Raw genomic sequence first — 68,806 nt, 5'->3', positions numbered from 1 at the left:
CTTGTTTCAACATGGGGCAAATGACTGTGGGTGAGAAGGTGCCTCTTATGGTAGCTTGAGTTGGACTCTTTAGGGCCTGGTGACTGTAAGCTTCCACCCCAGATAAATACCCTTCATAAGAGCCAACAGAGTTCTGGTACTTTGCATCAGCACCCCTTTGGCTGACTAATACAGGGGGGAATGCAACTACGGACTAAAATAGATTTATTATTATTCTAGTAATGGAAGAACTTGTAACATTGGCGTAAAAACAGTGGTCACCAGAGGTTCTGAGGGGAGGGAGATGGAAGAATAGGTGGAACATGGGACACTTTTGAGACACTGGAATCGTTCTGCATGATACTGCAATGGCAGATACAAGCCATTATACATTTTCTTAAAACCAAAAAAATTTTGTGAGCAAAGCGTAACCCATAAACATTGCTTAGTAGCAATGTTTCAATATATGCTCATTATTGTAACAAACATACCACACTAATGAAAGATGTCGTTAATGTGGGAAAGTATGGGAGGGGGAGGAGGTAGGGTATATGGGAATCCCCTATATTTTCTATGTAACATTCAATAATCTAAATCTTCTTTAGGGAAGCAGATGTGGCTCAACAGATAAAGCATCCCCAGGACCTCCTGGCTCGTGTGATGAGCTGGCCCATGTGCAGTGCTGCTGCGCCCAAGGAGTGCTGACCCACGTAGGGATGCCCCCCCGTAAGGGTGCCCCCCGCGCAAGGAGTAGTCCCTGCGCAAGGAGAGCCACCCTGCCCAAAACTGCAGCCCACCCAGGAGTGGTGCCGCACACACGGAGAGGTGACGCAGCAAGATGACGCAACAAAAAGAGACACAGATCCCCAGTGCCACCTGATAAGAATACAAGCGAACACAGAAGAACACACAGCGAATGGACAGAGAGCGCAGACAACAGGGGGTGGGGGGGGAATAAATCTTTTTTTTTTTTTTTAATAAATGAATGAATCTTCTTTACAAGAAAAAAAACCCTAAGGCAGGAGTGTGAAAGGGCAAGGAAGCCAGGGGGCTGGGGCAGAGGGAGTGAGGGGTAGAGGAGGCACTTGGAAGTAGTGGGAGATCAAATAAGGCTTTCAGTCTAGGTGATCTGCAGAATATCCAGGTGAGGACTAACGTGTTAGGCATTTAACATGCCAAGTTAAGGGTTTTGGGCAGGAGGTTGTCATCCTGGTAAATAGCTGCAACGTTTTATGTGCAGAGGAGAATGTAATCTGGTTAGTTTCCTTCCCTTTCCCCAAGAGATGTCCTTCTTCTGTGGTGGGAAATGAGGGTGGGCTTTGGAATGGAGGGAAAGGAAGCTGTAGCAGTTTGATATAGTTATGAATTCCAAAAGTAGATACTGGATTATGTTTGTAACCTGGTCTATTACTGGGCATAATTAAGTTATGATTGTGGCTTTGATTGGGCCACGTCATTAGGGTGTTGAGTCCCCACCCACTCACAGGTAAGAGGCATGGCAAAAGACAGAGCTGGAGCTTTTGATGCGAGGGTTTTTGATGTTGGAGTTTGATGCTGAAGCCTTAAACTGGAGTCCTGGGAAGTAAGGGCACAGAGGAAATAGAAGCCAGCCCCAGGAAGGGAGGAACCCTGAGCCCCAGAAGAAGCAAGCCCTGGGAAGAAAGGAACCTTGAACCCAGAGAGAAACAAGACCCTGGAAGAGAGGAGCCCAGGAAGCCTGAACCCTCGCAGACGTCGGCAGCCATCTTGCTCCAACACGTGGAAATAGACTTTGGTGAGGGAAGTTACTTATGCTTTATGGCCTGGTATCTGTAAGCTCCTACCCCAAATAAATACCCTTTATAAAAACCAACCAGTTTCTGGTATTTTGCATCAGCACCCCCTTTGGCTAGCTAATACAGGCAGCACGAGGTCAGAGGTGGGTCCCAATCCCTAAGGTTCATGAACTTGTTCTTGGCCATAGGGCTTCAAGGCTAGCTAAACTGCAACAATGTACCTTTGTCTCCTTGCCCTGAAGATGCCCCTTCCTTCTTTTCAAGCTGAGCAATGTATCTAAATTTTGTATATTTTGTGTTTAGAGAGGAGTTCTCCTCTTCCTTGAGGAGCTTGAGAAAGTATCCCCGTAGTAGCCAGTCTTCATATGACCTGTAATGATTTTTTTTTAAGATACTGGCTGGGATTGCACCTGGGGCCTCGAATGTGGTATGCCAGCGCTCAACCACTTGAGCTGCCCTGGCTCCCTACGATTCTTGTTTTCTGGCAATTCATGTTCCTTTGTGTAGTCTCATCTCACACAGAATAGTATTGACCTGTGTAACCAATAGGATAATTGGTTCTATTGGCTTCTGCCTCGCTCTTCCTTGGAGCGCTCACTCTGGGGAGGGCGAACTGCCTCGTGAGGACGCTGTGGAGAGGCCCACGTGGTGAGGCACTGAGGCCTTCGGCCAACAGCCCTGTGAGGGCGCCATCTTGGGAGGAGCTCCTCCAGCCCCATCAAGCCTTGAGGTGTGGCAGAACCGACTGTACCTCATGAGAGGCCAGGAGCCAGAATTCCTGAGAAACTAGGTAAGATGATAAATGCTTATTTTTGGTTTAAGCCACTAAGTTTTGGAGTCATTTGTTAGCTAGCGGTAGATAACTAAAACAGTTCTCCTCCCCAGTTAGTTACATTTCAGGAACCCATCTCCTCCACTTCTTCCACACACCTGTCACAGGAAACCTGGGTACAGGGTGTAAGCCCCTGTGCAGGATCCCCATTCTCCCACAGACTCAGGCCCCGGGGTGTGGGCTCTAAGCACCTCAGCATTTGTCTGTCTTAGCCTCCAAGCTGCTGTGACAAATACCACACAATGGGTTGGCTAAAATAAATGGGACTTTATGGTCTCGCAGTTTCAGAGGCGGGAAAGCTTGCTTCTTCCCTGGGTCGGTAACGTTCTGGCTGGCAGGCAATCCTTGAGTTCCCTGGCTTTTCTGTCACGTGGCCACGTTCTCTCCTCTCTCTTCTGGCTTCCAGCTTCTCCTGGGGCTTTCTCTTTGTAAGGCCTCCAGTAATACGGATTAAGGCCGGCCCTGACACGGGTGGGCCCCACAACTAAATATAACATCTTCAAAAGGTCCTCTTTACAATGGGTTCATACCCACGGGAACGGGAAGAAAATTAAGAGCATGTGTTTTCCAGGGTCCGTAACTCAGTTTACCACAGTATCCCTTATAGACTCATTTCACTCTCATTTCCTAGTCCCACTTTGATCCAAGAGCTATTAGTGAGAGTAGGAAGAGTAGGAATGAGATATCTCCATCAGACTTCCCGTCTGTGGCGTTTGAAATTATTTTATGAATCCCAAAAAGAGAAAGAATATGTTTGTGACTTAATCCATTCTTGTTGGTGTGAGACCCTCTCAAGTGGACTATGTCAGAAAGGTTTGATTCGGGTTGAGTCTCCGCCCTCTTGCTGGGTCTGATAAAATCACAGATAGGGAAATGGATGTGGCTCAACCAACTGGGCTCCCATCTACCATATAGGCGGTCCTGGGTTCGATGCTCAGGGCCTCTTGGTGAGGGCAAGCTGGCCCATGTGGCGAGCTGGCCTATGCGGAGTGCCAGCCCATGCCGGAATGCAGCCCTGTGCAGGAGTGCCGCCCTGCGGGAATGCCACCTTGTGCAGGAAGGCCGCCCCGCACAGGAGTGCCAGCCGACGTGGAGAGCTGGTGCAGTAAGATGACACAACAAAAGACACAGACGAGAGAAAACAAGAAGACATAGCAGAACAGGGGAGCTGAGGTGGCGCAAGAGAGTCATCACCTCTCTCCCACTCTGGAAGGTCCCAAGATTGGTTCCCAGAGCATAATGAGAATACAAGCAGACAAAGAACACACAGTGAATGGACACAGAGAGCAGACAACAGGGGGAACGGGAGGAGAAATAAATAAAATAAATCTTAAAAAAAAAAAAAAAAATCACAGACCCAGAAAGGATGCCACAATTTTTGATACTATAAAGCGAGAGAAAGGACCCCAGTTTCTCCCACAACCGAGCTGCAAGGAGAGAAACCCCAGAGAGGCTCAAAGAGTTGAGGCCCAGGAAGAAATGAGCCATATGCCTGACAGCTTACAGCAGAAGCAGAGCCACTGGAACTGAGAGAGGAGGCCCGGTGAGAGACAAGCCCCCGGGCCAGGTTGCCTACAGCTGCAGGAAGGCGGAGACCTTGGCAGAGACCGGTAGCCATCACGCTTTGCCCACGTGGCAACTGACCTGGGTGTGAAAGCACCTCTTGAGGTACTCTGAGTTAGACTTTTCACAGCATTGCAGCTGTAAGCTTTTACCCCCAAATAACCCCCCTTATAAAAGCCAGCCCGTTTCTGGTCCTCTGCATTGGCAGCCCTTTGCGCACTAAAACACCCTCCAAACTCTGTCCTAATCTGAACGATTTCCTGCCACAAGTATACTGTTTTCAGTGTGTGGTGAGACCCTTCCTTGAAAGGGAAAGAGTTTTTCCTATTACTTCACTTTGCCTATTTCAGTAGGAAATTGGGAAAGGGCATAAGTCAAAAGCACGGGCACGGAACGTCATTCTGGCATGGGAAATTTCTAAAACCGCGAGTTGCAACACTGCCATATCAATTAGCAAATTCACTCTAGGGCAGTGGGTAGCACAGGGTCACAAGGAACAGACTTGGTGGTCAGGAGCCAGCTGTGGGCCTGCAAGTGTCCAACGGAGCAGTGAAGGCCTCGCTATCTTTTCTGTGATAAGTCACATTATCAGCTGACTTCTGAGAGGGCAGCTACGTTAGATAGCACAGGCACAGGGGAACCAAGCACAGTATTTCAAGATTCCTTAGCTTTTAACCCTCTCTGGGCCAGGCCTGCCCTCCCTGCCTTCATTCCTTCCTTCCTTCTTTCTTTCACATATGGGTTTTTAAAAAATTATTGTGATTATAATAACATTATATAGCATGTAACATAGATATAACATACACGTTTTTTAAAATTATTGATTATATAACATATAACATATATATATATATATAACATGAAATTTGTCATTTTAGTAATTTCCCCTTCCCCCAACCCCTGCTTACCTCTAATCCACCCTATGAATCTGCCTGTTCTGGGCATTTCACGTAAGTGGGGTCATCCAATAGGTGGCCCTTGTGTCTGGCTAATTTCACTCGGCATAATGTTTTGTTTCATTCATATTGTAGCATGTATCAGAATTTCATTCCTTTTCATGACAGAATAATATTCCATTGTAGACCGATACTTCATTTTGTCCCTCCGTTCACCTATCACTGGGTGCTTGGGTTGTTTCCACCTTTTGGCTATTGTGAATAGCAACACTATGAATATTCACGTGCAAGCTATCTATTTGAGGCCTGTTTTCATTTCGCTGGGGTATATGCCTAGGAGTGGAACTGCCAGGTCTGGGGCAGGCCCCTTTTTAGGGAGCTCTTGTTTATAAACACCCTACTGTCTGTTCCAGGCACTGCGCTAAGGTCTCCATTTACACCCCACAATCCCATGAGGCAACTACGTTGATCCCCCCATTCTCTGAGTGATGAGACTGGGACCCAGGGAAATTTAGGACTTTCCCTGAGGTCACACTGCTAGGAAGTGGAACCGTTTAGATTCAGAGCTGTCTGGCTCCCAAGGCCTTCCACTTCCGTGGACAGTGGGACGAGTCACAGATGGCTTCAAAGAAGAGGCCTGTACCTCCTGGGAGCCTCCTTTTTGCTCAAAGGTGGCCTCTCTCTAAGCCAACTCTGGAATTGCGACATTGGCTCTCCAAATCAATGTGCATCAGAAATCGTCTGGGGTGTTTCTTTAAAGAAAAAGGCAGATTCCAAGAGCCGGTCCTCAAAAGGTTCTGCTGCAGTGGGACTAAGAGAGGCCTTCGAGCCTGCATTTTCACAAGTTTTCAAGGGATTCTGATAAGAAACACTGGAAGCCAGAGTGAGATAAGAGACGCAAGGAGCCTAAGAGGTTGTCTCCAGAGACAAAAGACGCGTCTTGAACTCAAACAGAGGCGAAGAAAATGGAAACAGCCTACATACTTGTCAGGGTTATATTTATAGAGTGTTCACCTCTGCTGTTGTCGTTTTCCTAATAGTTTGCTTTCTCTCCCCATCCTCCTAGCCTCTGCCCTCACCCTTCCCCCTTTAAAATAGCTAATCCAGTCTGTGCTGATTGCCTCAGGGGTGGGAAGGAAGAAGACAAGAACAGCACAGGGGTGGATGTAGCTCAGTGGCTGGGCGCCTGCTTCCCATGTACGAGGTCCTGGGTTCAATCTAAAATGGAAGACAAAAAAACAGGAATAGAAGTGTCTTTCTGGCCTCTGTATTGGGTTTGTTTCAGATAATCAGGAGTTGGAGGGAGGGATAGAGGTCTAGCTGAACCCAGAATGGTGTTGAGCTGGTAATTGTTGACCAAGGGTTGTGACTGCATAGGGATTCGTTACTGAATTCTCTTTACATGCGTCTATGTTCAAGAATAAAAAGATTTCTAAAAAATACTTCTGGATTTGGCTTCAGAAACAACTTAGGGAAAAGGAGAGACGCCCCAGACACAACCAAGAAACTTCATGAGTGCGCACAGGGGGAGAGGGGCCTTGGGGGAGCTGTTTGTTCCCCACGGACGCCCGTGGTGGGATACCTCTGGACCCGCTCACACCCTTATCCCACTTGGCCCACCTGGGGAAAGACTATCTCATCTGACTAGTGAATCTGGGAAGATTATGGGCAGGCTCTGCCCAGCTCTGGCCTTCTCTGAGTCTGCCTGCCTGCGAGGGGCACGTGTCCACAGCGTCACCGGCTCTGCGGAGGAGGCTGTGGTGGTCTGGAGCTGCATGCACCCCCCAAGGGCATCTTCTTGAATTTAATCCATTCCTGCGGGTGTGACCCCCTTGTAAGCAGGGCCTTTGGAGGAGGCCACTCCGGTTAAGGTGTGGCCACCTCGTTCAGGATGGGTCTTAACCGTCTTACTGGAACCCTTTGCAAGTGGGATAAATACAGAGAGAGAGAAAAACATGGAAGCAAGGAGCTGGAAGCAACGAAACCCGGCAGAGAGGGGAGAGACGGGCAGACACTGCCACGTCCCTGCACGTGGCAGGGGAGGCCAGGATCGCCGGCAGAAAGCCTCACCTTGACGGTGCCATGACCTGGACTTGCTTCTCACAGCCTCAGCTGTAAGCCAATCATCCCCATAGTTCAAAGCCAGCCCATTTCGTGGTACCTGCTTTGCGCAGTCCAGCAAACTAACCCAGAGGCCTGCGCAGGCCCGCACAGCTGCGACCCGGGGAGAAGCCCGCCTAACTCCGGGGTTCAGCTGTCGCTGCCCACCAAGCACCACGCTCCAGTGAGGCCTCGGCCGGTGATACGGATGACAGTCCAGCTTCCATGCGCCTCTCCTGGGCTGCACTTCCCACCGTGTGTAGACCCTAATAAGGAAGACAGCGCCGTCCATGGGGGCCCCGCACTGAGGGTCTCAGGGGTCTGGAGAAAAAGAAGGACGTGGAGGAGATGAGGACGGAGGGGCCGGTACACACACATACACACTCACAAACACACTCACACATATACACACTCACACTCACATACACACTCACCGAAACACAGAGCCCAAGGAAGGCACAAAAACCCAAGAGCAGCGGGGAACTGCCCTGGGAAGCAGTAAGTCCTGGCGTGGAAATGGCTGTGAGGAGGGCCAAGGCCAAGAGGACCTTGGATCACATTGCCACGAGACCCCGGGCAAGCGCAGTGCCAGGAGGGAGAGAGCTGCAGACCCCAACAGCCACGGAGTGAGAGCCGCAGGGGTCAGCGGCACCAGGGTGGAGCAGTGACGTCTCCAAGGAAGCCGTGTGGGCAGGCGACAGGAAGAACTAGCTCCTCCAATACACACACAGACTCACACACACGCAAACACACGCTCACAAACACTCATACACATCACACACACTCACACACATACACACTCACATTCACACACAGACACACACACATTCACATTCACACACATTGCTCATTCACACACACTCGCACATATACACTCAGGCACAGGCATGCACACTTACACACACACTCGCATACACACGCTTTGATACACACACACTCTCTCCAACACATAAATATACCTGAGAACTAGATAAGGACCTTAAACACAGCCCCAGGGGAGGGGCAGAGCCCTAAATTAGCTGAGGTTAAGTTTCCACCACCCCAGCAGAACATGGATTCAAAACGGAAATTGAGCTACAGAAAAAAAACTTAATTCTATTCCTTGCACACATGAATTTGGTGAACAGAGTTTCAACCTTGCTGGAGTAAATATTTTGGAGGCGGAATCAAGAAGACTTGGAGATCAGATGGTTCATGAGGTCTGAGGAAGGGTGGTCTCTCCTTCCTTGGGGAAATTTGTTTCCCAACACCCCCAGCAAATCCAGGTCCTTAAATACTGCCGACAAAAGCTTTCCCTCCTTCCCCAATCTTCTTCCCCCCATGGATCCTTTGTCCTAGGTTCAATTGGTCTTACCCAGCCGATGAATGATTAGAAGCAATTACTGTTTAATAATAAAGCAGTCTACTAGCAAAAAGTCCACGCACTAGAGAAAGAACAGCTATTAAAATTGCACTGTTTTCTGATAATACAACAGTATCATCACGTGCAGGATAAGGTATGACTGGGCGCCTCCCTCCCAAGTGGGAGGCCCTAGATTCAGTTCTTGGTGCCTCCTAAAAAGAAGAGGAGCACACAACCAACAGACCCTCCAAGAATGTCCAAATCTCACCTGGAGATTCAAGACACCTCCCACCAGAACCCATCTCTCACTGTCTCCACCCTCATTTCCCCTCCTCTCCGTGGAGGGGGGAGGGTCTGCCCCACACCCTCTTGCAAATCCATTCCCAAGCTTGCAAGGAAGAGGACTGACAGGAAGGAAGGAGGGGAGTGCCTTCCTCAAAAAGTGTTAGGAAATTCCTTAGGAAGGCTGAGATCCAACTCCAGGATTTTCACGGAGAAGAAGGAGCCCTGATCTGCTTCGTCTGGTGGAACCAAAGCGGTATGAGGCTCAGTAACTGCACCCAAACTGTTTGTACGCGCCCCCCCGTGTGGAGGCCCATCCGTGCCAACCATCCCATGTGGATGGGAAAACACGCTGATGTGATCATGTTTTTACATAATAAATTTCATTTTTTCAAGCTTTCATTTGCATTTATTGTATGCTGAAGTGATTCCTGGGCCGTAAGTTTTTGTTTCTTCAGTTTCTTCTGGGATATCTTCTTCCACGCAACCTCCTTCTGGTGTAGGAAAATTTGTTCTTTTCAGTAAGGATCATCTCAGCGTGGCAGCGGGAGCTCAGATGTGGGTTCATCCGACCACAAGCTCTGTAAGGACGACGGGTGCATCTCGGGGGCTTTGTTCACCTGGATGTGCTCAACGACCAGAGAATCAACATCTAAACCCTTAAGCTCAGCATTACTCTCTGCATTTTCAAGTGTGTGCAATAAAAATTCAGCACTCTTTTGGGGCCACCGACCCTGTGTCCAGCCACACTGCCTGGCCGGGCACACTTGCCAACGCCACCACTGTAACAAGAGAATGGCACACATTGCTTCTGCAAAGTGACATCTTTCAGATCCTTGGTGGCTTTTCAAATATGCATACACTTGATGGCCTGGGCAGTTTCTCAGGGATTCTCTAAGTGAACATGAAGATTTGAACCTCTTGATTTGTATGATTTTATGGGGGTTTCTGGATCGAGGGAATAGCGAACCATTTTCAGAGATCACCTCCATCAGCTTATGGGAAGAGGAAGAGCCTAACCTTTTTCAGAGCAGTTTACAGAACATTGCACAGAAAGTACAGGGTTCCCATATACCAGCCCCCCGACACACACACATATACACACACATACACACAGTTTTCCCTATTATGAACCCCTTGCATTAGTGTGGTCCATTTGTTACAATTGATGAACCAATATTGATACCTTTTTAGTAACTACAAACCCATAGTTTACATTAGGATTTGGTCTCGGGGTTGTACAGTTCTATGAGTTTTGACGAATGTGTCATGTCACCTACCTACCATTACAGTGTCATAACCAAAAGTTTCGGTGTCCTAAATATGCCCTGGGCTCCATCTTTTCAGCCTTCCTCCTCTCCTAAAGCTGTAGCAACCACTAATCTTTCCACCGTTTCTGTAATTTGGCCTTTTCCAGGAGGTCATATAGTTGGAATCATCCAGGTTATAGCCTAAGACTGGCTTCTTTCACAAAGCAGAATGAATTTAAGCTTGCTTCATGATGCCTTTTTGTGGCTTTAATAGCTCATGTCTTTTTATGGCTCATGTCTTTTGTCCATTGTATGGATGTGACATACTTTGTTTACCCATGAAAGGACATCTTGTTGCTTCCAGTTGTTGGCAATTTTGAATAAAGCGGCTATAAACACTTGTGTGCAGATTTTTGTGTGAATATAAGTTTTTCAGCCATCTTCTTTTTTCATTGCCTTTATATTTACCCCTTCCCTTCTCTCTATACTGTTTATTGTCCACTAACTGGTCAGTTCTGTGCATGATGCTTTGGAGTGGAGAATAAATCACAGGTGGAGAGTAGAAGAATTTGCAAACTACCCTGGATTGTGCATTCCAAAATCCTGAGGGTCAGGTCAGCAGTCTTCAAACATTTGCTTACACGCCCCCATGGGTTCTGTCTCTTTCAGCTCCTGGTAGCCCCAGGTTTTCCCTTGGCTTGTAGCTGCATCGCTCCAATCTCCGCCTCCATCTTCACATGGCCTTCTTCCCTCCATGTCTGTGTCCAAGTTTCCCTCTTTTTTTTTCCCCTTTTCCTTAAGATACCAGGGGCTGGGGTTTAAACCTGGGACCTCATATGTGGGAAGCCGGCACGCAACCACTGAGCCATATTGGCTTCCCTGAGTTGGTTTTTTCTTTATTTTGCTTGTTGCTTGTTTTTGTTTTCTCAGGAGACACCGGGAACCAAACCCGGGTCCTTCCCGTGTGGGAGGCAGGCACTCAACCGCTTGAGCCACATCCACTCCTCTTTTTATAAAGACATTGGATTAGGGTCTACCCTAATCTAGTATGATCTTATCTTAACTAATTAGCTCTGAAAAAAAAATCCTTTCCAAATAAAGTTACATTCTCAGATTCTGGGCAGACAAGAATTTGGGTGAGGGGGGATACTATTCAACCCAGTACACACCCTAAAAGCAGTTCAAAGGCCTATATACCATCTCATGTAAGACTGGCACGATGAAAAGCCCTTGTTTTAAAAATTATTAAGAATTTTCGGGGGAGCAGATGTAGTTCAAGCGCTTGAATGCCTGCTTCCCATGTAAGAGGTCCTGGGTTCGATTTCTGGTACCTCCTAAAAACGAACAAACAAAAAAACCAACTCTCACTGGGGAGCAGATGTAACTCAGTGGTTGAGCACCTGCTTCCCATCTGCAAGGTCCTAGATTCAATCCCCAGTACCACCCCAAAAAAAAGGTGGGGGGCAAGAAGCAAAGGTCAGAGCCCTTCTGAGCGTGCGAGACCTTGTGTGACTGTTCAGGTCATATTCCCATGAAGCCAGCCTGGCTTCCACACATTTTTAAGTTAACCTGTAAAAAAACCTGAGTTTAGGGAAGCGGATGTGGCTCAAGCAGTTGAGCACCCACCTCCTACACGGGAGGTCCTGGGTTGGTTCCAGGTGCCTCCTAAAGAAAACAAACAACAACAAGCAGACAATGAGCAACAACAATGAACAAACAATAAGCAAAAACAACAAGCAAGACAATGGGCAAACAACGGGTAGACAACCAGCAGACAATGAGCAAAAAAAATAGAAGCAGGGAGTGGATGTGACTCAAGCAGTTAAGCACCCCCCTTCCACATGGGAGGCTCTAGGTTGGGTTCCCATGGTTCCTCCTAAATAAAAAAAAGAACAAAAAACAATGAGCAGACAAAGAGCACAAACAACCAACAAAAACAATAAGGAAAACAGATGAGGGAACCATTGGGGGGGTGAGAACTACATAAAGAAAATATATATGAGTTTAAACAACTGCAAAAGATGTAATTTGAGTATATTGTACATTGTATACTTGCTTTAAATATACGTTTTCAGTTCCTAGAGCCACATAATAAACTAATTTAATGTATGAAAATGTCTGCCTTGAATGCTCACCAATAGGTGACGAGATAAACAAACTGAAATCCATCCATACAATAAATACTACCAGCATTAAAAGGTATGAACTACTAATACACACGACAACACGAGTAGATAGAAAAATAATTAAGCGGAGGGAAAGAAGCCTGATACAACAAAGTTCATACTACATGGATATAAAACTTTAGAAAGCACAAAATATTCTATGGAGACAGAAAGCAGAGAAGGTCAGAAGTGGGAGAGAAGAATTTCGGTTTGGTGTAGCCATGTGATTGAATTCTTGCCAGTGGGCCGTGAGTGGAAATGATGGGTACTGCCATTTTGGGACATGGCTCATAAAAACATTCCAGGCAATCCTCATTCTATCCTCTTTTCCATCCTCCAGCTGAATGGAAAGAACTTTGAACATCTAGATGAGGTCAGAGCCACAAGATGAAAGGTGACTGGATCCCTGAGCAAAGCCCCTTTCAACTAATATTGGACTGTGACATGAGATAGAACTAAACTATTATTGTGTTAAACCCCTGAAATTTGGGGATTGTTTGTTACAGCAGTTAACTGACCCTGACTGATACAGAGTCCAATGTAAACACTTTGCCAAAATATAGCTGGCTGGTCCCATCCAAGTAAGGTTCCACACCAGGGGCTCAGGCTGGGTTGCTGATGCTTGCAAAGTGGGCTCAGCATTGACAGTAGAGAGGCCAGCCTGGGAGGAAGGATCTCTATGTGGTGGGGCCAGTTCTCTCACGAAGCCATTGAGCTTGCATTGTGTTCCCCAAAAAGATACGTAGAGATCCTAACCTCTGGTACCCGTTAATGTGCTCTGATTTGGTAATGGGGCCTTGGAAGGTGGAATTAAGTTAAGGATCTCAAGGTGAGATCATTTTGGATTTAGGGTGGGCTCTAAATCCAATGACTGAAAAGTGGATGTCGCTCAAGCAAATGAGTTCCCGCCTACGATGCGGGAGGTCCCTGGTTCAGTTCCCGGTGCCTCCTAAAGAAGACAGCAAGCCAGCACAATGGACAGGCATGGCAAGTTGATGAAACAAGATGACACAATAAGAGATACAAGAAGAAAAACATAATGAGAGACACAACAAAGCAGGGAGCAACTCCTAAAGAAGATAGTAAGTTGACTTAATGGGCAAGTACAGCAAGCTGATGCAATAAGATGATGCAACAAGAGACTTAGAGAGGAAAAACATAATGAGAGATACAATAAAGCAGGGAGTGGAGGTGGCTCAAGTGATTAAGTGCCTCCCTCCCAGATCAGAGTTTGCAGGTTCGGCTCCCAGTGCCTCCTAAAGAAACAAGGAAGATGAACGGACACAGCAAGTGCAAACAACAAGGGGTTGGGGAGATAAATAAGTTAAATAATTCCTTTTAAAAAATAATAAATCCAATGACTAATGTTCTTATACGAGAAAGGAGAGGGAGAGCTGAGGCTCAGAGGGGAGAAGCCCACGTGAAGAGGGAGGCAGAGATTGGAGTGGCGCTGCCACCAGTCAAGGACACATAGGGTCACCAGAAGCTGGAAGAGGCAATCAAGGGCTCCCACCAAGAGCCCTGATTTCAGGCTTCTGGCCTCCAGAACGATGACAGAAGAAATTTCTGCTGTTTTAAGCCACTAAATTTGTGGTCATTTGTTAGAGCAGACACGAGAGATTAGCACAAAGTCCTACAATGGTGAGCTTAGGCGACTGATCCATGGCTGCAGCATGAGTCCTACTGAGGCAGGATAGGATAGGGACCTGAGGAGGGAGGGGGCAGAAAACCTAACGAGCCTGGTAGGGCAAACAGAGATACTGGCCTGTTTTCCAGCAGTAGCCTGGTGAGTCCCACAGGCGAGTGAGGAGGAGGCAGCTTACAGCACACACCCTGCAGCGTACAGCACTCACCCAAAGGCTGCATCATCAGAAGGCGGCCAGCAAAGAGGGAAGCGGTGAGAGGGGCACCCCCGCCACCCGCCCGCCTGGCTTTCAGGATTCCCCTCACCTCATGGGCAGTGACATCATGCCTTGTGGACAGAGACCAGAGGCTAATCACCGCCGGTCAACACACCCTGCAGAAGTCACGGACAGCACCTCCACACCCCTAGGCACCCCACGCCTCTGGGCCCCACACCCTAAGCCCTTGCTTATCAGCACAGACCCTGGGAACCTGTACCCCAATAAAACAGGGGACCCCCAGGGCAGAACTGAAGCTGTCTAGTAAGATAGGGAATCAATAGATGGATCTGGAACCTGGCAAGAACTCCACGTGGGCATCAGTAATCCCAAGATCCCATACACAAGATTCTGCCACTCAGAGCAAGACTTCCTCGGGAAGCCAGGAGAAGCCCCTGATATTCCCCAAGGACTTTATCACTGGGCCCTCCTGGGGGATTGATGGGTGGGGTGATCAATCAGAACAGCAAACAGCTGGGACTCCTCCCCTGCCATTAGCAAAGGGGCAGAATAATGAATGGATTAAAGAGCAAGCACAAAGATGTTTTGCTCTCGTGCCTTCGCCCAGTCCCAGCGCCTGCCCTGCCCTCCCCGTCTCCCCCGGATGGTTCAACATGCAAGTAAAGCCTGGGCATTTATAATCTATAATGGGAAATGGTAGTCTGTAAATCAGCGCTCTTTATCACTTTTCAGCCCCTTCCTCTCCACCTGGGATGCATGATCTGTTATTTTCTCCCATTTCTCGTCCTTCCCTGCCTGAATAAATCACTGGCCTGACTCACCCGACGTGCTCTTGAAATCCATTTCTGCAGCACACTCAAGAACCTAGACAAAATCCCGTTCCAGAACTTTGCATTTTCCTTCCTTGAAAAGGCCCGCCTTCTCCCTTGAAGGGGTACTTTCTGTTCCTCACTTTACCTCCTACTAAATTCTTTGCTGGTCTGGTTGACTCGTGGCTCGTCCTTGGGTTCTTTCTGGCGACACAGCCCAGAACCTAGACACCACCTCCGATACCACTAGTGCCTGCCGAGTTCATCGTGAGGTTCTGCCGCCGTGGGGCTTTCCTGGTGCATGTGTCCGCGGGGCACAAACGGCCTTCTGCTCTGAAATCATTCTGGGCCGCAGTCTATTCACACTTGCTCTCCTCAAAACCCCTGCGGTTAATCCTTCAATCTTTTCCTGCCAGGTCTCTGACCAACTGACAAAACCGTTATCCATGATCCGATGCCCATGAACTGGAACATGTACATTTGACTTCGGGCTTTTTTCTCCTTCTAGACAAGATAAACAGGGAGGTCTAACCCCTGAAGGCCCCGGGCGAGCTTCCCGAGGCCGTGCTCCTCAGGCCGTCCCTGAGGAAGGCACAGCCTTCTGTCAACCGGCTTTAGATTTTTCTTCCTCAGGCAGTTCATCAAAACCTGCTCTCCAGAGACCATGGATGGGAGTTGAGGGAAGAGCAGGTGGGAGAAGAATGCAAGCAATTTGTTTGGACATCCTATTTGTGCCTTCAGGACTTGCCTGGGTGCAGGCCTTGTGTGTCACGTCCTCATGATAACAGAGTGCCCCTGGCCACCCCTGATTTTACGGCCAGATCAGATAACAACGAGCTTGTTAGAGGCAGCCCAGATCACGGGGGTCACCAGGAAGGCCACGGTCAAACCCCTGGGACAAGACAGAAGCTAGTTCTCAAAAACAGAACTCTTTGCTGAAAGAGAGCATACCTTGGATCCAAAATCCAACATCTGAGTCAGGAAGGCCAATGACTCTACAGCCTGGCCCAGGAGGAAAAGCTCCCCTGCATGCCCCCTCCAAAGACGGCAGCCTTCAGGTTAGCTAGCAGGAAGTCAAAGTAAGGCTACCTGAGTATGGTAAATGCCACTGATACTAAAGAACCCCACCGAGTGTCGTGCCGCTTTCCTAGTGGTAAGGGGTGTGATGGACAGCAACTTGCCCTTTATTTTGTAGGGAATAGCTCACCACACCCCTGGGCCCTAGAGAGTTCCCCGAGTAGACAGGGCCCTGTGGATTCGTGGGATTTATCGCCCACCCCCTGGCATGTTTCTTCAAGTCATCTGGGATGTCTGCTACTTCCCGCTCTCAAGATCCATCAGGATGATGTCATCAGGGTTACAGGTTTAGCCTGATAGAACCTGGAATGGAGGTTTGGTCAAAAAACCCTTTTCTCCAGTTCACTGGACTCATTTAGGACAACTAAGAAGGCTATGAGGATGGACAATGCCCATCCCCAGGAACAGAGAGTGTCTGCCACTGCAAGCAAGATAGCTGCATCCATCCGCCCCATGGGATCTAGGCTCCCTCTCAATTAGAAGTAGAGTGGCATCACCATCCCCAAATCCTCAAGAATGGGGAATGAAGAATGGAATAAAGGAGGCTTATTATTATTCTACTATAGACTTACTATTATTCTAGCAATGGAAAAACTTTCATCATTTGATAGAAAGGCAGTGGCCACCAGAGCTTCTGAGGGGAGGGAGAGGGAAGAATAGGTGTAATATGGCAGCATTTTCGGGACTTTGAATTGTCCTGCGTGACACGGCGATGGCAGATACAGGTCATTATGTGTTTTGTCACAACCTACAAAATTGTGCGGGACAGAGTGTAAACTATAATGTAAACTCTAGTCCTATGGACAGTAGCAATGCTTCAATATGTGTCCATCAATTCTAACAAATATACCACACTAATGAAGGAAGTTGTTAATGTGGGAAAGTGTGTGGGGGGGAGTGGGGCATATGGGAATACCCTATATTTTTTATGTAACATTTATGTACTCTAAAGCTTCTTTAAAAATAAAAATAAAAAAATTAATTAAAAACAAAAAAATACTCCTGTAATCGAAGTGTGTCCAGGGAGTAACACACCTGACATAAGAGAGTGAAGGTTCAGCTGCTGCCCCTGCCAGGTGAAAACTATTCCTGGTGCTTGGTACAGAAAAAAAGCATTGGCTAGATCTACAGTTGCCCATAAGAGGTCAATAACTGCTAATCTGCTCCAAGGACAAGCTCATCCAGAAGAGCGACTACAACTGGGATCCCTGCCTCAAATTTTATCAAGTTTATCACAGTGCTCTCTCATTCTTTAACACCATCTGTCTTCTCCTCTGGCCAAATGGAAGAGGTAAATGGCAATGTAGATGGGAATCACCCTGCATCTTTCAAGTCTCGGATAGTGGCATGAATCCTTATGATGAGATGAAGTATTGGTGCTGATCTGTGTTGCAGGGGAGCTCCAGAGACTTCCATTAGCACTTCCTCTTTTAAAAGAGCCCCAGCTCCAGGGATTAGGAAGGCAATGTCAGGATTCCGCCCCTGCTGAAGATATCAACATCAGCCCTACAGAGAAGTACCATGTGGTTCCAGACTACCAAGACCCTGGCATAAGACAGTCTGTACTCAAAATTTTTCTTTTTAAAAAAAATTTTCTACCATGTGCGTGTACCAAATAGTCAAAATCAAGATTTTCCTAACAAAATAAAATTTAAAGGAGAGGGGGATCTTCATTTTTAACAATTAAACTCATGATTATTAAAATTGCTTTGTGTACTTCTAAAAATTCTCTCCGGCACAGACCACGTTTTTGGAAACATTGGTCTCAAAGAGTCCCAGGTATCTCACCTTATCACATGGTTGTAATTGTGTATTTAAGTGTCCCAGATCAGACAAGGGGCAGGAAAGGCAGGATCTAAGTCACGTCATCCCATTGGGCTCCTGTTGCAAATATAGTTCGGCTCAAGCCGTCCACGAGCCGAAAAGTCCTGAGTGGATGATATCGAGCAACAGTTTCGCCTTCGATAGCCTCGATTTTCTTCGCTGCAAAAGGGGAATCATCATACCTGCCTCGCTGAGTTCTTGCGAGGAGTCAAACGACAGATGTGAAAGTGCCGCAGCACTACAGAAATGAATTAATTCACCCATCCACTCAACAGACAATTATTAAGCGCCTAAGGCCGTGCATTACGCTGACAGCCGCGTTACAGCGGCTCCTCCCGCCAGCCGCGTCCCTCGGGTAGCGTGAGCAGGAGGGCGTCTCCCCACTCGGCTCTGGTTCCCACGCAACTGCGGGTGGTGACCTCATTCAAAATGGCGCAGGCAGCCTCGAGGGCTAGTGCGGCGGCGCGGACTCCGCGTGCCCTCTGACCTGCTGGCAGCAGGCGGCGGGGGGAGCCGGGCGCCGCCATATTGGCTGTTGTCCTGTGAGGGGAGCGGCGGCGGCGGCGGCGGCGGGAGTGGAGCGAGGTAGCGGCGCCAGCAGCAGCATGACTCGGAGGCGGAGCAGGCCGAGCGGCGGCGCGGGCCGGCGCGAGCGGGCGCGGGCCCCGGGGCCGCAGAAGCCCCAGGCGCCTGAGCCCCCGCCGCCGCCGCACCTGGAAGCGGGAGCGGGTGCGGGGACCCCGGAGGCGCTGGCGCTGGCGGAGCCGGATCGCGACGGCCCCCGGGAGGAGAACGAGCCCAAGCTGGCGCCTGACTCGCAGGTAGGAGCGAGCGAGGCGACTCCGGCCGCACATCCCCGGAGCGGGGTCGGGGGTGGACCATCTTGCCCCCGGCTGGCTTTCTCCCCCGAAGGCGGGAGTCCAGGCTGGACCCTTCTTTCCCAAGCCCCGGCCCTGCCCGTCCTCCCGGGTGCAGGCTGAAGCTGCTCGTTCGCTCCCCGCCGCCTCCGGGCTTGGAGCAGAGGCTAAACGTGTCTGGTCGTACACCCACCCCGGGGCCACCGCTCGCCCCTCTGCTCTTCACCTCCCTTCTGGACCCACCTGCTCCCCCACCCACAGAGCTTGAAGGGACATCTCAGGACGATGGGGACCTGGAAGGGTGCCACCTCTCCCCTCTCCCCCTGGGAGCGGCTCCACGCCTTCCCCTGCACCGCCTGCAGCCGCTGCCCCCTCAGCAGCTGTGCCCGCAGCATCTGTCCCCTGGGGTCCCCCTCCTCTCCCTGCCCAGCAGAGCAGTTGGAGGAGACGGTCAGACTTCCCAGAAGACTCTTTGGTGGGGCTCCCGCACTGAGGTGGAAGCCCAGTTCTTTCTCCCCTGAGCTGATCTACAAGGCAGCCCACTCCGGCCCTCAGATCCCTGGGCTTGGTGAGTCCTGCTGAGAGAGCGCCACCTGGAAGAAGGCCACTTTTTCTTTGGAGCAGAGAAGATAATGGGAGGTCCCCTGCCAGGGTTCACTGCAAGACACCGGGGTGGCCCACAGTTGCTCGAGGAGGGTGGTGGCACACCCCCGCACACCCCGCCCCGGGTGGGTGGCTGGCCCTCAGCGTGCTCTGACAAAAGAGTTTTGAGTTGCTCTTTTGGCTGAGCCTGCCGAGGAAGGCAGGCTCCTGCAGGAGACTTGGAGGGTCGGATGCAGCGCCGGATGAGGCTGAGGCGTGGCGGAAGATGCGTTTGGCTCTGCAGACACTGCATCGGGCAGCAGGGGACTCTGGGAGGCTGGTGCAGCCAGAAGGCATGGCTCTTGACAGCCTTCTAGTAGAATCTCTGGAATTGTGCATGTGAGTTGGGTTGCCGTTGTGGGGTACTGTTCCCAGAAAGCCTTCCCTGACCTCCCCAGTTTCTTCATGTGCCCCCCCTGTGCACCCACAGCCCTCTTTGCTTCCCTCCCAGTAGCCTGCCCCTTTCTGCGATGGAACGTTCTGTTGATGTGTCTCTTTCCCACACTGGCCTGTGAACTCCACCAGGGTACAGACTGTGTCATGTATCTCTGATCCTCCCCCACCTAGCCCAGGGCCTTGCTGACACAGGGTTGAAAACAGATAGGTGAATGAGCCAAAGAATGAATCAGTCGAGGAGCTGTGCTGATTGTAACCCAGTTTGGATGCTGGTCTCCTTTATGTCTCAGGTTCCAATAAGAAGGTTTTTAATTAATGAAAATGTCCACCACTATTCAGTGTCAAAGTCCCCACCTTCACCCCCACCCCCTACCCTGGACTGGGACTGGTTCCAAAGGCTACCCCCATTCTCCCGGCTGGACCCCCATGCCCGCTGGGTCTCAGGGTCCAACCCTGAGGCTGTTGCCCCCGCTTGCCTTCTCTTTCCCTACTCTGGGTCCTCCTGGGGGTGCTGTTAGGCAGAAGAGGAGAGAGGGGTAAGGGAGAGCCAAGGAGCTGTTGTCTTTTCTCCTTCCCATTCAGACTGTACAGTACTTAAGCCTCCTGCCACTTCTGGTTCCACATAGCCAGTCCATGGTAGTAATTGTACAGGAGTGCCAGAGAGCTCAGGCATTCAGTTTTTATTTAGGACGCAACTTTCCCAAGAGCTATAAGCTTCATTAACTCGTCTGAATCTAGGTTCCTACCACGTTCTTACCTACTCCCCTGCTTGACCTGCCAGTTCCTCCATTTCTTCATGCCAGGTGCTTTACATACCTACTTCTACACTTCTCACCACTCCTGTCTGTTTTCTCAGCATTTAGCACAATTGCAGGGAATTAATGGTTGGGGGTAATTATTTGTCTGGTTTTGCTACAGAAACAAAGAGTGCAGGAACCGTGTCAGTCACCATTGGACTTCTGTGCCTGGTGATTAACTAATATTAAATGAATGAGCTGAAGGATATGAAGATTATTATTGCATTTTACAGATGAAGAAACAAACCCAGAGAGACTAAATATTTGCCCATCTTGACTCCCACTATAGATCTCAGGAAAAAAAAAAAAAGGACTCGTGTACTTTGGGGGATTTAAGAAGGCAGTTTTTTGCAAAAGCCACAAAGAGGTGAAACAAACTGATAGTGTCCTGATTGTGTCCTGCTTTCTTGCCAAGGGGGCCTGGATGCCAGAAGGGCCTGTGTGCCCTAGTGCAGGGCACCTGCTGGCAGGTGTGGGGTCAGTCATTGCTCTACCCACAGGCCTTTGGTGAGGATCAGCTGGCGCCCTCTACCACTTAGAACCCTGTCTCATGGACACAGTGGGAGAGTAAGGTGAAACCCCGTGTCATGTACCCAGCATAAGCCAAAGGTAGCAAATGAGACCACGTCCGGTGCACAGACGTGTTGCAATGTCCTGTCTCACACACTGTTTGGTTTCTGGTTTTGTTTTAATTTGAGCCAATATTTTCAGATCAAAAGATTTCCCACAAATTTGATTTTGCCTTCTCTTAAAATTCTGAGACCTGACGCTGCGCCCACATTCCACGGGGCAATAATCTGCAGTCGCTGAGTAGCAGCTCTCCCTAGGTCCCATCCACTCCCTTCACGCCTTTGCATAACCTGTACACATTGCTGACCAGGATCCTGAACTTAGTTGGGATCCTCAAAGTCCCCATTTCTAGTTTTCTCAGGCCACTAAACCACATTGATCTGTTCACAAGGAACCCAGATCCCTGCTTACTTCACAGTCACTGCCTTATTAGCAGAGGAAAAAAAAAAAAAACAAAAACAAACCCTTAAAAAGGAGTTGAGGGAGACAACAGGGAATAGTGTTTAGTGTAACACACTTGGGTTGAACTCCCATATCAGCCTCCAGCTTTGTGACTCCAGGCAAGTTTCTCCCCGTCTCTGAGCCTCCTCGGCAACCTCACAAGAAAATGTGAGGCACCCACGCAGTACCCAGTACACAGAGGCTCCTCAGCCAGGAGTGGGAGGTGGAAGCGGTATATGGTGAGTGCTGTGCCCAGATGGCCACCCGAAGCCTGGGTGTTCTCACCCGCTTGCTCTCGGGCTGCTCTGCTTTGTAATCCAGGTGCCCGCTGGGTAAACCCGCCCCCCAGACTTGCTAGAGTGTACATCAACAGTGGGTGGGGTGTGAGCTCATCCTCCCCTGCCCCACCTCTGATCCCTCTACAGCAGCCTCTGGGATTTTGCCCAGTCTAGCTTGATGGGACTCCAGAGGCCTGGTTTTCCCATTGCTCAAAGTAAGCCTGCCTCCTCAAGGAATGAAGCAGCTTATCAGTCAGTGTCTATTAAAACCATCTCCTTGTGTTGAATTCTTTCAGCAAACATTAAAACGACCTCTGGACCAAGGCCTTCATGAGGGCGCAAGGGCGAATGAGAGAGCCCCTGTTGTCAGGGACCCCCTACCCCCCCCTAGAATGACTGCCTGCCTAGCCCGCTCCACTTGCATTGCAGGTAGAGGAGATGATACTGAAGAATCTCTGCCACCTCTGATTCTTAGCAAGCCAGGGGAGTCCACTATGTAAAAAAGCCAGAAGGCCCTTGATGAGAAAGATTTAACCACTCCCATGTTTAAAATATTAATTTCCTTAAGATGTAGCTCAGTGGTTGGGCACGTGCTTCCTATGTACTAGGTCTGGGGTTCAATCCCCAGTTAAAAAGATATCCCAGAGCTGGAAGCTTTATTACCATGCCTGATATCTCGATGGGCCTGGATAAAGATCCTAACACCTATACTTACTGCACCTAGGATTTTTGAGAGCTGGGTCTGTGTTTCTTTTCAGAGGTGTTTGTTTTGCTTGGTCCTTAGGTGCTTGATAAATGTCTGTTAAACTCAATTATAATAAAAGAAATTCTTGGTTTTTACCACTGTGTTCTTCCCTGCCCCCTTTGCTTGGCCAGGCTGGCAGTCATTCGTTCGTTTAGACACAGGCATAGCTCTCACGCTAGCCCTCGTCTTCCTCTTGCCCGGCATTCATCTCTCCTACCAACATCAGCCACCACCTGACCTACACCAGACTCTGTGCTAACTGGGAATGCAGAAGTGGCTCACATATGGTCCCCACCTGCTAGCAGTTCATGGTCTAGAGAACATCTGTACGTCATTGCAATAATGCTAGATAAGGGTAGAGTGTCAGCTTCCTTTGAGGCAAGTCTCAAATCCTAAATCCTAGTCTTAGGAAGTATTTCAGCTTTTTTGTTTTTCATGTATAAAATGACAATGAAGCCAGGCTCCCAGAGGTACTGTCAGGGCTAAACAAGGAATGTGTGGACAGACTTTGTGATGATTATAAATGCTGGGTGCTGAGGAAGGACAAGACTTGGTAACCTAGAGAAAGATGAAGCACAGAAGGCTTCTCAGAGCTGATGCTTCAAGGGTGAGTAAATATTCCACCAGAGGACAAGGTGGGAGAAAGGAGCTGCCCAGCTCATGTGGAGAGGTCAGCAGGGTTCTTGAAAACCACACCACGAAGTTTGAACTTTAACCCCTAACAATGAAGAATCAGTGAAAGGTTTGAAGCAGCAAAGTGAAGGCAATGGGTGTCAGTAGGTTCCCTCTGAGAGCACATGAGCAGGTGCTTCTCAGGGGAGAGGCACCTGTGATTGCTTAGTGTACCTCCTGTCCCTCACCCCAGCCTAACTGATACTGGAATTCCCTGTGCTTTGCTGGACCCTGTCCCAGACCTACAGAATCTGCCTCCAGGTCTGGAGCCCAGGAATATGTTGAATTGCCCCAGGTGGTTCTGCTGTCTGGCTGGGTTGGGAAACTGCTGAAATGAGGGAGCTGGGGGGGATCTTTGGAGGGGGGCCCATGATACTCTTCAAAGAAACAGACTTCTTTTTCCGTTAGCAGGAATAAAAACAACCTTACTTGAAAAATAAGTAAGTAGGGAAGTGGATGTAGCTCAGTGCTTGAGCGCCTGCTTCCCACATACGAGGTCCTGGGTTTGATCTCCGGTACCTCTTAAAAACAAATAAATAAACAAGTAACACTTTCCCTGGCTCTCCAGTTTTTACCCTATGAATGATATCCTCCAACTGCTGCCTTTGCTTCGTGTATCAAAACACTCCTGCCTACTACGTGCTGCCACCCCTGCAGAATGACTGAAATACAGAGTCACAGGACATGGACTCTACCCCTGATAACTTACAGAGTTATGTGGAAGACAGATTTTTCAACAACTAAAATTCGTGGGATGAGCGCTATTTTAGAGATATGTGAAAAAGTGCCTGAGATCCCAGAGCAAAGTGAAGTTCATTCTACCTATGGACTTGGGAAGGACGTGACGGTTAAACTGAGGCTCAAAAGAAGAGAAGAGCAGAGCGGGTGTAGCTCAGTGGTTGAGTGCACCTGGTGAAAGAGAAGGAAGAGGAGGAAACAGCATGAGTGAAGGTGTGACTCCTTCTCGCCTTTGGGGAAAGGAATATTAAGCCTTCTCGGCAAGATAGGCAGAAGCAGAAAGAAGACTGACTCTCCTTTTTTCTGTGTGATTTTTCTGTAAACCTACAGCAGTGCTAGTTAAAAAAAAAAAAAGGACTGAAGAGAGGCACCCTTATGTCCTGAGAAAGACCCCAGGTCTGCACCCTTCAGATCTCAGCAACTCCATGCCTTTGCCCCCTGCACCTCCGAGCCCGTGCTCCCACCCTCATCCTACATACTCTGGGCAGCTCCTAGCCAAAAATCTCTGTGTTTTGCAGGCTGTGGATAAAGGTGCTGTGGCCCTGTAGGCCAGCTTGTCTTGTTCCCACCCAAGTCTGTTAGCGTACCAGCTCCCCTGGTGATTTCCCCTCCAGTCTGAAATGAAGAGATCCGTTGATGTGCTTTGAAAAGTGATAGAGGGAAGCTGAGGCAGAAAGAAGGGACCTAAGGGGCTGCAATGAAGGTTCTTATTTAAGAAGTTCTGGCCAGAAAACATGGACTCGGGGGTTCAAAGAGGCCTTAAAGGTCACCTATCTAGTCCTCTGTCCTGTGCTTCTAGTAATAACTTTGGATTGGGCAAGTCTCACTTAGTAAGTTTCCCTGTCGTTTCTTCCAGGGCAGAAGAGGAAAGAAACTAACGGGTATTGAGCACCTTCTGTGTGCCAGGCCCAGGCCAGGTACTTTACATAATTTATTTCCTTCTGTCCTCACAACTCGGTGAAGTATAGTTTTATTCCCATTCCATAAATGAGGAAATTGAGGCTCAGAGAAAGTAATACTCCAAGATTGTATTGAAAATGGCAGAACTGGGATTTGAACCCACAACTGTCTCCAAAGTTCATATTCTTTCATCCATGAGAAGCCTGTGCTGGGGTTAGAGTACCTGGGTGGGAGTTTTGTCTAAGGCTCCAGGTAAATAAACAGCAGCTTAGACCTTCCTGTGACTGGTTGTACCCAGGAAGCAGGTTCAACAGATGAGTTAGCCTGGGGGTGGTGGGGCACGAAACACTAGGATCAAAGAGACCCACTGCCCTGTCCTTGTGCACCCCAAGAGTCTGCACTGGAGATTCAGAGGATTCTTCACACAGTGGCTTTATGGTGTGAGATGCCGTCGTGCCTCCTAGAGGGACCTGAGCTGACCCCAGGAGTGAAACTTTGGGTAAAGGCTCCAGGGTACTGAGGTGGGGTCGTGCCAGCTTCCTGAGAATAAAATGCAGACTCTGATCACCAGCCTTAGAATGGTCTGAAATCTTTAGCACTAGTGCGCTCTCATCAGTGGCTCTGAGCAACACAGCCTTGCTTTTAGTGTGTCATTCCGGAAGGGGACTGGTTTGGCTGTGTTTAAAATTCTCTTCTTTGTATACAGCAGCTGAGACCTGAGGGAACTGAGCTTTACCCACTCATTCAGCTGTCACTGAATGCCTGCTGGGGGCCGAGCCCAAGCCAAGCCTAGGTTCCTCCAACTCGACTCATAAATGGCTGAAGAGCTGCCCCCTGCCCCCATTCTACCAGAGCTCACATTCTACCAGAGGTTGGGGGGGCGGTGGCAGGCAGAATCCATCCGTAGCCCAGTGTGATAGGTGCGAGACTGAAAAAACAGTTCATTCCTACCAAGCCTGGTCCAGCAGAAGTGTCACTGCTCTTTGACCAGGGTCTTCAGGGGTGAATAGGGCTTAGCCAAGGAGCAGAGCTGAGGTGCTGATGATTGAAAGGGCCAGGTGCGTCTGAGGAACCTAAGGTGGAAGTGGAGAGTGGGGCGGCCAGCTGGAGTTAGAGACCCATCATTAGCACTGCTCAGCCAGGGGGCCTGGCCCTTGTGTCTCAGTGGTGGGAGGACACTTGTGCCTCTTTTAATCGTAAAGAAGACAGGACTGAATAGGGACCAAGGTAGGAAGAGGGGGCTGAAGGAAGGCACTTCACAAATTAGCTAAAGTATAGGAGAAGCTGTGTCAGAAACTGATGGGATTGGTTCTGATTTATTACCTGCTTGATTTTCCAAAATGAGTATGAGGCAGCCTGGGAGTTTGGGAGCATTGATAGCCCCATGCATGAATTAGCCTGGCTTCCGAAGGTGCTCCTCAGGCAGAAGCTGTGGGTGTCCGCTGTCCTAGCACCTACTGCAGTGGTCGGCAGCAGGCCAGGGCTCCAAGGATGTTTATCACGATAGGGAATGAATGGGGGAAGGAAAGAATGAATGACGATGACCGCAGGGTGATGAGTTTTCCTAGACGGGGTTTCATTGCTTTCCCTGCTCATGGAAGAAACTTTAGCAATTCTTGTTGTCCACAGCCTGCCAGGGAGGCTTTTGGAATCTGGTGGCTTGGGAGTTGACTGCTCTAAGGGGCCATTTCAGAATAGAATGCAGAACCTGTTGCAGCTGGTTAGATTGAGCATGTGTCTTGGGAAAATCCTGTACAAACATATGCACACTCTTGGGATTAAAAGAAATCTATGGGCCTCTGAGAAGAGGCTTGGTGCTGGAAAGTAGACCCAGCTTTAGGGCAGTCCTTGACAGCTTCCCGTCTGGTGACCCCGGCTATTCCCTGGCAATTCCCAAATTGTTGACAGAAAGGCAGAGCTGAAAAATTGAGTCCTACCCCCAGAGAGCTATCCAGTTATGCCGTGAAGTGTGTAACTATTAATAATTGCTGTCGGTTACTGAGCACCCACTGTGTGGCAGACACCATTAGATGCATTATTTACGTCAGTGTTTCTCAAAGTGTTCAGTCTCGGGACCCTTTTACATTCCTACAAATTCTTGAGAACCCCAAAGAGTTTTTGTTTATGTTTAAGGGTTTTGTTTTGGTTAGGGTTTTTTCTATTGATATTTACCAAATTAGGTATTAAAACAAATTTTTTGAATACTTAGTTACTAATTCATTTAAGAATAATAGTATTTAGCCTATCACATGCTAATATAAATGCAAAAATAACTATTTTCCAAAATAAAAAAAGATTAAGAAGAATGGTCTTGTTTTCATTTTTGCAAATTTCTGTATGTCTGGCTTTATAGAATAAAGCTGGATTCTCATATATGCTTCTACATTCAATATAGTTTGGGGCTGAAATGTCAGGAAAGAATCCAGCCTCACATCGATTATAGTTGGAAAAGGGAAGAATATTTTGATAGCCTTTCCAGATGAGTGTACATATCTTTTTTTTGCAATATGGAATCTGAAACCATATCAGTGAACTTTTTGTGCTCTTTTCCATTAAAATCCATTGGTCTGTCTCATAGTTTTGACGGCTTTTTTACCCGTGCGTGATTTTGTAGCATCATGCTTTGGTCATTTGGAAACTATCTGCTGAGTTATGGCAGATCTGCCAAATGTTGTCCCACTTTATTTTACAACACCAAAAGATAACATCTGTTAATATCACCATCAGTTTCATCAGAAAAGTCTTTAAATATTGGGAAGCTGTCAAGCTCATGCTGGTTATTACAAGTTTTCCAGAATTCTGAATTTTCATTTGAAAACTTGAATTCCATCATTGACCACAAATACTGTCAGTTGTTTTCCCTGAAGTGACAGGCTCATTTCATTCATTATTGAGAAAATGTCCACCAGTTACCTAAGTCTGAATAACCATAGTTATTGGTGTTCCATTAAAAAAAAAAAAAAGTGGCTAAGGCAGCTCACAACGCAAACACCCACGTGCTTTTCTGCCAGACAGCCCTCTTCTTCCAGTATGCAACATAAGTGCTTCATGCACACTTCCCATTTTTGTCACATACAGCACATGAAAAGTATACTCTGGGGTCAAAGTTTAATAAAATAAATAAGTTCCACTCCATCAAGGACATTCATAAGTGAAACTGGTCTGTCCTACCTACTTACCTACCAACCCTGAGTGACGTAAAGTGAAATTACTGCAGTGAAGAAGGAGACGCCAGTTGTTTGCTGCCACTGCCTTGATCTGTGCTGTCACCAGAATTTTACCCACCTTTTTTAAATTATTAATGTAAATGTTAACACAGGGAGAAAAGTTTTTTTAAAAAATTATTATTATAAAAATAGTTTTGACCACGGGAGAGTACTTTGAGACCTGCTGTTTTCTATCACTTATTTATCTATGCTCTTGGTAACAGTCCTGCCTGAGAAGTGTTATTACTCTCACCATTTAAAACTCTCTCCAGTACCACACTGTGACTAAGTTTCCAACAGCACTTCTGTGCGATTGAGTTAAAAGGAGAAAAAAAAAGACCTCCTCTTTGGGCCCACACGAACCTGGCTTGTAGGCAAGCTGTCTTTGTTCAAAATAAACAGGCAGCAGCCCTTGCTCCTGGTAGTGCATCCTGATACCAAGACTTACGGGCTTAGTGAGCAGAGCATGGTCTGGGATTTCATCCCCGCCCAATGCCTTGGCCAGGCATCTTTGTGCTGTGTGCAAACTGCACAACTGTTCACACCAACCCTGGTCAGCGAGTCCAGATTTAAACCCAAATCAGCCCATTTTCCCCCGTTCTACATTGCATCTTACCACTTAGTCCTCTCCACTGGTTTTACTTCAATGTTCCTTCTCCTGTTATTTAAATGAGAACAGATTGTTCCGAGGTCAGCTTCTTCTCAGTCTGTTCCTTGCTTATGGGAGACTACACAACCCATAAGTGCTGTGTTCTTGCATTCATGTCTTCACAGGCATAGCCTGTCAGTAAGCACTTACAAAGCATCAGTGTATCACTTAAGCTAGCAGGAGTCCAGTGTGCTGAAGAAAACGGATGAATAAGCCCTTAAGGAAACTAGCAGGGGAGACAGGCATCAAAATAAAATAGAGCAATAGTGTTTCGGGAGTATGCCGAGATACGCTGGCTCCAAAGAATTTCTCTGCTTTTTTCCAACCAGAAGCCAGGCCATACTTAAGTAATGAAGCAGATAAAGTGATTACATGGTCAACTTGCTCTTCCTTTGATTTTTTTTTTTTTTTTCTTTTTAGCTAGGGAAAACTAGAAAGCTCCAACTTAATGCTTATCAGGCCTGGGCCTTAAAGTCTTGAGCCAGGTCAGGTAAGGGAGAAGAGATTTTGGCTATAATGGCTGCAGATGCCAGCACCCTGGGTCCCAAAATGGCCACAGTCTTGGACCTCTGGCTCCTTGCTCTGGGTATGCAGGTGATAGAACACAAATCCCCTCCCAAATCCAGAGATTCTGGTTTTGCTCCAGAGAGTATCCTGGGAGACCAAGCCAGAATTATCGTGGAACCTTTTTTTGAGCAGTTCCAAACTCAAGAAAATCCTTGGAACCTAGCCTTCCCTTTCCCCCATCTTCTGCCTAAGGCATGACCTGTATCCCAAGAGGCCCCGAAATTTAAACTGAGAAGGAACAATTTAAGAAACAGTTCCATCAGCCTTTGTGACAAAGGAAAATAATTGACTGCTTCATTCACTCAATAAACATTTGTTGATCATGTTATTTTGTATGGAAATACTGGGCCAGGTGTTAGGAATACAACTTGAGACCAGCTAGTTGGAAGCCTGGGTTGATTGACTCTTTGGAGTATAAAGGGCCATGGTTTTCAAGAATTTGGAAAATGACAGGAGATTGCACTCAAAGGTAATTCAGAGCCGAGAGCTTTTCTCTGCCCAAGCCAAAATTTCAAGGACATTAGTATTGTGAACTGAACATAACATCTCCAGAGCTGGGGACTCTCATTACTCTCAGGCAATTAAAGCAGAAATTACATCCAAGGGAAAAGTCCCCAGGCCCAAAGGGCATTGCAGCCCACTAAGACATCAGCTTTGGACCCGTCACCCAGAGAGAAGGACTCATGTATGTCCCGCGTAGAGCAGACAGTGGGTAAGCCAGTCTCCAGCGTAGACGTCTTATTAAGTACAAAACAGCCAAGGGGTCCACGTAATAGCTTGCTATAAATGCTGCCTGGTCCCTTGAACTAAGTGCTTTGCATCTGTAATGTCACTGACTCCTCTGGGCAGCCTTATGCAATGGAGACGGTCTCATCCCTGCTTCAGTTAAGGCGTAATTAGCTTCCCTGGCCCAGTGTCTCTTCCTTTATCTGGGAGATGTTTGCACTGATGGCTAAGCTCATTTATTCTGTGTACCAGTTTGCCTCCAGGGAAAGTCACATCATTTCCATCAACTAAGGGCATCTCCTTGTGCTCTCTGAAGAATGCATCTTCCATTCCACTCTTTCACCCTTGAGATGGGAGCCATTGAAGTGGAAGTCCAATGTGGGGAGATGGCCTTTCCCTGAGGAAAGCAAGAATTTGAGGCAATGACTCACCCGGGCAACACCTAACAAATCTGAGGCTGCCCCGTGTCCAGCCGTCTGCTGCACTGGGCGGCGTCCAGACAAGAACCAGACCTGTGCCTCGTAGCACTGCGTAGTGGAAGAGATGGAAAACGCAGGTCATTAACTTAAGATCAAGGCAGGAATGCCATCACCAAAGCACAAGGTGCTGTGGGGACATGAGAGAGGTGGGGAAAGAGGAATTCCAAGAGGGGCTCTCTGGGAAAGCTTGGTGGAGGCTGGCTCTAAGCTGGGCCTTTAAGCCCTGCCCAGCTACCTGCTGATAAATGTGGGAGGGAGGGGGGTTTAAGCAGAGGCTTATCTCTAGCAAAGGCCTGAGGTAGGAGAGTACAGAGTCAGAAGAAGGACTCCATGGGCTCGTGGGCAGAGATTAAGGTGTCTTACAGGGCGCCTTAGGGTCATAGCAGGTGAGAAACCCCATCACTGTCTTCCATATTTTCACCTCTAGTCCTGTCGGTCTTCATTGCACGCATCAGTACCATTCATGGAACCACCTTTTTTGTGCCTGGCATGGACCTAGATACTTTAGCACAGTTAATTCTCACAGCCAAGCCCATTGGTTAGGACTTCACTCCACAGATGAGAAGACAGGTTAAGTCAAACTTGCCCGGCATCCTGCAGCTGGTAAATGATGGAGACCCAGGCCAGAGCCAGCACTTTCCACTGCACCCAGTGCCGCCCACCAGCGCTCACCAGCGCTTTGGCACAGAGGACGGTCGCCTGGCCACACCTTTAACTGATAAGAACTCTAGGTCCACTTTTAAAGTAAACAGAAAGAAACATGCCGTACATGGCTGTATGTAGTACACGTTTGAAATCTTGATAGTCCCTCTACAAAACCATCTGTATCGTACTCTGTAGGCCACATAAAGATTTTCAAGACTAGTTTTACTTCTACAAGGTTTTCATCTCATGTGATGACTTTGAACCTCACACCCAAATGAAAGGAAACTCTAGTAAGAGCGCATGACCTGGTGTTTGCCTTCAAGTCACTGTCAGCTACAGGGAGAGGGAATTGGGCGCTGGTCTCACCTCCCCCACCCAGTTTCTGTGGGGTAGCCAGAGAAAAAGTTTCTTTCTCAAAAAGCCCCTCTTTACTTTCCCCTTTCTGAACACCATCCTCCCCTGTCACCCTCCCACCCGCTTTGTGGGTTCTCACCACTGATGGGTGCTAGATGCCTGCCTCCTCGGGCCGTTGCTCTGAAAAGTTTCCTTGGCAGAGACTGCTTGGGCAGTATCTTCGATGACTCCTACAAGTAAAGTTTCTCTCTCTCTAGTCCTCCTTTCCAGGTTCCTTTTACTTCCACATTGTTTCATTATGCCCTTGGTACCATTGTTTGGTTCATTGCTTTTTCAAGAAATCAGAGAGGGGAGCTAGTGTAGCTCAGTGGTTTGAGTGCCTGCTTCCCATGTTTGGTTCAATCCCTGGTACCTCTCTAAAAAAAAAATCTGGTGAGAGACAACAATCACATGCATAAATAGTAAAAAGCACAGCTAACATTTATTAAAAAGAAAGAAATCAGGGACCCTGGCCAGTGTACTTAAAGATACCCTGATGCTCACTCATTGTGAGAAGGTGAATTTTATTTGAGACGGAAGATAGCATGTATTTCATTGGTAGGAGGGCGATACCCTTATTCTTGCTTTGCTCAGGTCTCTGAAAACACACATTACTTGTAGTGGTGGGTGTGTCTGAAAGGTCTAGCCCTTTGTTACGCAGGTCCTGCTTTGCAACAAAATACCGTTTAGGATTCTAACGGGCTGCAGGTTGGCTGGGTGGTTCTGCCTCGGCCAGCGTGGCTGCTCTCAGCTGGGAAGACTCCTTTTTCTCCCCTGGTCTCTCACCCCCCTCTGGCCGCTAGCCTGGTCTTGCTCTCACGGTGTGGCAGAAGCGCAAGCGCAGGCAGGCCCAGCCACGCAGGAAAGCAGGGAGGAAGGTGTATATACTTTCCAGGCTTTGGTTTGCAGCACGTTTGCTAACATCCTTTTGGCCAGAGAAAGTGACACAGTCAAGCCCAGTGTCAATGTCAGAGTGGGAGGGGAGTACAGTGTTGCCAGGTATAGAAAAGACATTAGTTGGGGCTGTGCAGTGCAGTCTCCCTCAGTGTGGAAGAACACCGACAGACTTAGCTTTGTCCTACAAGGGGAAAAAAAAGCCCAAATGTTAATTGCTCTGCTGTGGCGGGCACAGGGAGAGGCACTTGCCCCGCTTATGCACTGATCCTCAACAGCAGCTCTGGGAGGAGATAGGAAATTGGGGCTCAGAGAAGTTAAACAACGTGCTCAGGGACACCCCGCTGACCTGAGGTTGAGCGGGGATCAGAAGGCATGTCTGTCTGACCCCAACGCCCAGGTTCTTGTCCCTGGACCTCACAACTCCTCAAAAGCACCAGGATGTGTCTCCCCAGCCCGCCAAAACTCAGTTTTCAGTAGCGTTGGTGCTTTGGGCTAGCCAGACAAACCCCCTCCCGGCAAAGGCCGTCGGACCCCAGCGGAATCAAGCAGCTCTTCAGGAAACCCACACTTTCTCCCACACGCCCACTGACCGAAAACATCCTGGCCTTCCGGGCAAGGAGGGATCTGTAGACGGCACAGGCAGACTGGAAAATCGCGGCCCCTCCCAGGCCTGCCAGGGAGGGAAAGGCAGCTCCCATCTGACCTTCAGCATGTGGGGGCGTCAGAGCATTCAGGCATCTGAGCTTTGGAGTCAGACCGACTGGGGTTCAAATCCTAGCTCAACCAGTCACTAGCTCTCTAACCTTGGGCAACTTCTTTAACTTCTTGAAATCTTCCTCCAGCTAAAAGACCAGACCTAGTTTGCCGAGCTATTAGGAAGGACTAACATGATGTAAATAAACGCCCAGTGCCTGACCCCCCGTAAGCACAATGATTACTGCTGTTCATCATATGTCTAAGTCGAGCCTTCTCCTCCCGGGAATCCCTATTTCTGTCTGTTGGGCAGGTGCCCCCCACCTCCAGCCAGGCTGTGCAGACTTGCTGCCTCCTCTGTCACCGGGAACGCAAAGGCTGGGAAGAAGGCCCCTCTCAAAATGGACTGGTGTTGCAGGGTGAGAAGCTGCCCCCTGACTTCATGCCAAAGCTCGTCAAGAACCTCCTAGGCGAGATGCCCCTGTGGGTCTGCCAGAGTTGCCGAAAGAGCATGGAGGAAGACGAAAGGCAGACAGGTCGAGAGCATGCAGTGGCGGTAGGTAACCGCCGCCAAGGGTCCCTGAGTGCAGGAGGGCTGCCTCCCCCGGGAAGTCGACTGACTTTCCTCCTTCCCTCTCCTCTCGGGAAGCCCTGCTTGGGCAGTCCCAAAGCACCAGGCGCCAAGAGGCTGCTGGGTTGTCTTGACACAGCGTCGGCAGCTGGGGTTCGAGTCCAGGGGAGAAGAGGGAGGCTTCGGGCTGCCCACTGGCCCCTCCTGAGCACCTGTGCGCAGCGCGAGGGCCCGCCTGTAGGTGGCCGCGGCGCTCTGGTCTTGCCGCTCTCCTGCGTCACTGTGCCGCCTTCAGCTCCTTGGCCGCTAGAAAGCCAACCAGTCTGACACGGAAGGCAAGGGATGGTTTGAGCGTCCAAAACATTTTCTTAGTTAGAAGGCCTCCGAGATCCCTAAGAGCCGTCTAAGGCTGCCATCTCACGACCCGCAGTGGCCAGACTTCCCTCGCCCTCACTCCGTTCAGACCCCTTCCTTGACCCAGGATCTGTTCAGCTTCAGAACTCCTGACTTAACGGCCTCCTTCCCCAGTCCTTGGCCTGCTCTCACTGCTCCTCAGAGACCCAGTTCACAGGCCGTCTGTGTCCCTGCCAACTCTCTCTCACCGGTGTCCACTCCATCCACTAAACTGGGAGCAGCACACCCCCTCCCATCAAAGGCCTGGCCACACTTAGCACTCGCCATTGGGATTATCCCTGAGCTCTGGCCACAGCACTGGGGTCCGGGGGAGGAGGGTCTCCTCAGTAGACTCAGGCAGCAGAGGGCCGGCGCCGATGCTTCCTGCTGTACCCTGACCCGTTTCCTCCCTCTTCTCCAGATCTCCTTGTCACACACATCCTGCAAATCACAGTCTTGTGGGGGTGACTCTCACTCGTCTTCATCCTCCTCATCCTCGTCCTCGTCCTCGTCTTTCTCCTGCCATGGGAACTCAGGGGACTGGGATCCCAGCTCGTTTCTGTCGGCACATAAGCTCTCAGGCCTCTGGAACTCACCGCACTCCAGCGGGGCCGTGCCAGACAACTCGCTCGGGAGCCCTCCTGCCATACCCGGTGAGTTTCCAAGCTTGGGAGAGAGCCAGACCCTTTGGCTTCACTGCAGGGCATTCATGGAAAAGAGGTTTTGGTTGCTAGAAGATGGGTCAGGGGAAACCATAAACGTAGAGAACTGGGTTTCCCAAACCACTTTGTTCAAACCAATTAGAAGATCATTTACTGAAACATGAAAACGTGGAGCTGTCCTGAATTGAAGCAGGGAGGCCCTAGACCTTGGCTATCCCTGTGGAGCTCCCTTCTTTGAGATTTTGAAGTGTGAAAAATACTGCTCATAGAGAAAAATTTGCCCCTCAAGGCTGATAACTGTTCCCATTGGACCCAGGAGGGGACCTGGCGAGCACTGTTAGAGTAGAAAGTGGAGTCTGGGAGGGTCCCTGGGAATTAGGCCTGAGCTCCCCAGCCCCTGGCTTTGCAGCACCACCGAGAACCTGGGTGTTCTGTCTCCCCAGGCCTCATTTCTCCCCCTGCATATGCATAAGAGACTGGCTGGCAGGCAGCACGAGCCGCTGTGGTTTTTAGGCAATGGAGCAGCCCTAGAAGCCCTCTCTGGACTCTTTGAGATAACCTTAGAGACCCAGGGAAAGTCTTTCGGCTTGTTGACTTACTATGTGAACGTGACTTACTGTCTCACTTCTAAATGGAGTGGCTGAGTTTACAAAAGTGGCGCTGCCCCCAGAACTTGTGAGAGTAGAGCAGTACATAATCCCAGTTCCCTTTGGTGCATAAGCCAGAGAGAGCCCTCAAAGCCTCTTCGTACTTCTTTGAAGTCTGAGGCCACCCAGGAATCCCCAAACCCTGGCTGCTTCGGCCCACATGGCCCAGAAGCAACGCTTCCGCCTGCCGCTCCACTGGCCCCGCAGCCCCTGCCCTGGGCCCGAGGAAGGCGCTGAATAAGCAGGGGCTGAAGACCCCCCAGACGGAACCTGTGTTCCCTGTTCATGCCCCCCAGAGGGCTGGGGCCTTCTCCCTCAGGCCTAGCTGCTGAGAGAGACGCCCTCCAGCCCAAGGCACTGCCGGACCTTCCCCCAAGCCCATGGGTCCACTGTGCTCAGAGGCTGGGCCCAGAACGCTGCTTCCCTAGTCCGAGGAAGCTGGATGCTGTGGCGGTGAGCCTTCCGGCTCCCCTTCCCAGGGCCTGGGCTCCCATGCTGACGCCATTCTCCCCCATCCGCCCACAGGTGAGGCTTTCCCCATCTCAGAGCACCACCGGCACTCAGACCTCACTGCGCCCCCGAACAGCCCCACTGGCCCCCACCCCCCGCCAGCATCGCTGATCCCCCCTCACCCCGGATCCTTTGGCTCACCGCCCCACCCACACCTGCTGCCCACCACACCAGCAGCGCCTTTCCCTGCCCAGGCCTCGGAGTGCCCCGTTGCCGCCGCTGCCGCCCCCCACACCCCAGGGGCTTGCCAGAACCCCCACCTGCCCTCCACCAGCATGCCGCTCCTGAAGATGCCGCCACCGTTCTCGGGGTGCAGCCACCCCTGTAGTGGGCACTGCAGCGGGCCTCTCCTCCCCCCGAGCGCTCAGCAGCTCCCCGGCAATCACAGGTAAGCAAGCGGCTGGCAGGGGTGCGCCCGGCTGGCTGGGACCCAGTGCTCTCGAGGACTTCGCAAAGGGTGCCTTTGGGGTGGACGTGAGAGGGCGGACTCTGTTCAGGCTTTTTTCTTTGTTTTTCCAACTCTAAGAGAAAGAACGTGTTTATTATTTTTAAAAACTGACACCATTCAGAAATGGATAAGGAAGAAAAACCATTCTCACAACCTAACGATAAACTTCTAACACTGGTATATTTTCTTCGTTATGTTTCTGCATATAAATAACATAATTAGGTCCATAGCCTAAATGCATTTCTGAGTTGTTTTCCTTTTAGCATTCTGTCATGAGCACTTCCCCAGTTAAAGTTCTTCAAAAGCCTTTTCTCTGGCCACATACTGGGTTTTTTTGTTTCTTTGTTTGTGGTACCAGGGACCAGGACCTTGTATGTGGGAAGCCAGCACTCAACCACTGAGCCATGTCTCTTCCCTGAGTTGTTTTTTTTCATCTGTTTTGCTTGTTATTTGTTTGTTTTTTATTATCCCCCGCCTTGCAACTTCTTGCATGCTGTCTGCTCTCTATGTCCATTCGCTGTTCGTTCTTCTGTGACAGTATTTTTTTATTTTTTTTATCCCTCCTCTTGCTGTCCGCTCTGTGTGTCCATTCGCTGTGCTCTTCTACGTTTTTGCTTGTCTCCCTTTTTGTCGTATCACCTTGCTGAGTCGGCTTTCTGCAGTGCCCGCGGGCCGGCAGCTCTCCACAGCACGCGGGCGAGCCTGCCTTCACAAGGAGTCCCCGGGATGCGAACCTAGGGCCTCCTGTATGGTAGACGGGCACCCAACTGATTGAGCCACAGCTGCTTCCCCTTGTTGTTTGTTTTTGTTTTTTCCAGAAGGCACCAGGAACTGAACCCAAGGCCTCCCGTGTGGGAGGCAGACACTCAACTGCTTGAGCCACATCTGTTCCCCATAGTGTTTTATTGTATAGCTCTGGCATGATTTCTTTTATCATTCCTACTCCTGGACAGTTGGGGAATTTCGGGTTTTTTATTTTTTTCTTTAACCATTAAAAGGCGGTAAAAAGCATCCTTACACCTGAATTTTTATTTGAATCAGGATTTATGTCCTTCAGGTGGATTCCTAAAAGTAGCTGTAAGTACTAGGAAAAATTATATTAATATATTTGAAAGAACTCTCTGGAAAAGATAGATGTACTTTTTTGGGCATTATAAATCAGTTCTTTGTTGATTAGGCATTTGTATTTTCCTACTCTAAAATTCTCCTACCCTAATGCAGCCACTCTTAGCCAGTTTCCCCTGGTGTGTCCCCCGGCGCTGATGGTGTCTGGGTGGCTGTGCCCTCCCCACTGCTCACCTAGCGTGGCGTCACCCGCACTGTCACGTTGCTGTGTGGTCTTGCTGCTTGGTCTTAGCCCTTGCTTCTGGAGGCTGGAGGCTGCAGACCACAGTTCACTTGACTGTTAGGTCATTTTAACGTTATCAGTAATGTCTCTCAAATTTCTGTGCCTAAAGCTTTTTCCTTCTTTTGGACTTTCCTCCTTGGAATAGATTCCTCAGAATGAAAATAAGTTCTCAGTTAAAAGGTGTCTTTTTTTGCGGGGGTGGGAGTGGTGGTGGGGTTCTTTATACACATTAAAAATCACTTTCCAAAGTGCTTTCCAAATTGATGCACCTGCCAATAATAAGACACCAATATGCTGGTTTCCCCATATCCTCGGGAGCACTGGCTATTGTTTTGGTTTTTCTAAAAACAATTTTGTTAATGTACTAGATGATAGTAGTAGATGTTGGATTAAACATCCACGCACCCCTGACAGTGATCCTCTTGAACGCTTGCTGTGTGCTTCGTGTTCTTGTTGGCTGTGGAGAGGGTGACATCACCTGCACAGGGGGCTGAGCAGCCCCCATGCTCCTTGAGCTCCATCCTGGTTCTAGGCTCCCCTGCCGCCTTCCCGAGCCTTGGCATCGGCACCGCCCCTGGGGCGCTGGAATGGCCAGCGGCCCAGCTAGGCCTCAGGCTCTCCTGCTCTCCAAGCTCTGGGGCTTTCAGGCCCAGGTCTTGTTTGCTGCGTCCCAAAATCCAGAGGCAGAATGATGCAGTGGAGGGAACATGACCTTTGCAGGATCCTCCTTGGGGAGAGCAGTCAAGGACCCTGAGCCTCGGTTTCCCCCTCTGCACAGTGGGGCCAACATATTACCTATTTTGCAGGAGGTGGGGGACAGGATAGAAATCATTTGCTGGCTTCAGCTTCTGGTACAAACAGTAGCTCTTAAAACCTGGGGCCCAGGAGACACCTTTGCTCATCCTCAGCGTGCTGCCCTATGGTTAAGGCAGCTCAGCCCACTGGTGCCGAACTCCAGGCCAGGGTCACAAGGACCCCAGAGAATGAGCCCGCACCCCATGAGTCTGTTCAGACACTTCTCGAACACCTGCTGGGTGTAAGACACTACACTGGGACCCAAAATAAGAGGGACCTACTCCCTGCCCTTGGGGAGTGCCCTCTGGTTTGCGAGACCAGTGGCCAAACAGACCGTTACAACAAAGCCTGCTAAATGGTAGCAGAGAGAGGAATGTCCATGGTGCCGAGAGGTTCCTGAGAAGGGTGGAGGCAGGAGAGGCAGCGTTTGTGCTGGACCCTCTATGGGCAGTGGTGACATGGTCCAGCCACCTCAGACCTTTGTGGAAGAGGCAGGGGAAGCGAACGGGGCCGAGCTGCCCTCCAGAGCGCCCGCTGCCGCTGCTCTCACCTTGCACTCTCTCACTCTCGGGCCTGTCTCTCCCCGCCGCCAGCAGGGACCCCGGGTGCAAGGGGCACAAGTTTCCGCACAGTGGCCTGGCGTGCCAGCTGCCCCAGCCCTGCGAGGCCGACGAGGGGCTGGGCGAGGAAGAGGATAGCAGCTCTGAGCGAAGCTCCTGCACCTCGTCCTCCACCCACCAGAAGGATGGCAAGTTCTGTGACTGCTGCTACTGTGAGTTCTTCGGCCACAATGCGGTGAGTGAGCCTGCCCGGGCCAGAGAGGGCCGGGGGCTGGCCAAGACACGCAGAAGGAGCACCTGGCTCTCCCCCAGAGACCCCTTTTCCTCTCGGTGACAACTGTCGCTAACAGTAACTGTGCTGGCATCGTGTTAGCCCCTTCACCTGTGTCCTGTCATTTGCGCCCCACAACAAGTGTGTGAGGTAGGGATTTTTTTATTTTTATTTTTTACTCTTGCTACTTTCGCTCTTTCCACGGTTTCTTTTCAGAATGACTTTTTTCCTTAGGCAAAAGGAAAGGAAATGGCAGAGAGAAAGCTATGATTCTGATGAGTCTGTACACGGGTGTAAGCCCAGAGAAGTGAACGCTTGTGAGTGATGGAGGCAGAGTGAAAACCGAATGCTCTCGGGCCCCAGGCGTGACAGCCGGCCGAGGGGAGGGCCGTGAGCACATGCGCACCCGGAAGGAGGCTCAGATCAGGCCCGTGCTGTCTGGACAGGGCGAGAAGGCAGTTCAGGAATCTCAGAAGGTGAAGAGGAGAGGGCCTCAGCTGTCTAAGCTGAGGGTAGAAGAAACGACAGTCGCCAAACTGCCAGGCCCCTTTGAGCTAGGGATCATTATCCTCCTTTCAGAGGTGACAAATCGAGGCTCACAGAGACTAAGTGAGTCGCCCAAGGTCATACAGCTTCCGAGTGACGAAGCCCAGGCTCAAACCTGGCTTCCTGGCTCCCGAGCCGGTTCTCGCAGCTCTGCCACGTCCCTCCACCCCTCCGCCCTCCGCTGCCTCGGCGCACAGCCCGGCTGAGGGGGAAGACCCGTGGCCCCTGGCGGCTGGCAGTAGAGAGGGCAGTTTTGTCTGGCTTCTCACCACGCTTGGTGCCAGCGGGTGGGAGTGCTGCGGGCCTCCCGGGCCCAGGGTGTAATGTCAGCACCTCCCCTCCCCCAGCCACCTGCTGCCCCGACGAGTCGGAATTATACCGAGATCCGGGAGAAGCTCCGCTCGAGGCTGACCAGGCGGAAAGAGGAGCTGCCCGTGAAGGGGGGCGCCCTGGGCGGGATCCCTGGGGAGCCCGCCGTGGACCACCGAGATGTGGATGCGCTGCTCGAATTCATCAACAGCACGGAGCCCAAAGGCCCCAACAGCGCCAGGGCCGCCAAGCGGGCCCGGCACAAGCTGAAAAAGAAGGTGGGTGTGGGGGGGGAGCCCAGCTCTAACCTCTCCTCCCCGAGGAAGCCCGCGTCCTGACCCCCAGGGCTTGGCCTGGCTCAGGGCTCTGGGAGCCTCTGAAGGAATTTGGGAGGCATCAGGGCCAGGGAGCCTGGTGGTCCGTGGCTGGAGGAAACACCTGTCCTAGCCTCGGAAGCCGCTTGCTGGATTCCTCAAAGCCAGGACTTGCTTCACTCAGTCAGCCCATTAGTCATTTATTCATTCAGCAAACACGCCTACAAACACCGGAAGCCAAAACGAGATGCAGTACAGTTCTCCCCCTGGAGGAGCTCAGTCCAGTGGGAAGAGTGACACAAAACTGGACAAGCGCTTAGGGTGCGATGAGCCCTGTGAGGAGGCAAGTCCCACCTCCCCTGGGAGCCCAGAGGAGCAGTGATCACTTTGCAAAGAGGCTGGCTCCAGGCCAGGTCATGGGGAGCGAGCACAAGTTCACCAGCAGGTCTGGCACATTCCACAGCAGAGGCAGGGCTCGCAGGACAGGGGACCGAGGGCCTCGGGGGCCCCCGCTGGAGAGCTCTAACGTCATCCTAGAGGTGAGCTGAGCGCACATCACTGGAGGGAATTAAGGAATTCATCTGGTCACACCTGTGTTCTCATATTGCCCTGTGGCAATGTGGCGGGTAGATTGGAGGGGGCAGTACTCAAGGCAGGAAATGCTGGTTGAGGGGAGAGATGGTTGATGCTTAATCAAGGCCTGGCTGTGGGGCTGGAGCAGAAGAGGTGGATTTCAGAGGCGGCAGAAGTGACGAGCCTAGGTCCTCGCACTGTCGGAAAGGGAGAGGCGGGAGTCAGGAAGGTCTTCCAGGGGTTTGCTTGTGTGATGGGGAAGATGGTGGTGCCGTTCACGGAGTGACGATGGGACTCGCAGAAAACCGTGAATTCGGTTGGGGCCCGTGGACTCAGAGGTTCCCGTGAGGCACCCAAGTGGAGATGGAGGTGCAAGGCTGAGAGTTGCCGACCTAGAGCTGTAGTTGAAGCCATGGGAACGAACAGTCCACAGGGGCCGTGGGGCGAGCCCGTGAGCTCTTGCCACACGCGCCCCAGGGCTTGATGGCACATCCCCTGCCACCTCTTTACCTCTCAGCCTGACTGCACCCCACCTGCGTCTGCACAGTGCCACACTTGGGAGCCCCGCCGCTGAAGAACCATGTAGTTTCCAGTTCCTGAGTGGTCAAACACCTCTGGTACTCTGAAAAGCAGAAGTGATTTTTTCCATTCCAAAGGACTATCAGGATCCTTTGCCCTGCAGCCTGCAGTAGGGAGCCAAGGGAGCCCGCCAGCGCCTTCAGAGAATGGTCAGCACTTGCCTTCTCCCATCCAGAGTTGCCCCTCAGGAGTGCTTGGTGACCTTTCCTGGCCCCTCAAGGGGCGGTTCCTAGCTAGGGCCCCAGCATGCACCTCGCATGCCTTTCCAGCATCCTCAGCACCTGTGTGCCCAAACATCCTTTCCCCTGCCTGGTCGAGTTGTCTTCCCTCCCCTTCTTTTCTTCCTGACAAATGTCCCTCCAAAGCCCAGTTCAAATGTTTCAGCAGAAACCCTCAGGTAATTTCCTCCACTGGACTTGCATCTCCCCTTGCATGTCTCCCTGGTCTGCCTTTATCACGCTCTGTTCACTCATTCCAAAACTTGTCGCACAGCTCCCGTCTGCCAGGCCCTGTTCCTGAGGCCAGAGCTACAGCATGGAACACGCCAGGCCTGCCTCCACGGACTTAGAGCCGTAGGGCACGGGTGGGCACGGAAACGGGCAGCTGCAGTGACAAGACCAGCGGTCTCGGCCACTCTGTCCATACACGTCAGCCTCTGGACTTAACCAAAATCTGTCCGCCGAAAACACTGCTTCCTGCAGCCATCCAGTGGCGGCCGCTCGTTCTCTCCCACCTCAGGAGATGGATAAAGCTCAGGGCCTCTCTTGCTCCTTCATGCCACTGCATGACCCTCTTGCCTTCAAGTCCTACCCCCTGTCCCATTGAAGCTGTAGCACAGATTCTGTCATCTCCCGCCTCTTGGCCACCCCTCTTCGTTCACTGAAAACGTAGCACCTGTCTTTCTCATTCTTCAGTCTCTCCCCAGGACTCTTACTTCCTTGCCCTGTGGTCCTTCCATTATACCCATTCAGCAAAAACGCAGCTCTGGGCCAGACCCCAGCCTTTTTCCAACTCCTGTGTCTCAAGGAAAGCACATAGTCATGATCTCTTGGTGCCACCCCAGACATGTGGCCTCCCACTCGCCAGAGCCCTCCATACTGCCCGGCAGGCCTCCATCTCTTCCTCACTTCCTTTCTCACAGCCCCTTTGCCAGTGGCCATTCTTCTCAAACCTCCACGCCTCCCCTAAACCACCTGTCTTCTCAGCAAGCGACCTTTCTTCCTGTTTCAACAAGGAGAGAAAGCCAGTGGACTGGCCATCTCTTGCGACCTAACCCTGCCTGCACACTTTCTTCCTTCTAATAATGCGGAGTTGCTCCTTTTCCCACCTGAGGCCCAGTCTCCGGGCTTCTGGATCCTACCCTTTCTTGCCTCCTCAGTCCAACAGTGGACTTCTTTCTGCACAGCTCCATCCTCTCCTCTAGGCCATTTCCCATCAACATTTCAATGTGTCTGGTACTCTCCTTTTTTTGAACGCCAACTGTTCCTTGAGCCTACACCCTCTCTCTCTCTTACACCCCTAGAATCCCTCCTCTCTTCACAGCCAGATTTCTTGAAGAACATTATCTGCCTTCACTGTCTTCACTTCTCTTATCAACCCACTGCACACTGTTTCCCTCCCCCACCCCCTCCACAGAATCGCCATCAACATCTTTGTTGCCAGAGCCAAATTACACTCTCCTGTCCCCACCTTATTTGACTGCTAAGCACCCTTTGAAACTTGCAGACCTTGTCTTCGTTGGCTTCTCTTTCGTTAGCCAAGAGGGGGCATGGGAACGCCGTGTTCTTGAGGTTTTTCACCTTCCCTCTGACCTCCCTTCTGTCTCTGTCCTGAGCACCGCCCTCTGCCTGTCCCTTCCACTTGAGGACATCTCCCTGGAAAAGAGAGACCATCTAGGTAGGGTCTCCCCCGCCCCCTGCCCACTCCACAGCAACTGCTCCTCCTGCTCCCGGACACCTCCTCACGGGCTTCCCCCGGGCCCTCAGACTCCACCTGGCCAGAACCGAGCAGGTGGTCTTTCTCCAGAGAAGCCGACTCTTCCTTCTCCGTTGTGTGTCTGGTTAACAGCACCACCATCCACCCAGTGCCTGACCCAGGAGCCCCGGAGCCAGCCTGAGAGGAGGGCATCACCGCGATGGGGCGCAGCAGGCCTTGGGATTAGACCTGTTTGAAACCTGGCTCCGCCACCATGCTGTATGACCTTGGGCAAATCGCTCGGCCTCCAAGCCTCAGTTCCTTCATTCATCAAATGAGAGTAACGGGAGAATCGTGACTTGGGGTCGTGAGGATGGAGGGGAGTCACGTGCAGCAGGGCTTGCTGGGCTCTCGGCCAAGGCGGCTCTGTCCAACAGTAGTAGTTGTTGATGATGTTTTCTGGACTCCTTGGTCATTTTCTCTCCCTGCCAGTCACCAGAAGTCCTGTCCATGCGACTTCATAAACTGCTCAAGCCAACCCAGCATCCCCCCCTTCCCCACCACTCCTTTAAGCCTCCCAGTAGAGTTTCAAACATAGTCCTGAGAAGGAAAGCTTCCAGCGTCCTCTCCCTCTGGCCCCTCTGCCCACCCCAACCCCACAAGAAGAATCTAGGCTCTGGCGATACCTTCCAACAGTTTGCTTTCCCGTTCCCCGCCCTGACACTTGCTGGTCCTGTCCAGAAAGTGCTCTGCTCCCCTTCTCCAGGACGCTGCCATTCCCCCTTCATTCCTCGGTCGGTCGGAGGCGTGCCAGGAAGGCCCAGGCTGGGTCAGGAGCACCCCGGTGGGTTCCCAGAGCAGCCGGGGCTTCCTTCCCTTGTAGCACTCTCACTGTCGCTCTGAAGGAAACATTCTGTCTGCATGTCTGTCTCCCCCCAGCAGACTAGTGTCAGCAGTGCAGAAGCCGTATCTCATTCACAGCCGAATAATCCCCAGCACCTAACCCAGTACCTCGCAGGGTCGGTGATCCGCAGGTTATTGTCAGGCTGAATTGGGAAACACAGGGAGTTCCGAAGAGCAAACCTAGTTTATTGTCCCAATGTTGTCACCTACTAGCCACATAACCTTGGGCCAGTTCCTTATTTTTCTTTGAGTTTCCTCATCTGTAAATCAAGGATAACAGCACAGTGAGGGCTGTTGTGGGGATTCTATAAGAGTCAACGTACGGAAAGTGCCAGACTCCTGGGACAGAGCAGCAGATGCGTCCTCTCTCCTTCCCTCAGTCCCACATCGTATGTGGCTCCACGTTGCTCCCTCTCCCATCAGTGGTGTTCAGACTTTTTTGTTTAGTAGTTGCACTCCTTCCCGCAAATGAAACCTCAGTCTGTTAATAAATCAAAGGAAAGCTGTTCTGGTGAAGGAGAGGAGAGAGCGAAGGGCCCTCCAGGACCTCAGGCACCCCCACGGCCTCAGAGCGCTGCAAAACACAGCTGGAAATGCTGCTCCCGGCTGAGCTGCGTCCGCACCTTAGCCTCGCTGTGCCGAGGCCCAGCTGTGATGCTTGGGGAAAGAGACTCGATATGAACCCTCTCAGCTCTCCTCATAGCAACCCTGTGAGACGTAGCTGCTTTTGGTCCTCCCTCATTTACAGATGGGAAAGTAAAGTGCAGAGAGAAAAAGTGATTTGTCCACGGTCCCACAGCTAGTCAGTCATGGAACCCGTGCTCAAGAAAGACTGAGACTAAATGCATGTCTGCTGGGGCCAGGGGCCGCTCGACGTTGCCTCTGAGGCTCTGACAAGCCTCCTTTCCTTCTCCCTGGTCTCCCTTTCCAGCCTCTCCTCCACTCTCAGATCAACTGGGAATCTGTGAAACACTGGAAGTCCTCCAGCCCCCGGGCACCACCCCCACTTCCTTCCTGTGGGCCTGTGATGTCTGTCTCCCTCTAAAGCCTCACTGGCCCCCTGGTGCCTTGAGGTGGGAGGTGGGCTGGGGGACTTTGATTTGAACTGTCCTAATCTGGGTCTTGGAACCTCTGAGCCCCCTGTCCTCACCTGGGCCCAGGGGCTGCTTTTGTATCTTGCTGTGAGGCCCAGGATGGCCGTTCCGCAGGCGCCACTGGGCACAGTTCAGGACGGGCCTTCCTGCTGGAGCGCCGCCCTCTCTGGTCGGCCCTACGCACAGCGGCAGGAGGAGCACACGTGTTCCCAGGCGCCCTGAGCAGTCTTGTCGGCTGCGGCAATCTCAGGACCCCCACATCTTCCTTGTAAGGCGCCCCTGATCCCACAGCCTTGCCCTCCAACCACCCGCAGAACTGGAGGAGGCCTGTGTCTTCCTCACACACGTTTCCCCCCTTGGGTCTCACAATAGAATCAATGTCCCCATTTTGCACGTGAGTGAATCGCCTGAGCTCTCACACACTCAGCCCCAGGAGGCAAGCTCTGGTGGGCTGGGTTCCTCCCACTTGGAATCCCAGCCTCCCTCAGCCTCAGGACGACGGGGGCTCTGCCCAAACAAGTTGCAGAGGCCCAGCCTCCAGCCTCCGTCGTTGCAGCTGTCCCCCCACCCCGGGACGTGTGCCTTCTAAATGCACCTCACCCTCCCTCTGCAGGGCGGGTGAGCGGGCCCACGTCCCAAGGCCCTGCCTCCAGAAGCTTGGGGGCAGAGCCGGGCACTAGGCTGCTGTGTCAGGTGTCACGTCGTGCCTGGCAGCTGACAGGCCCATGCTCAAACTGCCTCTTGTTTTGGCAGGAAAAGGAGAAGGCCCAGTTGGCAGCAGAAGCCCTGAAGCAGGCAAATCGCAGTGTTTCTGGAAGCCGGGAGCTGAGGCCTGCCAGGGAGCGGCTCTTGGAATGGCCCGACCAGGAGCTGGATCGGGTCAACAGCTTCCTGAGCAGCCGCCTGCAGGAGATCAAGAACACGGTCAAGGACTCCATCCGTGCCAGCTTCAGCGTGTGTGAGCTCAGCGTGGACGGCAGCGGCTTCTCCCCGGAGGGGGCTGCTGAGAGCGAGCCCCAGGGCCTGCCCCCCTCAAACCTCCATGGCTCCTCAGAGCAACGGCCTGACATCAACCTTGACCTGTCCCCTTTGACTCTGGGTTCCCCCCAGAACCACACGTTACAAGCTCCAGGCGAGCCAGCCCCGCCGTGGGCAGACATGAGAGGCCCCCACCCACCATGGACAGAGGTGCGGGGTCCCCCTCCTGGTATCCTTCCAGAGAACGGGCTGGTGAGGAGGCTCAACACTGTGCCCAACCTGTCCCGGGTGATCTGGGTCAAGACGCCCAAGCCGGGCCACCCGAGTTCCGAGGACCTGGGCCCAAAGGAGGTCCCCAGTTGCAAGCAGGAGCTCCCTGAGCCCGTGGCCTCAGGTGGGAAGCCGCGGAAGGGCAAGAGACAGGGCGGTCAGGCCAAGAAGAGCGAGGCAAGCCCAGTCCCCCGGCCCCTGGCCAGCCTAGAGGCGCCCAGCGCCAAGGGCCAGAGCCCCAGCCTCAAGCAGCCGGGCAAGGCCTCAGAGCCTCCCAAAGCGGGCAACTGTGCTGAGGCCGGAGAGGGGAGCCGGGGGAGCCGGCCAGGACCAGGCTGGCCTGGCAGCCCCAGAGCCGAGAAGGAGAAGGGCAGCTCCTGGCGAAACTGGCAAGGCGAGGCCAAGGCACGGCCTCTGGAGCAGGAGCCCGTGCAGCCCCCGGGCCCAGCCAGGCCGCAGAGCTTGCCGCAGGGCAAGGGCCGCAGCCGCCGGAGCCGCAACAAGCAGGAGAAGTCGGCCTCCTCCTTGGGTGAGTGCACCTGGAACCGAGCGGCTGACCCCCATCCCGGCCAGGCCACGGGGTGGAGGGCAGACCTCGCGTGTGGGCAGCACTGCCCTGAGAGCATGGCCCAGAGGCCTGGCCGTGAGCGCTGAGCCCTCCTGGCTGTGTCTTCCTAGACGATGTGTTCCTGCCCAAGGACGTGGATGGGGCGGAGATGGATGAGACTGACCGGGAAGTGGAGTACTTCAAGAGGTAGGTGCCAGTGCCACCCTCCTGGGCCTGCCCATACCCGAGCCCCTTCCGGCCTTCCTAGTAGCAGGAAACAGTGCAGAGGTTTGAGCAGTCAGGGTCCTCTCCCACCCAGCTGAGGAGGCGGCCAGGCCCCTCTAGCTCTGTTGTGTTGTTCGTTCCCTGGCACTTCCTCGGCCCGTGCCTCAGCTGAGAAGGGGAGAGAGGACCCAAGAAGGCACAGTCCACTTAAGATGTTGCTAGAGGCCACAGCCTGGAGGGGCAGAGAGGGGAATCCGGAAGAGGGATTCCAGGCCATGCTGGGGATGGGGCGGGCCAGGGAAGCCTGCCCAGAGAGGTGGTAACCACGCAGAAACCTGACGAATAGGAATGAGTCGGCCAAGGAAGATGGGAAAGGGCATCCCTGACAGTGGGGACAGCCTGTCCAAAGGTTTGAGGGGGGAAGGAAACATGCCCTTCGAGGGGATGGAAGCCAGTCCAGCGTAGACCGAGAGTCCCATACGAGGCGCCAGCAGGCAGGAGCTTGTATCCCAAGACAGTCCCTGTTGCCTTCGTGTGCTCTCCCCTCAGCTCATGGGCCTACCCAGGAAGCCCCCCAGCCAGCAAAGCTCCCGTGCCTGCTCGACCCCAGCATCTGGGAGCCAGAGGGGTGGTGCAGAATCGACCCAGTTTCTTCAGGGGTCTAGAAGAGGGGTCCAGCCGGGAGGGGAGGCCACCTCTGCTCATGCTCCTCTCTGGTCTTCCAAACCCAACAGGTTCTGTTTGGATTCTGCAAAGCAGACTCGTCAGAAAGTTGCTGTGAACTGGACCAACTTCAGCCTCAAGAAAAGCACCCCTAGCACAGCCCAGTGAGGTACGGCAGGCCCGAGGGGCCCGCCACCCCTCCCCACGCTCCGCCACCTTCTGGACTCGCTGCCGCATCGCTTCACGCTCCGGGGCAGAGGCTGGACTCGGGCTCGCAGCCCCGGCCCCTCCACCCGCACCTGCACAGCGACAGCCTCACCAGCCCCGGTCTCCGAAGGTCCAGGTCCCACCTTCTCCCGGGGCCACTCACCCCGGGCCTGTGCTCTCCCGTGCCCCCTCCCTGGCCCAGGCCCTCCTGTGAGCCCCTGCTGCCTGACTTGTGAGGAGGCTCTTCCTGCACCGCCCTCCCCAGGGCCGTCACCGGCAGGGCGCTGCTTCCGCAAGTGCGCAGGTAGCCAGGCGGCCTGCGCCCACCCCTTGACGCTTTCAGGCCCTGGGGTTAAACCCCACTTGCCAGGCCTGGCTCCCAGGTGGAGGCGACGGGGCACTTCCCAGCTGGCACTTGCAGAAAGGGGGAGCCGGGAGGGGGCCAAAGAGCTAGACCCCAGCCTTGAAGGTCGTGTAGGCTTGGAGGAGTGAGTGGGCCCTCCTCAAACAGTATGAGTTCCATGAGGAACAGGATAGCCAGGCTGAGACCTGGAAGAAAAGACCTAGACCTGGCCCCCAGCAGGGCTCAGGCTGCCCCTCCCAGCCACCGGCACGAAGTGTCACAGTGTCAAGTGACATTCTGGACTGGGAACAGAAGACCGGAGAAGGTCTGCGAAGCATAGCAGGCAGACAGCCTCTGGGCCACGCAGCTGTGCAGTCCCATACCCGGCCCTGAGCGCCTTCCCTGGGGTGAGGCCTTGCCTGGCAGCCACACAGCTGCCCTCAGGCGGCGGGAGGCTGGGGCAGGTGGGCTGGGCTTGGGGACACAGCCCCCTCCCTAGCATTTCTCTGCCTGTCCTCCACCCATTTCCAGACCAGGGCGGCAGCCCCTCTTTGGGCTAAGGCAGCAGACCTGCTGGACTGTCATCCCAGCCGCTGAGTCTCATCCCCATTTGGGTCAGGACCCCTGCCCTTGACAGCTGGGCTCTGCTCCCCAGGGGAATCCCAGACCTGAGGCCAGGGAGATTTGGGGGGCCGTGGTCCCTGTGACTGAGCTCCGCCTCGTGCTGCCCAGAGTCCACACTCTCGTCGTTAGTCCTCCTCTGTTCCAAGACCCTTCGCCAGCCCGAGATGTCCCCACTCTCAGGTGCTGCTTCCAGGGCCAAGGTGCCCTCCCACCTCTTTTCCACCCCTCAGGGACTCCAGAAACTGTATCCATTGTTCCCTCTGAGACAAAGAGTGTCACATCCCTTCCCCCAAGCCCAGTTCTACTTCCTCCAGGAAAGTTCACCAGCCAGCCTCTCCCGTTCCCTCCTCTTGTCCCTTTCCCACCGTGGTTGATCTCTTTTCCAAGACAGGAGATGCCTCTTGCCTAATAAATCCTCCCCTTGGAGCCCTCTCCACCCTCCTGAGAGCATTCAGAAAGCAGTGCTGGCCCAGAATCAGGTCCCGGCCCGGGCCTGGGTGCCTGGGACTCGAGGCGGGGGTCTGGGCACAGAGCTGTCCCCCGCCCCACTCCCTGTTAATAGGGGCGTGGATGCCACAGGCTGGGGACTTTTTGGTCTGGCCTGGGTGGTGGATCTGCTGCAGCAGGGGATCCCAGGCTCCTCGAGGGTGGTTCTGCATCCCGAGACTAGGGTGATGCTCCCCGTGTTGACAGAAGCTCAACGCTGGGACCTGTCCTCCACAGAGTCCTAATCTTCACCTAATGCTGGAGGTGATCCAGGGAGTAAAAACAGCAACCCCAGGAGCAAAAAAAAGTCCTCGGGGGGCCTGGGGTGCAGTAGGCCATGGCTCACCGTGTGGTCATGCGCATTGTTCTTTCTCAGCCCTGCCAGGTGGAGCTCCTTCAGGGTGCCCCGAGACCCCGACTGCCAGCTGACGGTCCACGGTTTCTCCCTCCACGTGCCCCACCCACCTGCCCGAGGGCCTGCCCACTCCCCACCTTCCCGGACCAACCAAAAGCTGAACGGATGCTGTGCCCGTGCTGGGGGCCCACAGACCTCAGCAGAGCCACTTCCTGGTGCTACGCAGCCTTCACACTCAGCCCGAGGCCTGGGCTGGCCCGTGGACCAGGGGGCCGATGGTACTGCTGGCCCAACACTGCTCTCTCTGTGTTTGGTTTTGTTTTGTTTTTGTTTTTTTCCAATTCTTTACTTTTGATACTGTGAAGATCTTTCATGTGAAAGATAAAGCAACATTTGGACACAGAGTTGTGGCTGGTGTGTTTGGTGATGTGCTGATCTGGGTGGGGAGTGAGGTGAGGGGTTTTTCTCCAAAGCATGGGCTCTGGCCCTATTGTGATTGACCTCCTCTTGTCAACAAGTTGGCATAATTTCCTCCTAATCCTCATAGCAACCCTAAGTGGAACTGTTATTCCATTTTACAGATGAGGAAACTAAAGCTAAGACAGGAAATCCTTAGTGACTCAGCTGTGCTCAGTCTGACTGATGAGGGTGAGAGCACAGACCTAAATGACCCCAGCATCAGGGCCTTTTTCTTCAGTAAGGAGGACTCTGGGAACTTGGAGCAGCCCTTTTGCCACTCTGTGCCTCAGTTTCCTCCTCTGCAAGATGAATGAGTTAGAGGGATATATGGATATGAAAAGGTGTCTGAGGAAATACTTTAGAGCCCTTTGTGGGCTGCGTGCCTGTAGCCTGAATGAATGTAGTCAGGCAGTTGGGGGTGAACTGAATTTTCCTAAATTGAATTTGACTTTCTGATGGGGATGGAGCATGCCACCCAAGTACATTACAGTGAAGAGGGTAATGTACTCGTCTGAAGCTAGGCAAGACTCCCTCACCTTACCCCTGCCCCTACTTCAGTCGATCTGGTTTGTAAATTCAGGTTTTAATATAATGGGGTTTGCTAAAAATGCCTCACACATACTTGTGTCCAAATCCCTGCCCCCCAATGTCATTTTCTCTACTAAAACCAACTCTTAACTTGAGCTAAGAGTGGAGCCCCCTGTCTGGGGGCAGTGGCCACTCAGTGGGTATGACCCTTTATAGTGCTGCGAGCAGATCAGAAGCCATTCCCTCCTTCCCCCCACCCCAAGTCGAACCCCACCTGGTGCCACCACAACTCCTGGCAGCGAGCGCCAGCTTCCTCTTGGAAAGAAGTGAAATGGAGCATTGGCCATGGCTCACAAGTCCCGGTCCCAGGGTTTTCCCAATCCCCGAGAAAGGGGGGTGGGGCCTCTCTGGGAAAATCCTATTTTTTTGTTTTGTTTTGTAGGCGGCACTGGGAACTGAACCCAGGACCTCCCATGTGGAAAGCAGGCGCTCAACCGCTTGAGCCACATCTGACCTATTTTTTAGTTCTCTCACCTTCAACTCTTGTACTAGGCTACTGTCCTCCAGTCTTATTGGCTTGGCAGTTTGAAATTCTGCTGCATCACTCTTAAAGTTGCAGGTCTGACCAAGCCGCTCCTTCACCTACTGAGGAAGACCTCTGCAGAGGCCCCTTCATGCCCGGGGCCCCGCCTCACTCGCTCCAGCCATGCTGGACAACCTTGGCTCCCCAGTTCCGCCAGGAACCCTCAGGTTTCCTGACTTGTACTCACGTTATTCCCCTCTTCCCAGACTACCTTTCCCTCAGTGATCATTCCAAAATTGAGAATTTGTGTGTTCTACCCTATTTCTCCTTAACCTCAAGATCTGTCTGTCTCTATTTCTGGCTCCTCAACTGTGAGCACACAAGCCGGGTTGCTGTCTATTCATCTTTTATCTACTCCAACTCTGGGCACAATGCCCAGCATACAATCCACTTTTTTTTCTCTTGGTAGTTACCACGGATTGAACCCGGGACCTCGTGCATGCAAAGCAGGTGCTCAACCACTGAGCTACACCCATTCCCCAAGGGGCAATTCACTTTTCCAGCCTTCCCTCTGGCTGCCTCCACCTCACTCCAGCTGCAGGATCTCTTGATTCCTCGGGGAATCCGTGTACTTGCACATCGCCAGGCTTTCACTCCTCCGGAAGCCTCTCCCTTCCTTTCCTCCGCTCCCTGGTTGGGGTTCCTACCCGTTCCTCAAAGCCCAGATGCAGCGTTTCTGGTCCCCCAAGCCGTTAGTTACTCGGAGCTTTATTATCAATAACACCGGCAACAATAATCCTTACTACACATGGACAACCTCGCAGTTAAAAATCACTGCCTCCAGCATTTTATTTAACCCTCACTGCTCCGAACAGAGTATTGCCTCTTAACAAATGAAGACACTAGTCAGAAAGGCAAGGCGTATTGTCATTTATTCCGCCAGCCTCACCCTTCCCCGGGCTGCCCAGCAGTGGAGCAGACACGGCGGGTGTCCGAGCACCCAAGCCACGAGAGGGCGCAGTGTCCACCGGCGGGGGCGTGCCTGAGGCCGTCACGCTCTGGGCGCCAGGCCCGCTGCCCTCGGCTCGGGACCCGCGGTCTTCTCTCAGGGAGCCCTCCTCTTCCACAGGGCTGGGCGGGAGCCTTGAGCGCATGCTCCAAATTCTCCAGTGTCCCACAATGCTTTGCAGGCCGCTTTCTCCTTCAGTTTCAGCCACAGCGACAGAGCCAGTCAAAAAGTTTGTCCCTCCGCGCGATCCGGCACTGGGAGACCGTTGCTAGGCGCCGACGTCCGCTTCTTCACATCTGATTGGATCTTACGCGGAGGCGAGCGGGGGTGGGGGCGGAATGGAAGGGGGTGGTTCTCGCGTCGCGCATGCGTGTAGCAAAGGATGGAGGACTCGGAACCCGAGCGAAAGGTGAGAGCGAGGCTGGGGTCCGTGCGGACGGGGTACGGCAGTGAAGGCGAGGGGTCCGGGCCTGACTCCTGTGCATCTTTAGCGGGCTCGCACAGACGAGGCGACTACCGGAGCAAGTCGCTCCGAAGCGGAAGATGAGGACGACGAGGACTACGTACCCTATGTGCCGTTGCGGCAGCGCCGGCAACTGCTGGTGAGGGGCCCGGAGGAGAAATGGAGCGCGACCCCGAATTCGCCCCGGCAAGGAGCACAGCCCTTGATCCTGGGGAAGGGGGGCAGTCGCGGTTGGAGGCGTGGGGTGTCAGTACACGGGAGCGGTGGCCCCAAGGCAAACGAGGGACTGGCGACCTGATCCCGAGGGGTAGGGCAGCTCCGCGCCTCGAGGCACGGGATCCTCGCCCCAAACCCAGGATCCTGGCGCAGACCCCCACGACCCGATCCCCCACTCTGCCTTGGGCTTGACTCTGAGAGGCGCTGGGGGAAATCTCAGCTCCAGAAGCTGCTGCAGCGACGGCGTAAGGGGGCTACGGAAGACGAGCAGCAGGATAGCGGCAGCGAGCCTCGGGGAGATGAGGATGACATCCCACTGGGCCCTCAGTCCAACGTCAGCCTCCTGGATCAGCACCAGCACCTCAAAGAGAAGGCCGAAGGTGGACTGTGCCACAGGGACTGAAGGGGATTGAGAGGGGTTTGGGGAACAGGGGACAGGACGGGGACCTAGGGGAGACTCCATTTGGGACTGGCACTGATGCCTTGGCATCATCTTTTCTCAGCCCGCAAGGAGTCTGCCAAGGAGAGGCAGCTAAAGGAGGAAGAGAAGATTCTGGAGAGTGTGGCTGAGGGCCGAGGTAAGGTGGCAGCCAGTGTAGTGAGAAGGTGGACAGAGCTTCCTCTCCCCACCCCAAGCATGTTAGGTCTCAAGGGGCCTGGCCTCCAGGAAGCAGGAGCCAGTCTGAACCCTGTCTCTCTGTTCAGCCTTGATGTCCGTGAAGGAGATGGCCAAGGGAATCACCTATGATGACCCCATCAAAACCAGGTGTGTCTTTCTAGTCTGTGCAGTCACTTTCAGGATGGTGTGTGATGTGGCTGAGACTTAGGGTGGGGACACCCTAAGACCATCTGTGCCCAGGCAGGGCTTCTCTTGACCCCTATCATCCCCCCACAGCTGGACGCCCCCCCGTTATGTGCTGACCATGTCTGAAGAGCGGCACGAACGTGTCCGGAAGAAGTACCACATCCTGGTGGAGGGGGATGGTATCCCACCACCCATCAAAAGCTTCAAGGAAATGAAATTCCCTGCAGGTACCTGGGACCTGGGAGAGACACCACACTTTTTTTAGGTACTGGGGCTGGGGGCTGAACCAGGACCTCGTATGTAGGAAGCCGGCATTCAACCACTGAGCCACATTGGCTCCCCTGAGTTGGGTCTTTTGTTTGTTTGCTTGTTATTCATTTCCTTGTTCTTAAGGAGGCACCAGAAACCAAACCCAGGACCTCCCATGTGGGAAGCAGTCGCTCAGTCAGTTGAGTCACATCCATACCCCAGAGTCACCACACTTTTACAATCCGTCTCTGAGATTGGGTTTCAACCCTCACCGAGCTCAGCATATATATGTATATAGCCTTGGACCCAGCCGGTAAAGATGGAGGGAATTGAGGAAAGATGTTTTCTTAAGCTTCTATTTCACTTTCCCTTGTACAGGTTCATTATCGTCTCTCATTAGGGTAGCTTCAGTGGGAAAGTGAAATCCCACTGAAGTAACACTGGACTTAAACAGACCTGGGTGTGAGTCCTGGTTCTACCTAGCCCAGGGGCCTTGGCCAAGTTTCTCTCTCTCTCTTTCATCGTTTATAACTCGGGGAGGATGGTGCCAGTTTTATAGGCTTTGAGGGGCCTAACAATATACCTGTGAAATGAAGGTAAAAAAAAAAAAACAAAACAGGAAAACCTGCGAGACACACGGAGTGATACTGGCGTGGTTTTCCCCAGCTATCCTCAGAGGCCTGAAGAAAAAAGGCATCCACCACCCAACGCCCATCCAGATCCAGGGCATCCCTACCATGTGAGTGTGGCCGTGGGGACCCTGAGACGGGTGCTGCGGGGGAGGGACAGTCATGCCGCGCCCATCTGCGCCGAGCCTGCCCCTCAGGCCTGCCCTCTTGCGTCAGTCTGTCCGGCCGTGACATGATAGGCATCGCCTTCACTGGGTCGGGCAAGACACTGGTGTTCACCTTGCCCGTCATCATGTTCTGCCTGGAGCAAGAGAAGAGGCTGCCCTTCTCCAAACGCGAGGGGCCGTACGGACTCATCATCTGCCCCTCGGTAAGACAAGCCAGCCCGGTGGGCGGGGGGCAGAGGCCGGGCTGCCCTCTGGTGCCAGCCTTTGTCCCATCGCCTGCAGCGGGAGCTGGCCCGGCAGACGCATGGCATCCTGGAGTATTACTGCCGCCTGCTGCAGGAGGACAGCTCGCCGCTGCTGCGCTGCGCCCTCTGCATCGGGGGCATGTCTGTCAAGGAGCAGATGGAGACCATCCGACAGTGAGTGCAGGCACCCCCGGCCCCTGGGCTCCCCCAAAGCCTCTCGGGGATGATGGCGACCACTTCCCTTCAGCTCTTCCGCCAGTGCTCCCTGAGGCTCTCCGGGCACAGTCCGCGTGGCTGAGGGAAGGAGGAGGTGTGCGTCATGAGGTGCCCCGAAAGCCCAACAGATGGAGCAGGCCACCCTGCCTGAGGGGTCTGGGAAGCAGAGTCATCAGAAAAGCTATTTCAGTTTGCTAAAGGCTGCTGGGAGCCACATATCAGATATGGGTTGGCTTTTACAATGGGAATTTATTAGGTTAAAAACTTACAGTTCTGAGGTCATGCAAGTGTCCAAATCAAGTTACCATCAAGAGTCGCAGCTCTGCGTGACGAGGCACATGGCAGGGCATAATGGTGGCTCTGCCAGTCTGCCTCAGTTTCTCCCCAAGCTCAGCTGTGCGTGATCCTGCATGTGGCTTGCCCCTCCCCCCTCTCTGGACCTTCTCACTCAGCCTCTCAGGGACCTCTTACCTGCCTCTGTGCTCCACTGATTCCAGCCTCAGGGACCTCTCTTAGCCTCTTGGGGTCTCTGTGTCTCTGCAGCTTTTTCTGTCAGCTGCTTTTAGTCCTCCATGTATAAAGAACTCCAGTAAGAGGGTTAAGACCCACCCTGGGCCACGCAGTTTAATCAGAGGCCCTTAGAGCAGTCATTTAATCAAGAGTCTCCACCTGCGATAGGCTTACAGTGCACAGGAATGGATTAGCTCTAAGGACACCCTTTTTTCTGGGATCCACAAAAAGCTTCAAGCTGTCCCAGAGGCTGTCACAGGAAAGAGGATTTGAATTTTGCAGAGGAGTAGCCAGTGCAGCAGGTCCAGCCAGAACAGAGGCACAGAGGTGGAGGGGCCTGGTGTACCCAGGGAGGCCAAGGTCGTTTGGTGTGGCCAGAACCAAGGAGGCCAAGGCACTGGGGCAGGGGCCAGACCCCGGCGGCCGTGCGCCCCTTCCCCCAGAGCTGTTCCCCGGTGCCCCCAGGCTCAGGGAGACGATGCATCCCATGTAACAGGGCCCAGGAAAGGGGTAGTGGAAACACAGACCCAAGCCCAGCTGGACACTCAGGACAGACTTCCCAGGGACGGGGAGGGGGTGAGAGGAAGAGCGGTCCAGGAGAGGACGGCGGCTGGGGCACCTTCGGGGGAGCCATGCACAGGGCGGGGGGTAGGAGGGGGGGGCGAGGGGACGGCCAGGTCAGTGACCAGGGGGCAGGCCCGGGCCAGAGGCCCGGCCACCGGGCAGGGCGGGCACGTGGCTCCAGGACTCCGGGGTCCCTCCTCGCCCGCAGTGGCGTGCACATGATGGTGGCCACCCCGGGCGCCTCATGGACCTGCTGCAGAAGAAGATGGTCAGCCTGGACATCTGCCGCTACCTGGCCCTGGACGAGGCCGACCGCATGATCGACATGGGCTTTGAGGGCGACATCCGCACCATCTTTTCTTATTTCAAGGTGCCTGGCCCCCGCCCGTGCCGCCCTCGCCCCCCACCCACACACGCCCACAGGGCCCTGATCCCCTGCACGGCCCTACCCACTGCTCCCGCTTCAGGGGGCCGCGGCCCAGCTCCCCAGCCCGGCCTCCCTGCGGGGCCCCCCCACCCCCGCACCCTCGCCCAGCACCCCCCGTGCTCCCCCAGGGCCAGCGGCAGACCCTCCTCTTCAGCGCCACCATGCCCAAGAAGATTCAGAACTTTGCCAAGAGCGCCCTGGTCAAGCCCGTCACCATCAACGTGGGGCGTGCCGGGGCCGCCAGCCTGGACGTCATCCAGGTGGGCAGGTGTTCCTGGAGGTCCGAGTCTCAGCCGTGAGAGCGGGAGCCGGGGGGCTCCCCGAGGCTGGTGGGAGCTGGCGGGCTCCGGGACACTGGGGTTTCCCTCAGGGTGCTGCGTAGGAAACACGGGTCAAGTTCCCAGCCTTTGGCGGCTTCCGTTCACCTCCCGGCCCGTGGTCCGGTCCACGTGGAAGGGTCACGGCAGGTGAGCCTGACCTGAGGGCCAGCTAACCTGGTCCCTGCTGGCGGCAGGAGGTGGAGTACGTGAAGGAGGAGGCCAAGATGGTGTACCTGCTGGAGTGCCTGCAGAAGACGCCCCCGCCCGTGAGTGCCGAGGGCCCCAGGGGAGGCGAGGACGGCAGGTGTGTGCGGGGCACAGTCGCCACCAGCCGTGGGGTCAGCCCTCGTGACCGGAGCTGCCCTTCCCACCCAGGTGCTCATCTTCGCAGAGAAGAAGGCAGACGTGGACGCCATCCACGAGTACCTGCTTCTCAAGGGGGTCGAAGCCGTGGCCATCCATGGGGGCAAAGGTCAGGGGGTGCAGGGCAGGCGGGGCACGGCCCCCGCTGCCACAGCAGCCCCTACCTCACCCCCTACCCAGCCAGCCAGCCTGTTGCTGCTCCCCAAATGCCCACTGCCACTCTGACAGTCCCGCCTGCCCTTGCCCAGACCAAGAGGAACGGACAAAGGCCATCGAGGCGTTCCGCGAGGGCAAGAAGGATGTCCTCGTAGCCACCGACGTGGCCTCCAAGGGCCTGGACTTCCCTGCCATCCAGCACGTCATCAACTACGACATGCCCGAGGAGATTGAGAACTACGGTGCGGAGCTGGGGGGTGTGCTCGGCAGGGAAAGCCAGGCAGGGGGGCTCAGCAGGGGAGGCCAGGCTGGGGGGCTCGGCAGGGGAGGCCAGGCTGGGGGGCTGGGCAGGGGGAGGCCAGGCTGGGGGGCTCGGCAGGGGAGGCCAGGCTGGGGGCCTCGGCAGGGGAGGCCAGGCTGGGGGGCTCGGCAGGGGGAGGCCAGGCTGGGGGGCTCGGCAGGGGGAGGCCAGGCTGGGGGGCTCGGCAGGGGGAGGCCAGGCTGGGGGGCTGGGCAGGGGGAGGCCAGGCTGGGGGGCTGGGCAGGGGGAGGCCAGGCTGGGGGGCTGGGCAGGGGGAGGCCAGGCTGGGGGACTGGGCAGGGGGAGGCCAGGCGGGGGGCTGGGCAGGGGAGGCCAGGCTGGGGGGCTGGGCAGGGGAGGCCAGGCTGGGGGGCTGGGCAGGGGAGGCCAGGCTGGGGGCTGGGCAGGGGAGGCCAGGCTGGGGGCTGGGCAGAGGGAGGCCAGGCTGGGGGGCTCGGCAGGGGGAGGCCAGGCTGGGGGCTGGGCAGGGGGATGCCAGGCTGGGGGGCTGGGCAGGGGGATGCCAGGCTGGGGGGCTGGGCAGGGGGATGCCAGGCTGGGGGGGCTGGGCAGGGGGGAGGCCAGGCTGGGGGCTGGGCAGGGGGAGGCCAGGCTGGGGGGGCTCGGCAGGGGGAGGCCTGGCTGGGGGGCTCGGCAGGGGAGGCCAGGCTGGGGGGCTGGGCAGGGGGGCCAGGCTGGGGGCTGGGCAGGGGGATGCCAGGCTGGGGGCTCAGCACGGGGAGGGCAAGGCGGGGGGCTCGGCAGGGGAGGCCAGGCTGGGCCCGGCCCCCGCAGTGGCCAGAGGCTCTGCTCGCTCTCCGCAGTGCACCGCATCGGCCGCACTGGGCGCTCGGGGAACACAGGGATCGCCACCACCTTCATCAACAAGGCCTGCGGTGAGTCTGATGCCAGGGCCACCCTGGCCCCTGGGCCCTCCGTGCCGCTCAGGGCCTGATGACACCTGCCCCCCCGCAGACGAGTCGGTGCTGATGGACCTCAAAGCCCTGCTGCTGGAGGCCAAGCAGAAGGTGCCGCCCGTGCTGCAAGTGCTGCACTGCGCCGACGAGTCCATGCTGAACATCGGAGGTGACGCAGGGCAGCAGGCGCGGGCCGGCGGGCCGGGGGCGGCGGGAGCTCGGCGGGCACGGGTCCAAGCCGGGCCCCCATGTCCGTGCCAACCCCACGTCTGCCCCCAGGAGAACGCGGCTGCGCCTTCTGCGGGGGCCTGGGCCACCGGATCACCGACTGCCCCAAACTCGAGGCCATGCAGACCAAGCAGGTCAGCAACATCGGCCGCAAGGACTACCTGGCCCACAGCTCCATGGACTTCTGAGCGGCCGTCTCCTCTCCACCCGCGCCCCTCCGAGAGACCTCGGGCCCGGGGGCTCCCGCCTCCCCCTCTCTTCCCCCCTACCCCCAGCACACACACCAGCCCCTGGACGAGAAGCCAGCATCCTCGGCCCAGCTGGCCTGGGCTGGGCCGGGCCGGGCCTGGCTGCCTGCTCCCTCCAGCCCCAGAACTACTATTTTTGTTCGCCTTTCCCCCAGCTGCCAGTAAAGCACGAGCTGCTGTATCTCAGCTCCAGCCCAGCCTTGCTGGTTTTTCTTCATCTGCCCCAGGGCCTTGGACCTCCCAGGCAAGGCCTCAACATCTCCCACCACACCGTGGACACCAGCATCCCAGGGTCCCCGTCCCTGACATGCCCCGCCCAGCGCAGGCCCCAAGGGGTCTCTGAGCTGCCTGGATCTATAACTTCAGGGGGGCGCTGCCCTGATGGGCCAAGGGAAACGGCGGAGCTGGCTGCCCTGGCATAGCCCTTGGCCCCGCCCTGGCCTCCTTCCTGTCGGTCTTGGGGCTCCTGGGGCCCCTTGGGAGGCCTCTTGCTGCCTCCAGCCTTGCCTACGCGTCCACCTGCTCACCTGCCCGGACCCCTTTAGGAAATCCTCAGCTCCACTCACCCGGGAGGCAGCCAGTGCCACGGGGCTCCATCCAGTCCATAAGCTCCCGAGAACCCCACACCTTGCCAGGCGAGGGCCTGCCTAGGAAACTCCCAGGTAACCAGGAGAGAGAGACGCAGATACAAGAAACCCTGCAGCAGTCGCGAGGCTGCTGGCAAACGACGCGGGGCTCGGGCGACCAGAGCAGCAAAGCTGCAGCCACCCCAGCACCACCCAGTTCCTCCAGCCAGGCTCTCTGCAGAAGGTGACGGCTGATTCCAGCGGGGCAGCAATTGCTCAAGTCACGTTTGTCACTTGGTGTGTGGCCTTGGGCAAGTTACTTAATTCTTTGGAGCCTCAATTTCTTCCTCCTCGGAGTGGTGAGGAGAATACAGAGGACTGGGTATCTGAGGCTACGAGAGCCAGGGGCCCAGAAGGCCTGAGAGAAGACTTCCTGGCCCAGAGAAGCTGTGTGGCCCACTCATGACCGCAAACGGTAACCCACAGCCTAGGAACACATTTTCCCCCAGAGGGGCCGTCGACTGAATGGCCCGCGCTCTCACCAGACTCCAGAGCCCCAGCCCTGGCCCCCAGCAAGGCAAGGCAGAGCAGTCCGCCCCTGGCAGGAAGCCAGGCTCGAAAAGAGCATGTGACCTCTCCAGGGGGCGCGCTGGAGGTGCCGCCCCCGCTCACGTGGCCCGGGCTGTTGAGGGGTGTGGATGCCCATGTGGACGGGGTACGCGTTGCGAGGTGTGCACTGCCGGCTTGAGCGCTCAGGCAGGTGAAGTGGTCAGGGAAGGCTTCCCGGAGGAAGAACCCACTGCCTCCCGCGGCTCAGTGGTAAGGGTCTCCGGGAGGGGCTGGCGTGGGGGAAATGAAGCCAGAGGGGAGGTGGAGGCACAGGACTGAGGCTGGGCTCAGAAGCCTGCACTGGGCTCAAGGGCAGTAAGAAGGCTCAGGACGGGGGTGGCCGCGGGTGGTCTTAGCGCTAGAGAGAGAGCTGGGGCGGCCCAGGGGGGCTGTGCTGCACAGCGGGGGGGCACAGGGCGATGCAGGGCAGGCCCTGGGGCCGGAGAGGAGCAAGAGTGATAAAACTACTTGAGAGAGAAGGGGAGGCTGAGTAGTGCAGTCTCAGGCAGGCCCGAGGGTCCAGACCAAGACTCCCAGCTGGAAGAACAAGGAAAGTGCCAGTGTGACCGGCACCCTCCTGGAGTGGGGGCAGGGCCGTGAGACCGCCAGGCGGCCCGGGGTGCTCAGCCGCGGGTGGGGGCGAGCCGGGCCCGTGACTCAGGGAAGCCAGCCTGCGGTCAGGCGCTCACACCCAAATGACCCGGGGGCAGGCGGGGGTCGTTCACCTGCGGCAGCCTGGGGGGGACCCTGGGGCCACCCAGAGCCCCAAGAGAGAAACACAGGATGCCCCGGAACCCCTCTCCCTGCTCCTTCCTGAAGATGGGGCCCCCTCCCCCCCCCCCAACGGCCTGGTAGAGCCTCTGGACGGAGGGAGGGGGAAGTGGCCAGAAGGGGAAGTTTGAGGAGTTCCCCTCCGGCCTGTCACCCCTCTCCCCAGACCTTTGGAGCGGCGGCCCTGCGGCCCGGCCGCGGCCATGGAGCCTCTGGAGACCCCCGTCAAGGACGGCATCCTCTACCAGCAGCACGTCAAGTTCGGCAAGGTGGGGACCCCCTGGCCACCCCGGGCGGCCGCCAAATGGGGACAGAGGAAGCAGCTTCCTACCCCAGCCCCAGGCATCCCGCCCAGACCCGGCAGATTTGGGTGTGGGGAGGTTCCAACCCAGGTGTGGGAGCATGGAACTGAGAGGGTCAAGGCCGAACGGGCCTTTGGAAGACCCTGCCTCCTGGGCGGATGGGAGGGGGCCAAGGGCCAGCCCCGCCCGGCAGGCCAGGGCCTGGGGACTACCCCTTCCAGCGGCCACCCCAGCCCGTGCACCCAGGCACCGAGGCCCCCCACAGAGGGTCAGGGCCGAGCCAGGACAGGCCTCGCCTGGCCCTTGGCCTGGCCCCACCCCGCAGAAGAGAGCCCGGCTCCCAGCCCCGAGGTGGGGGGGAGGCAGGTGGGGACTTACCCCACAGCCGGCAGCGCGGCTGCAGCTGCTTCCCGGGCAGATAACCCGGCTGTTTCCTTTGCTCTAAGCGCTTTGCATATTTCCTTCCTTGCCATCATGAGGCTGAGGTCTCCCTCCCCACGCCACCCTGTCAGCCCTAGAGGCCAGCGAGGGAGGGGGTTGTGGGGGAACCAGCGTAATTTCCAGCAGTCACGGGGGGCTGCTCTGTGAACTAGAAACTTCATGAACACCACCCAGAAGAACCCTCCCCCCTAGTCTCTGTAAGCGATGAGACATGGGTGCTCACGGCAGCCACGATTAGGGAAAATGGCGGGCAGGGGTTGGGGATTTGAACCCAGGGCTGACGGAGCTCCCCCCACCACCACCGAGCAGAGTCTTCCTCTGGGGGCCCTGAGGGGCTGGGGGAGGCAGGGGCCAGCCGGAGGGTCTCCTGAGCCGCTGGGCCTTGCACTGGCCGGCAGGGAGAACCTGCCACCTGAGGGTCCTCGTCCCCGTCCCCCCCCCACAGAAGTCGTGGCGGAAGGTATGGGCGCTGCTGTACGCGGGAGGCCCGTCAGGCGTGGCCCGGCTGGAGAGCTGGGACGTCCGGGATGGCGGCCAGGGACCAGCGGGTGACAGGACGGCGGGGCCTTCCCGGCGCGGGGAGCGGCGGGTCATCCGTCTGGCCGACTGTGTGTCGGTGCTCCCGGCCGATGGCGAGAGCTGCCCCCGGGACACGGGCGCCTTCCTGATCACCACCACCGAGCGCAGCCACCTGCTTGCCGCACAGCACCGCCAGGCCTGGATAGGCCCCATCTGCCAGCTGGCCTTTCCGGTGAGCCTGTGCTCCAGGGGCAGCCCTCATCCCACACCCTTCGCGCCCGCGCTCACCCACATCCCATCGCTCAGCTTCAGCCAGGCACCTCCGGGGCTGAAAAAGAGCCCAGAAACCCATAAAAAGACTCTCAGGGCGGACGCACGCCAGAAGGGAAACGAGATGCTACGGTGGGATCAGGGGTCCGTGGGGGAATGTCAGGCCAGGTGGTCAAAGAAGGCGTCCACAGGAGTGGGCAGCGAAAGACATACACGAGCCCACCAGGCGAAGGCCAGAGGAAAGTGTGCCTGAGGCCAGGGAGAGCAGCATGGACCAAGGCCCTGAGGCAGCAAAAAGCCGGGGCTGTTGGAAGGGGCAGAAAGGCCAGTGGAGCTAGAGGGTCAGGAGTGGAAGGAGCTGAGCTTGGGGCGTTTGGTGGGAGCCAGATGAAAGCACCCTGGCCATGGTGCAGGGTTTGGGATTTTATTCTGAGACAAAGAGGCCTTTAGAAGGTCCAAGCCAGGAGGTGACAGTTTTAAAGACTCCCTGGGCTGCAAGGGACCAAAAGGAAATTTAAGCCAGGCGGTTTCTCAAAAAGTTTAAAACACTGCGTTACCATATGACCCAGCGATTCCACTCCTGGGTGCACCCCAAGAGAAATGGAAACCAGTGTCTACCCAAAACTTGGACACAACTGTTCATATAGCTCTGTTCACAATAGCCAAAAGGTGGAACCAAATGTCCATCGGCAGATGATTGAATAAATAGACGCAGTCGATGCACACTGGGCTACTAATAAGCCGTAAATAAGCGTAATGAACCTGGAAACTATTGTGCTAAGAAGCCAGACACAAAATATTACATGATTCCACGTCAATGAAAAATCCAGAAGAAGCAAATGCATAGAGACAGAAAGCAAGTTAGAGGTTACCAGGGGTCACGGGGGGAGAGAATGGGGAGTGACTGCTAAGTGGGTATAGGGTTTCCGTTGTGCGTGGGTAAGAAAGTTCTGGAACTAGAAGTGGTGATGGCTACACAACATTGTGAATGTGCTTAATGGCACTGGATTATACACGTTCCAATGGTCAAAATGGTACATTTTTATGTTACGTGTATTTTACTGCAATTTGAAGAAAAAAAAAAAAAGGAAAGGAGCAGGAGACGGGGCCAGTACAAGCTGCTGCACTGAGCCCTGGCGGTGCTGCCAGGGGTTGGTCATGGTGCAGGTGCTGAGGGAAGAGCCCTGGGACTTGCAGGTGTGGCAAGGCGGGTGGGAGCTGCGGGTGGGGCCGGCTCACGGGGCAGCGGCCGGAGCCCTTGGTCGGACACCGGGGCCCTGCCCTGCGCTGGAGGAAGACGCCCGGGCAGGAGTGAGGGGGCGAGCAGCAGAGCTCACGGGCCAGTCTGCCCGCTCCCCAGCGCTGCCCCCGGCTGTCTGTCGGGGGGGACACACGCACCAGGCCCTGTCCCATCCAGGCAGGAGGGCCATGGGCCACCGTCCCCTGTGCCCGGCCCTCCACAGCCCTCAGATGCCCCATGGGGGTCCACATGGGGCACGCAGTGTGGGGGGCGGGTCCCTGGAGGCCCCCGCCCGTTGCGGAGTCCAACCTGAGTGCTGGCTCCAGGGGAGGGGTGGGGAAGAGGCGCGGGGCGGCCGCTGACCTCCCGCCTCCGGCCCCTTCTCCCCAGGGCACCGGGGAGCCTGCGGGGCCAGGAGAGGACGAGTCTCCTGCGAGGGGCCCGGTGCCCATGGAGGAAAACTCCATCTACTCCTCCTGGCATGACGGTGAGTGTGGGCGGCGCGGGCGCAGCCTCGGCCCCAGCGTGCACAGGACCGGGACCCCCGAGGGTTCGACGGCAGGGCGGGGGGCCGCGCCCGCGTCCTCACGGCCGCCCCCCCGCAGCGGGCGAGTTTCCCGTGGTGGTGCAGAGGACCGAGGCGGCCGCCCGCTGCCAGCTGAAGGGCCCGTACGTGCTGGCGCTGGGCCCGGACGCCGTCCAGCTGCGCGAGCCCTCGGGCCCCCAGACCCTCTACGTCTGGCCCTACCGCTTCCTGCGCAAGTTCGGCTCCGACAAGGTGAGGCGCGCGGGGCGCGGGGCCGGGAGGCGGGGACGGGGCCGGGGGCTCCCCGCCGGCACTGACGCCTCCGCGGGGCCTGCCCAGGGCGTGTTCTCCTTCGAGGCCGGCCGCCGCTGCGACTCGGGAGAGGGCCTCTTCGCCTTCAGCAGCCCCCGCGCCCCCGACCTCTGCCGGGCCGTGGCCTCGGCCATCGCCCGCCAGCGGCCCGCGCCCCCGGAGCCGGCCCGGCCCTGCCCCCTGCCCCGGGCCACCTCGCTGCCCTCGCTCGACCCCCCCGGCGAGCTGCGGGAGGGCCCGGCGGCCGGCAGGAGGGCCGTGGCGGCGGCGGCCGAGCCCGGGCCGCAGAGCCTGCCGCCGCTGCTGGGCGGCGAGGAGCCGGCCTCGGCGCTCTACGCCTCCGTGTCCAAGCGGGCCAGCGGGCCCCCCGCCGCGGCCGAGCACCTCTACGAGAACCTGTGCGTGCTGGACGGGGCCGCCCGGCCCCACCGCGAGGCCCCCGACGACGGCAGCCCCATCTACCACAACAGCGACGAGCTGGCCTGGGCCGGCCCGGGCCCCGACAGCAGCCTAGAGGCCCAGTACCGGCGGCTGCTGGAGCTGGAGCTGGCGGAGGCCGGCGACGAGGCGGGGGGCGCGGGGCGCCCCAGCGGGCACACGGGCTTCAAGGCCAAGCTGGTGACACTGCTGGGCCGCGAGCGCCGGAAGGGCCCGGCGGCGCCCTGCGACCGGCCCTGAACCCCTGCGCGGGGTGGCAGCGGGACAGGGACACGGGCGCCGCCCCTGCCGGGACAGGAGGACGGGCCGGTGGACGAGCGAGCAGCAGGCACCGGGCACACGCCCCGGGCCCACCCCCCACCCTGCCCCCACCTCACGTGTACAGTGTACAGAGCTTTGCTCAGAGGAATAAAGCCGTCCAGCCCCAGCCCGGACACCTGCTTCTTCTCTGTCCACCTCGTGGCTCACAGTTCATGTCTCCTTGTTGCTTCAGCTCCCGCGGTGGCCACTCATGGCAAACGAACCCTCACTCGTGTGCCGGGTGCTGGCTTGTAGGGACACGGATGATCTGGGCTGGCATCCCAGTTGCGCAGACAGAAGGGGGATGCTGGAACCGGTGCAGCAGAAGGATATGCACGTTTGGGTGGAGGGAGAAAGGAGGCTGGGCCTCTGAGCTGAGTGGGAGGGGCAGGCAGGGTGCTCTGGGGGGCCGAGGGCACGGAGGGCCGGGCTGGGGGGTGGGGCAGACGTGGTGGCCACGGCCGGAGGGCCAGAGCGCCCCCGTGCCCTGCAGTGAGTCGGAGCTGCTCCTTGGGGGAAAGGGGTGGTTTTATAGGGGGCAGAGGAGCAGTTGGGAGGGAGCTGAACTGGACACCAAGAGGCTGGAGCTGGGGGAGGAGGCAGCGAGCCAGCGTGGAGGGAGAGGTGGGAAGGGATGTCAAAGCCGTGCCCTCCCAAAGCATTTGCTCTCTCTCGGTGTGACTCAAAGAATGCAGACCCCCTGCGGGAGACCTCCGGCCTCAGTTTTCTCCGCAGTAAAGGACGGGAGTCCATTCACTGGGTTTTCACCGAATGCCTGCTCCAGGCCGGGCACCGGGGAACGCGGCACATTCCCGACAGCCTCTGTGCCCCGAGGAGCTGGTATCCCGGGGAGCTAGGCCACCTCCTGAAGACTTCAGGGCCTGCTTTCCTCCTCTTTCCAAGGGCCACCCCTGGCGTCAGCCCAGGGAACCGTGTGCTCAGGATCGTGCTTCCAAGGACCCAAACCCTAGATCCCCTGGCCCCACGCCCCCTTAGCTGCCCACACCCTCGGCACAGCCTGCAGCTGCTCACCCGCGTCCACACACCATCTTCTCGATCTGATTTCCAGCTCTCCGCTCTGACCGCCATCTCCTGGCCTTCCAGCTCACCTCCTCTAGCACAGCCACCCCTTGTTCTTCCGCAGCCACATTGACCCGCGGTGACCCTATGCTCACGGCTGCAAGGCCCCAGTCCCTGTGGCATCCTCGTCCAGCGTAGCTATCACCATCCCCTTGCTCGCCTCTGTTTGGCAAAGGCCTCCGCCTCGTGGGAACCCAGCTCTCCTCCACGCCCGCCCCCTCGCAGCTGCCCACTGCATCACTAGCGCTAACTGCACTTCTTTAGAAAGGAGACGAGACGGGCTCTCCAGCCACCCAGAGGTCCCGTTCGAGAAGGGGTGTCCTTCCACTCCCCAACGTCTTCATCCCTGCTCCTCTCCGTCCCCATGCTCTCACCTCACAGACATCGCTGGGGAGAAAGCAGCAGAAGCGGCCCCCTCACCTTCCCCCAGCCCCTCGCACCTACACATGTCCCAGCATCAACACCTGTCTGCTCCTTGACCCCAGAGAAGTGTCCACCCCCCAACCCCACCAAGGCCGGGCCTCCCAGCCTGGGCTCTGGTCCCAACCCCTCTCACTCCCTCAAGGCTCAGCCCCTCTCCCTGCGCAATCGGTTCATTCTCCCGTCATCAGCTCCATCGGCACCGTCCTGTCACCATTTCCAGCCACACACACACGCTCTGTAATTTCATGTCTTTAAAAGAAAGCTTCTCTTGACCTTGCATTCCCCCTTCAGCCTCCTCCCACTTTTGTTGTTCCTCTTCAGGGCGAAACTCCTCAAAAGAATTGATTGCTTTCATTTCCACTTTCTCACCTCCCATTCTCCCCACAAGCACTTCCAGCCACCCCTCAGTCCCCACGACTCCATTACCTGGCTCCGACCGGGGTCCCCAACTTCCTTACTTCCCCAAACAAAAAAATGACCTCGATGCCCTTTGCAACAACTGACTTTTCAGCTGCATCTGACCTCGCTTCTTAAAACTCCATCTTCCCGTGGTTTTCCTGCTACCCAGCTACTCCTTCCCAGCCTCTTTTTCAAATATTGTATGTGTGTGTGTTTACAATAAAAACATTTGATATATCTATAACATTATGATATATATACATAACATAAAACTTGCCATTTTAGCCATTTTCACGAGTACAATTCAGCAGCGTTAATTACATGCACGATGCTGTACAACCATCCCCACCATCTAGTACCATCTTTTTCATCACCCCAAACAGAAATCCTTGGACTCATTAAACAGTAACTCCTCCTCCCCCGCCCCCAGTAACCTCTAATCTTCCTGTCTCTATGAATTTGCCTATCTTTTTTTTTCCTATCTGGTTGCGTCATTGTCTTTTTGGTGAGTCACTTCACCACTCGGGGGCCTGCTCCGGGTAGGTCTGGGATGCCTTTTTTGTTTTTGTTTTTTGTTTTTTAACCTGGAGGTCCCAGGGATTGAACCTGAGTCGTCCATATGGTAAATGGGAGCTCAATTGTGTGAGCCACAGCCGCTTCCCGAATTCGCCTATTTTGGATAGTTCACCTACATGGAGCCATACGATGTTTGCGTGGGGTTTGTTTCACTCAGCAGAGTGTTTTAAAGGCTTATCAGTATTGTGGTATGTATCAGAACATCGTTCCTTTTCACGGCTGAATAATATTCCATTGTATGGAGACACCACATTTGGTTGACCCATTCATCTGTCAGTAGACTCTCGGGTTGTCTCCACGGTTTGGCGG

The 68,806-nt window shown here is 54.6% G+C and overlaps 3 protein-coding genes across 16 annotated transcripts; all 3 read left to right on the top strand.

Moving 5' to 3' along the window:
* The first annotated feature begins 18,286 nt into the window (after positions 1-18,286).
* On the top strand, positions 18,287-50,586 carry FAM193B (family with sequence similarity 193 member B). 14 transcript variants are annotated; one of them, XM_058283047.2, is made up of 11 exons: positions 18,287-18,577; positions 24,749-24,809; positions 33,361-33,466; positions 34,433-34,664; positions 36,025-36,218; positions 39,015-39,216; positions 40,146-40,385; positions 46,238-47,261; positions 47,411-47,486; positions 48,239-48,336; positions 50,204-50,586. In XM_058283047.2, exons 1-10 carry the CDS (start codon positions 18,362-18,364, stop codon positions 48,333-48,335), a joined length of 2,448 nt encoding a protein of 815 aa, XP_058139030.1. In that variant the 5' UTR covers positions 18,287-18,361; the 3' UTR covers position 48,336; positions 50,204-50,586. The 14 variants fall into 14 exon arrangements, 13 of the variants coding, with proteins under 13 accessions (XP_058139030.1, XP_058139014.1, XP_058139009.1 ...); XM_058283044.1 differs by lacking the exon at positions 24,749-24,809 and adding an exon at positions 19,047-19,594 and having other exon boundaries at positions 18,444-18,577; positions 35,846-36,218; XM_058283045.1 differs by lacking the exon at positions 24,749-24,809 and adding an exon at positions 19,044-19,594 and having other exon boundaries at positions 18,488-18,577; positions 35,846-36,218.
* Positions 50,587-53,018: 2,432 nt separating this feature from the next.
* On the top strand, positions 53,019-59,911 carry DDX41 (DEAD-box helicase 41). The gene is given in 18 exon segments (XM_004456533.5): positions 53,019-53,110; positions 53,193-53,303; positions 53,601-53,760; positions 53,884-53,958; positions 54,086-54,146; positions 54,276-54,412; positions 55,101-55,173; positions 55,280-55,433; positions 55,513-55,649; positions 56,974-56,993; positions 56,996-57,135; positions 57,321-57,452; positions 57,707-57,778; positions 57,888-57,984; positions 58,124-58,273; positions 59,157-59,228; positions 59,308-59,418; positions 59,529-59,911. Coding segments are annotated over 18 exon segments (1,866 nt in total). The 5' UTR covers positions 53,019-53,083; the 3' UTR covers positions 59,666-59,911.
* Positions 59,912-60,980: 1,069 nt separating this feature from the next.
* DOK3 (docking protein 3) lies at positions 60,981-66,146 on the top strand. The gene is made up of 6 exons (XM_004484989.5): positions 60,981-61,110; positions 61,838-61,940; positions 62,860-63,165; positions 64,834-64,930; positions 65,049-65,221; positions 65,309-66,146. The coding sequence occupies exons 2-6, from the start codon at positions 61,875-61,877 to the stop codon at positions 65,957-65,959; spliced, it is 1,293 nt and encodes a 430-aa protein (XP_004485046.3). The 5' UTR covers positions 60,981-61,110; positions 61,838-61,874; the 3' UTR covers positions 65,960-66,146.
* Positions 66,147-68,806: the final 2,660 nt, after the last annotated feature.

Source organism: Dasypus novemcinctus, chromosome 2, assembly GCF_030445035.2.
Source record: "Dasypus novemcinctus isolate mDasNov1 chromosome 2, mDasNov1.1.hap2, whole genome shotgun sequence".
Classification (NCBI taxonomy): Eukaryota; Metazoa; Chordata; class Mammalia; order Cingulata; family Dasypodidae; genus Dasypus; species Dasypus novemcinctus.
The sequence above is the reverse complement of the archived record's forward strand: the minus strand, read 5'-3'. Positions and strand labels throughout refer to the sequence as shown.

What these genes read in the sequence shown, in the direction of transcription:
- FAM193B (XM_058283020.2), top strand. Translation starts at nt 18,362, where the DNA reads ATGACTCGGAGGCGGAGCAGGCCGAGCGGCGGCGCGGGCCGGCGCGAG. An exon ending in GAGCCCTCCTGCCATACCCG is followed by an intron (nt 34,665 to 35,845) that starts GTGAGTTTCCAA and finishes ATCCGCCCACAG; the next exon opens with GTGAGGCTTTCCCCATCTCA. An exon ending in AGTTCTTCGGCCACAATGCG is followed by an intron (nt 39,217 to 40,145) that starts GTGAGTGAGCCT and finishes CCCCTCCCCCAG; the next exon opens with CCACCTGCTGCCCCGACGAG.
- DOK3 (XM_004484989.5), top strand. Translation starts at nt 61,875, where the DNA reads ATGGAGCCTCTGGAGACCCCCGTCAAGGACGGCATCCTCTACCAGCAG. An exon ending in AGCACGTCAAGTTCGGCAAG is followed by an intron (nt 61,941 to 62,859) that starts GTGGGGACCCCC and finishes CCCCCCCCACAG; the next exon opens with AAGTCGTGGCGGAAGGTATG. An exon ending in GCAAGTTCGGCTCCGACAAG is followed by an intron (nt 65,222 to 65,308) that starts GTGAGGCGCGCG and finishes GGGCCTGCCCAG; the next exon opens with GGCGTGTTCTCCTTCGAGGC.